The sequence below is a fragment of the Gossypium hirsutum genome, chromosome A12, assembly GCF_007990345.1.
Source record: "Gossypium hirsutum isolate 1008001.06 chromosome A12, Gossypium_hirsutum_v2.1, whole genome shotgun sequence".
Taxonomy (NCBI): domain Eukaryota; kingdom Viridiplantae; phylum Streptophyta; class Magnoliopsida; order Malvales; family Malvaceae; genus Gossypium; species Gossypium hirsutum.
In genome coordinates, this window is record NC_053435.1 from 32,629,462 (window position 1) to 32,701,550 (window position 72,089).

General features: G+C 36.5%; 2 protein-coding genes across 5 annotated transcripts; one reads left to right on the plus strand and one right to left on the minus strand.

Annotated features, from left to right (window-relative positions):
* Nucleotides 1-25,242: 25,242 nt before the first annotated feature.
* On the plus strand, nucleotides 25,243-28,903 carry LOC107925516 (oxidation resistance protein 1). The gene is given in 8 exon segments (XM_041084134.1): nucleotides 25,243-25,657; nucleotides 26,216-26,769; nucleotides 26,893-26,965; nucleotides 27,445-27,522; nucleotides 27,610-27,673; nucleotides 27,943-28,030; nucleotides 28,204-28,288; nucleotides 28,421-28,903. Coding segments are annotated over 8 exon segments (1,140 nt in total). The 5' UTR covers nucleotides 25,243-25,543; the 3' UTR covers nucleotides 28,505-28,903.
* A 569-nt stretch (nucleotides 28,904-29,472) lies between these two features.
* Nucleotides 29,473-50,162, minus strand: LOC107925496 (asparagine synthetase [glutamine-hydrolyzing] 3). Of its 4 annotated transcripts, XM_041084012.1 has the most exons (17): nucleotides 49,822-50,153; nucleotides 48,790-49,738; nucleotides 48,590-48,701; nucleotides 35,738-35,872; nucleotides 35,512-35,650; nucleotides 35,020-35,115; nucleotides 34,759-34,900; nucleotides 34,188-34,283; nucleotides 33,916-34,010; nucleotides 32,906-33,067; nucleotides 32,437-32,517; nucleotides 32,125-32,346; nucleotides 31,853-31,987; nucleotides 31,245-31,325; nucleotides 30,969-31,055; nucleotides 30,778-30,885; nucleotides 29,473-29,999 (listed from the first exon to the last, which is right to left on the minus strand). In XM_041084012.1, exons 3-17 carry the CDS (start codon nucleotides 48,679-48,681, stop codon nucleotides 29,817-29,819), a joined length of 1,854 nt encoding a protein of 617 aa, XP_040939946.1. In that variant the 5' UTR covers nucleotides 48,682-48,701; nucleotides 48,790-49,738; nucleotides 49,822-50,153; the 3' UTR covers nucleotides 29,473-29,816. The 4 variants fall into 4 exon arrangements, 3 of the variants coding, with proteins under 3 accessions (XP_040939946.1, XP_016711704.1, XP_040939947.1); XR_005906631.1 differs by lacking the exons at nucleotides 29,473-29,999; nucleotides 30,778-30,885 and adding an exon at nucleotides 31,608-31,666 and having other exon boundaries at nucleotides 30,991-31,055; nucleotides 49,822-50,162; XM_016856215.2 differs by lacking the exons at nucleotides 48,790-49,738; nucleotides 49,822-50,153 and having other exon boundaries at nucleotides 48,601-48,701.
* Between the last annotated feature and the right edge of the window lie 21,927 nt (nucleotides 50,163-72,089).

Sequence of the window (72,089 nt, forward strand, 5' to 3'; positions counted from 1 at the left end):
TTAAGAGGCCCAAAACACACATCGAAAATCATTCGGGACCAATCTGGGTCCTTTTTCTAACTATAGAGAAATGTTACTTGACACAGGGGTACACGCCCGTATAGAAAGGGCAACACGCCCGTGTGAGCTTTCAACATGGCCGTGTTAATGGCCCGTGTGTCTGACACAACCTAAGAAAAACAGGGATATGCCCATGTTCTCCACCCGTGTGGAAATAATTCTAAATGCACACCTACAAGAGCTTTCACACGGCCTGGTACACGCCCGTGTCCTAGCCTGTGTGCAAAAATTTGGACATTCTGTTTCTAACGTCAACAATTCTTAACGGCCACACGGCCAAGTTATACGCCCGTGTACTAGGCCATGCCCTTCACACGGTTGAGACACACAGTCGTGTCTCTGCCCGTGTGTTTACTATCATGCATACTGACTTGAAATCTTTTACGTATAGGGGACACATGACCGGACCACACGCCCATAGGGTAGACCGTGTGTCATACACAGCCTAGACACACGCCCGTGTTCCTACCCGTGTGGACAATACAAGGCTATTTACCAAGCCCCATTGCCACCCTTACATATGTAGTTCCATACAAACACCAAACAATACCAAAACAAGCATAATTCCTATAACCAAATCAGCCACAATAGACATTCATTCAACCATGATAATGCATCTTTTATAAATTCAAAATGAATGTTAGCCATCATTCAAGGCTTAATACAAATTCAAAGGTTTCCAACCCAAGCCAATCCATATGTCCAAACCTCAATGACACAAAATAATAAAGTCTGAGTCTTATACATGCCATATTCAAAAATATAAATCCAACTATACCGAATGCTTCGGTTGATAGTGTGATTGATATCTGACTTCCGGTGATCATTGAGCTAGTTAGGCAGCACTGTAAGGAAATGAAAAGGGAAGGGAGTAAGCATAACAACTTAGTAAGTTGCATATAAGTAAGTATACAACAACAATTTATCAATAATCAACTTGCTCATAACACCAAGGTAGGGATAAGCATAACTTACTCATTACCATCCATACAAGTCACATATTATATATTGAGCTCATATCTCATACGTACCAATTAGGTACCTATACCACTCCCAACACGGTTATACTTTCCTCATTAGCTTAAGAACATAACTTTCACGTTGAACCATTCGGAATACTACCGGATATTACATAAGCCTCAAGCATAGGGTAAGGTGTTGATGCCATGTCCCAGAAATAGTCTTACACTGACTATCATCTTGAGGCCGATGCATGTCCCAGACATGTCTTACACTGGCTTACGTCTCGAGGCCGATGCATGTCCTAGACATGCCTTACACTAGTCTTCGTCTCAATGCCGATGCCATGTCCCAGACATGGTCTTACACTGGCTCTCATAATGTGGCCGATGCATGTCCCAGACATGTCTTACACTAGCTCACACATGAATGACCCAAATGTCATGGCATGAATATCCGATTTACTTCTTAAGGTTCCAACGAAAATTCTACTTTCTCATTTATCATTATACATTCTCAATTTCACAATCAAGTAATTTATGTTGTAATAATTCAAGCACATATAATTAACAATGTAGTTGTATTATTTACATACAACTTACCTCGGATTACAAAATGTAGCGGCTAGTCGATTTAGTCGGTTTGCTTGGCTTTCCCCCGGTCTAGTTCAGACTCGGTATTTCCTGATCTATAATAAAAAAATGCACTTATTAAGTCACTTTATCAACCTAAGCACTCAACAATTCACAATTGGGCTAAATGACCATTTTGCCCCTAGACTTTTGCAAAATGACCATTTTACCCATCAGCCCTAAAATCAATTTTTATTGAATTTCTTTATTTCTCAAGACTAGCCGAACCTCTTTGACTCTTATAGCAACTCCAAATTTCCACTATTTCACACATTTATTATCTATTTTACAACTTATGCACATTAGTCCTATTAGGTGTTTTCATGCTAACACCTTTCACAAAAGTTGTTTATAAGACACCCAAGACTCATTTTCTTCCATAAAATTTCAGAAAACACCCTAAATACTCTCATGGTAAAACCCTAAACTCCTAATAATTTTGCAACATAGACCCCTCATTTGAAAGCTCATGCTTCAAGGGTCTCAAAAATGCAAAAATATTCAAGAAAACTCATTAAAATCACTTGTGAGAGGAATAAGTTGCTGAAAATTTTGAAGTTCAAAACCCTTAACAATGGCTGAAAAATCGGTGGAATGAAGAGAGAATGAAAGAAAAAGATGATACCTAGGCTTAGGTATTATTATAATACACCTTATGTCATCAAATTTCACCTAATGTTGACTTTTCAGCATTTCCATCTACCATGGCCGGCCATCACCTATTTTATGGCCCAATTTCACTTTAAAAACCCCCAATTTATGATACATGGCAATTTGGCACCCTTAGTTATCCATTTAAGACTTTTGTACTTTATGCGATTTAGTCCTTTTTTGCAATTGGGCTCACAAACGTTAAAATTAGCTTACCAAAATTTTCATGCACTATTATAAACATGTTATGACTCTATTTTAATAATAAAATAATTTCTCTGACTTCAAATTTGTGGTCTCGAGACCACTATTTTGACTAGCCCCCAAAATCGGACTCTTACATTTCTCCTCTCTTAGGGATTTTCATCCTTGAAAATCTTACCAGTGAATAAGTTCGGGTACTAATCTCTCATAGTCTCCTCGGGTTCCCATGTGGATTCCATGTCTATGCCACAAAACTTTCACAAGTGCTATACTCTTATTTCTCAACTGTTTCACTTCCCGAGCTAAAATACTGACCAGCTCTTCATCATAAGCCATGTCCGGAAGAATCTCGACCTCTGACGACGTAATCACATGCGAAGGGTCTAATCTATATCGACATAGCATGTACACGTGAAACACATTATGAATCTTTTCCAATTCCGATGGCAAATCCAATCAGTAGGCAACTGGCCCTATTCTCTCGGTAACTACATAAGGTTCTATGAAACGAGGACTCAACTTGCCTTTTCTACCAAATCTGAGGACTTTCCTCCACGAAGATACTTTTAAAAATACCGTATCACCTACTTGAAACTCAATTTCCTTTCATTTCAAATTCGCGTAGGATTTCTGTCTATCCGAGGTAGCCTTCAAGCAGTCATGAATCACTTTAATTTTCTCTTCAGTTTCTTTGACTAAATCGACCTTGTGAATCTAAATCTCTCTAAGCTCGATCCAATATAAGGGTGTGCGACATTTTCTCCTATACAAAGCTTCATAAGGCGCCATCTTCAAATTTGCTTGATAATTGTTTTTATAAGCAAATTCAACTCAATTGCAAGTACTTTTCCCAACTACATTGAAATTCGAGGACACAACACCGCAACATATCTTCTAAAATCTGAATCACTCTTTTTGACTGACTGTCGATTTGTGGGTGAAATGCCGTGCTAAAACTGAACTTAGTCCCTAAAGCCTCTTGTAACTATTTCCAAAACCTTGAGGTAAATCTTGGGTCCCTATTCGAAGTAATCGACAAGGGCACCCCGTGTAGCCTCACAATCTCAGAAATATACAAGTCGGCCAATCTCTCAAGGGAGTAGTCGATACGCACTGGTATAAAATGTGCCAATTTTGTTAGCCTATCCACAATAACCCAAACAACATCCTTTTTCTTCGGAGTTAATAGAAAATTCATCACAAAGTCTATCGTAATCCGATCCCACTTCCACTCAGGGATCGTGATTGGCTGAAGTAGACCCGAAGGTACCTGATGTTCAGCCTTCACTTGCTGACACACTAGACACTTGGAAACGAACTTTGAAATGTATCTTTTCATTCCCGACTACCAATAGGTTTTCTTCAGGTCGCTGTACATTTTCACATTACCCGGGTGGACGGACAAACAACTGCTATGTGCCTTATCTAAAATCTTCTGGATCAACTCATTGTTCTTGGGTACATAAACACTATCTGTGAACATTATAAAGCCATCAGTACCAATACGAAATTCGGATTCTCTCCCCGTCTTGCACTAAGCTATTTTAGCTTGCAACTCCTATTGCCTTTTTGAGTTTCACAGGTCTCTTGAAGAAATGTCGGTCTAGCTCTTAACTCTGGTAAAACCGAACCATCGTTAGACACGGTCAACTGAGTATTTATGACCCTCAATGCAAATAGTGATTTTCTACTCAAAGCATCAGCGACTACATTCGCCTTTCCGGATGGTAATCGATAATCAACTCATAATCTTTTATTAGCTCTAACCATCGACATTGCCCCAAATTTAACTCCTTTTGAGTCATTAAGTAATTAAGATTCTTATGATCAGTGAAAACCCGACACTTCTCACCATACAGATGGTGTCTCTAAATTTTCAACGCGAATACGATGGCAGCCAACTTTAAATCATGCGTCGGGTAATTTTTCTCATGTGGCTTTAACTGTCTTGAAGCGTAAGCTATGACCTTACCTTCTCGTATAAGCACGCACCCTAAACCATTCAAGGAGGCGTCACTATATATCACAAACTTCTTACCCGACTCTAGTTTCACTAACACTGGATCTTCGGCCAACAAAGTCTTTAATTTCTCAAAACTTTGTTGGCACTTTTCTATCCATTTGAACTTGATATCTCTCTGTAATAGCCTCTTCATTGGAGTAGCAATCATAGAAAACCCTTGAACAAACCTTCTATAGTACCCAACCAAGCCCAAGAAGCTTCGAACCTCAGTCACATTCTTTGGGAGTTTCCACTCAACAATAGCTGAAATCTTGCTTGGGTTAACTCTAATCCTATCACCTGACACAATTTGTCCTAAAAATCCGGCATTCTTAAGCCAAAATTCACTCTTACTGAACTTGGCGTACAATTTCTTGTCTCTCAAGGTCTGTAACACAATTCTCAAATGCTCTGCATGCTCACTCTCATCACAGGAGTAAATCAATATGTCATCGATAAAGACCACTACGAACTTATCCAAATACGGCCGAAAAATGCAGTTCATCAAATCCATAAACACCGCTGGGGCATTAGTTAAACTAAAGGGCATGACGAGGAACTCATAATACCCGTACCTCATCTGAAAAGCAGTCTTCGGTACATTTTGCTCTTTAACTCTCAACTGATAATAACCAGATCTCAAATCTATCTTGGAGAACACCGTGGCTCCCTTCAACTGATCAAATAAATCATCTATCCTTGGCAAAGGATACTTGTTCTTCACCGTTACCTTATTGAGCTGTCTATAGTTTATACATAACCTTATCGACCTGTCTTTCTTTTTTACAAACAACACTGGTGCGCCCCACGATGAATAACTAGGTCTCGCAAAACCTTTATTTGTTAACTCTTGCAGCTGTACTTTCAACTCTTTCAACTCTATTGGGACCATTCTATACGGAGCAATAGAAATAAGTGCCATGCCCGGTACCAACTCGATTCTAAACTCAATTTCCCTCTCTGGTGGTAGTCCGGGTAATTCTTCCGGAAATACATCTATAAACTTACAAACCACTGGTACCGATTCTATCTTCAACTTAGACACTTGAGTATTCAAAACAAAAGCAAGATATGCCTCATATCATTTCCTCAAATATTTTTCAGCCGACATAGACGATATCACCACAGACGTTTTATTCGGTTCATTTGGTCCAACCCGAAAGACATCCCCGTCTTCACATTTCAACTCAATAACTTTTCTCCCACAATCCACTACAACACTATGATCAGTCAACCAATCCATCCCAAGGATTACATCAAATTCATTAAATGGCAATAACATCAATTTAGCCGGAAAACAATGACCCCTAATACACAAAGGACAATCTCTGCACACTTGATCAACTAGCACATGTCTACCTAAAGGATTGGACACTTCTATTACAAACTCAGTGGACTCTACTAGCATGCTCATATGAGGTATCAATTCCATACAAATATAGGAGTGGGTTGACCCCGGGTCAACTAAAGCAACAACAGATATTTCATGGATAGAAAAGGTACCCGTAATCAAGTCGGGAGACTCTGCCTCTTCATGGGCACGAATAGCGTAAGTCCTTGCAGGCACTCTACCCTCAGACCTCACTACAGCATCTCTTGGTGCACCTCTGCTAGTAGCCTCGCTTCTAGGGTTCTTTTGTGCTCTACCCTTCAATGAGGTACTACTTGCCTCGCTTCTTGCTTTTTCTCTCCCTCTTACATTTCAGGGCAGTCTCAGATGAAGTGGTCCAGTGACCCACATTTAAAACACCATTTTTCTTTACCTCGACACTCCTCGAAATGGCATCTGCCATATTACGAACACTTTGGCCTATTTGGCCGAGCACTGTCGACACTCGCGACAGAAACGGTCTGTGCTCTAGAAGTTGCGTTCTATCGATTCTTATTTCTAATCAAAAACCCTACCAAAGCATTCGATTGGGTAGTGAATTCCCTCAATCTCTTAGATGAATACTGATGTGATTTCCCCATCTATCTCTTCTTGGAATCTCGCGACTCGATAGCCACTTTCTTCCTCTTTTTTATCAGCTCCTCTACCTTGCATGCTCTCTCAACAAGTACTACAAATTCTCTCAGTTCTAGGATGCCAGCAAATACTCAGATATCTTCATTAAGAACATCCTCGAACCTCTTACACATAGTGGCTACTGTAGACACGTACTCCCGTGCATATTTACTGAGCCTCACAAATTCACGCTCATATTCTGTCACCGCCATTCGGCCTTGCTTTAGCTCTAGGAATTCTTTCTTATTTTGATCTATGAATCTTTGGCTAATATACTTTTTCCGGAATTCTTCTTGGAAGAATTCCCAAGTGATTCTCTTTGTAGGTACAATGGACACGAGAGTATTCCACCACTGATATGCCGAATCCCATAGGAGTGACACTGCACACTTCACACACTCTTCAGGTGTGCACGATAGTTCATCGAATACTTTAATGGTGTTTTCCAACCAAAACTTTGCTTTTTCTGGGTCATCATCTATACTAGCCCGAAATTCCTCAGCCCCTTGTTTTCGAATCTTATCCACTAGAGGTTTCTCCCTCCTAAACATGTCCGCGCCTTGCGGAGCTACTGGTGCATACTGAGGGATCAAATGAGGTAGGGGAGGTGGAGTGTTCGGGTTCGCACGGATGAACTCCTTGTACCAAACATCCATCATTCGAAGATAGGCTTCTCTAGCCCCTCCGCCTTGGCCCATAGTTACGGGTTCACTCTCAACTGGTGCGGTCCCTTTAGCGGGAGCCGGTGCATTACTATCCACGTCATCCGTCGTAGCTCTAAAAAGGTCCATTTACTATATGAAAATACAATTTGTAATCGTCAAAAGTCGTCACATTATCAATATATAATTATGACATGTATAGCTAGACTCATACTCTCACTAGGTTAGTCCTAGAACCGACTAAATCATAGCTCTGATGCCATTAAATGTAACACCCCATACCCGTATCCAACGCAGGGGCGAAATACGAGGCGTTACCTAACTTGAACTCATACTTACAACCAATTTCGAGTCTTCGTGACTTGGAAAATTTAAAACTTTCTTAAACTTATCAATATATTTTTAATATGGGCTTACGAGGCCCAAAACACACATCAAAAATCATTCGGGATCAATCTAGGTCCTTTTTCCAACTATAGAGAAATCTCACTTGACATAGGGGCCCACACCCATGTGGGAGGGGCAACACCCCCGTGTGAGCATTCCAACATGGTTATGCTGATGAACTGTATGTCTCACACGGGCTACGCAAGACAGGGACACGCCCATGATCTCCACCCGTGTGGAATTAATTCTAAATGCACACTACAGGGGTTTTCACACGGACAGGCACACGTCCGTGACTCTAGCCCGTGTCCTTCACACAGCCATGACACGCCCGTGTCCTAACCAATGTGCAAAAACTTAGACATTCTATTTCTGACATCAACAATTCTTAAGAGCCACATGGCCAAGTCACACGCCCATGTGCCAGGCCGTGCCCTTCACACGGCTGAGACATATCACCGTGTCTCTGCCTGTGTGTTTACTACCATGCATACTGACTTGAAATCTTTTACGTATAGGGGACACACGGCCGGACCACACGCCTATGGGGTAGACCGTGTGTCACACACAGCCCAGACACACACCCATGTGCCTACCCATGTGGACAATATAAGGCTATTTACCAAGGCCCATTGCCACCCTTACATATGTAGTTCCATACAAATACCAACCAATACCAAAACAAGCATAATTCCTACAACCAAATTAGCCATAATAGATATTCATTCAACCATGATAACGCATCTTTTATAAATTCAAAATGAATGTTAGCCATCATTCAAGGCTTAATACAAATTGAAGGGTTTCCAACCCAAGCCACTCCATATCTCCAAATCTCAAGACACAAAATAATAAAGTCTAAGTCCTATACATGCCATATTCAAAAATATAAATCCAACTATACTGAGTGCTTCAGTTGATAGTGTGATCGATATCTCTAACTTCTGGTGATCCTTGAGCTAGTTAGGCGGCACTGTAAGGAAATGAAAAGGGAAGGGAGTAAGCATAACAACTTAGTAAGTTGCATATAAGTAAGTATACAACAACAATTTATCAATAATCAACATGCTCATAACACCAAGGTAGGCATAAGGATAACTTACTCATTACCATCTATACAAGTCACATATTATATATTGAGCTCATATCTCATAAGTACCAATTAGGTACCTGTACCACTCACAACACGGTTATACTTTCCTCATTAGCTTAAGAACATAACTTTCACCGTTGAACCATTTGGAATAATACTGGATATTACATAAGCCTCAAGCATAGGGTAAGGTGTCGATGCCATGTCCCAAACATGGTCTTACATTAACTATCATCTCGTAGCCGATGCATGTCCCAGACATGTCTTACACTGGCTTATGTCTCGAGGCCGATGCATGTCCCAAACATGTCTTACACTAGCCCTAGTCTCAATGCCGATGCCATGTCCCAAACAAGGTCTTACATTGGCTCTCGTAATGTGGCCGATGCATGTCCAAGACATTTCTTACACTAGCTCACACACGAATGACCCAAATGTTATGGCATGAATATTCGATTTACTTCCTAAGGTTCCAACGGAAATTCTACTATCTCATTTATCACTATACATTCTCAATTTCACAATCAAGCAATTTAAGCTGTAATAATTCAAGCACATATAATTAACAATATAGTTGTATTATTTATGTACAACTTACCTTGGATTACAAAATGTGGCGATAAGCCGATTTAGTCGGTTTGCTTGGCTTTCCCCCAGTCTAGGTCCGGACTTGGTATTTCTTGATCTATAATAACAAAATGCACTTATTAAGTCACTTTATCAACCTAAGCACTCAACAATTCACAATTGGGCTAAATGACCATTTTGCCCCCAGGCTTTTACAAAATGACCATTTTATCCCTCGGTCCGAAAATCAATTTTTATCAAATTTCTTTATTTCTCAAGACTAGCTGAACCTTTTTGACTCTTATAGCAACTCCAAATTTCCACTATTTCACACATTTATTATCTATTTTACAACTTATGCACATTGGTCCTATTAGGTGTTTTCATGCTAACACCTTTCACAAAAGTTGTTTATAAGACACCCAAGACTCATTTTCTTCCATAAAATTTCAGAAAACACCCTAAATACTCTCATGGTCAAACCCAAAACTCTTAATCATTTTGCAACATAGACCCCTCATTTGAAAGCTCATGCTTCAAGGGTCTCAAAAATGTAAAAATCTTCAAGAAAACTTATAAAATCACTTAATTGTGAGAGAAATAAGTTGCTGCAAATTTTGAAGTTCAAAACCCTTAACAATGGCTAAAAAAATCGGTGGAATGAAAAGAGAATGAAAGAAAAAGATGATAGCTAGGCTTAGGTATTATTATAATACACCTTATGTCATCAAATTTCATCTAATGTTGACTTTTCAACATTTCCATCAACCATGGCCGGCCATAACCTATTTAATGGCTCAATTTCACTTTAAAAACCCTCAATTTATGATACATGGCAATTTGGCACCCTTAGTTTTCCATTTAAGACTTTTGCACTTTATGCGATTTAGTCCCTTTTCGCAATTGGGCTCACAAACGTTAAAATTAGATCACCAAATTTTTCATGCCCTATTAGAAACATGCTATGACTCTATTTTAATAATAAAATAATTTCTCTGACTTCGGATTTGTTTTCCTGAGACCACTATTTCGACTAGCCCCCAAAATCGGGCTGTTACATTTCTCCCCCAATAGGGATTTTCATCCTTAAAAATCTTACCGGTGAATAAGTTCGGGTACTGATCTCTCATAGTCTCCTTGGGTTCCCATGTGGCTTCCTCAACACCATGTCTATGCCACAAAACTTTCACAAGTGCTATACTATTATTTCTCAACTGTTTGACTTCACGAGCTAAAATCATGACCGGCTCTTTATCATAAGTCATGTCCAAATGAATCTCGACCTCTGACGGTGTAATCACATGCGAAGAGTCTGATCTATATCGACGTAGCATCGACACGTGAAACACATCGTGAATCTTTTCCAATTCTGGTGGTAAATCCAATCGGTAGGCAATTGGCCCTATTCTCTCGGTAACCACATAAGGTCCTATGAAACGAGGACTCAACTTGCCTTTTCTACCAAATCCGACTTGAAACTCAATTTCCTTAAAAATACATTATCACCGACTTGAAACTCAATTTCTTCCACGAAGGTACTTTTAAAAATACCTTATCACTGACTTGAAACTCAATTTCCTTTCATTTCAAATCCGCATAGGATTTTTATCTATTTGAGGCGGCCTTCAAGCAGTCACGAATCACTTTAACTTTCTCTTCAATCTCTTTGACTAAATCGACCCCGTGAATCTGGCTTTCTATAAGCTCGGTCCAATGTAAGGGCGTTCGACACTTTCACCCATACAAAGCTTCATAAGGTGCCATCTTCAAACTTGCTTGATAAATGTTGTTATAAGCAAATTCAACCAATTGCAAGTACTTTTCTCAACTAACTTGAAATTCGAGGTCACAACACCGCAACATATCTTGTAAAATCTGAATCACTCTTTTCGACTGACCGTGGGCTTGTGGGTAAAATGTCGTGCTAAACTCAATTTAGTCCCTAAAGCCTCTTGTAACTTTTTCCAAAACCTCGAGGTATATCTCGGGTCTCTATCAAAAATAATCGACAAGGGCACCCCGCGTAGCCTCACAATCTCAGAAATATACAAGTCGGCCAATCTCTCAAGGGAGTAGTCGGTACGCACTGGTATAAAATGTGCCGACTTTGTTAGCCTATCCACAATAACCCAAACAACATCCTTTTTCTTCGGGGTTAATGGCAAACCCATCACAAAGTCCATCATAATCTGATCCCACATCCACTCGGGGACTGTGATGGGTTGAAGAAAACTCGAAGGTACCTAATGTTCAGCCTTCACTTGCTGACACACTAGACACTTGGAAACAAACTCTAAAATGTCTCTTTTCATTCCCAACCACCAGTACGTTTTCTTCAGGTCGTTTTACATTTTCACACTACCTTGGTAGACAGACAAACAACTGCTATGTGCCTCATCTAAAATCTTCTGGATCAACTCGTTGTTCTTGGGTACAAAAAATCTATCTTTGAACATTTTACAACTATCGGTACCAATACAAAATTCAGATTCTTTCCTCGTCTTGCATTGAGCTATTTTAGCTTGCAACTCCTCATCGCCTTTTTGTGTTTCGCAGATCTCTTGAAGAAATGTCGGTCTAGCTCTTAACTCTGCTAAAATCGAACCATCGTTAGACACTATTAACTGAGTATTCGTGACCCTCAATGTAAATATTGATTTTCTACTCAAAGCGTTGGTGACTACATTCGCCTTTCTCGGATGGTAATCGATAATCAACTCATAATCTTTTTTTAGCTCTAGCCATCGACGTTGCCGCAAATTTAACTCCTTTTGAGTCATCAAGTACTTAAGACTTTTATGATTAGTGAACACCCGACACTTCTCGCCATACAGATAGTTTCTCCAAATTTTCAACGCGTATGCGTCCTTGGATAGTGTTGGCCAAAAGAATCTGGCTTGCAATACTTTGGTAGCAGTACGAGTACCTCCAAAGTGTCCCCCACTTGGAGTTGAGTGACAATGGTATAAAATCTTTTGTACTTCATATTCTGCCACACATCTCCTGATCATTTGATCTGCACACTTCTTGAACAAGTATGGTTCTTCCCAAAAATAGTACTTCACATCGTGAAGAATCTTTTTCCTTTGATGATACGTCTTATCAATTGGCATCAAACAGCAAGCTAAATAGTTAGAAATATCAGTAAACCAAGGGGTATTATAGACGTGATTTACCTTTAGTATGTGTTCATCCAGAAATGTTTCTTGAATTGGTATAAGAGGAGAGTTCCCTTCTTGCGGCTCCAATCTGGATAAGTGATCTACTACTTGATTTTCCACACCCTTTCGATCTTGAATTTCTAGATCAAACTCTTGAAGAAGAAGTACCCATCAGATCAACCTCGGCTTAGCATCTTTCTTAGAGAGTAAGTACTTAATTACCAAGTGGTCCGTATAGATAGTACTTTGGTACCTATAAGATAAGATCGAAACTTGTCAAAAGCAAACACAATAGCAAGTAACCCTTTTTCTGTTACCGTATAATTTAGTTGAGCTTCTGTCAGAGTTTGACTTGCATAGTAAATGGGATGAAAAACTTTTTTCCTTTGCTGGCCTATAATGGCCCGAACAAACATCATTGAGGTAGAATTATTCGATGTTTGGGGCATTAACTTCCTCAGTCCTTTCCCTCCATCTTTTGGTCAAAGTACATCTTGGTAGCTATAGAGTACATGTCTAAGTAGGTCAAGGCTGAAGCTTATCCAAAAAACAATGCTAGGGTTGTAATAAAGTTTTTGTCAAAACACGTGTTCACAAGGTTTGGAACCCAAGAGCTATTATCAGTGATGAAGGGTCCCATTTTGTGAATAAGTGGTTGAAATGGATGTTAGATAAACATGGAGTGAAATACAAGGTCGTTACAGCTTACAATCCGTAGACGAATGGGCAAGCTGAACTGGAAAATAAGGAGATCAAAAGCATACTTGAGAAGGTAGTTTGCTCAAGCCGACACCATACAAGATTGGTCCAAAAGACTAGAGGATGCTTTATGGGCTTACAGGACAGCATACAAGATACCTTTAGGGATGTCACCCTACAGGTTGGTGTAACACCCCTAGCCCGTGTCCCATTGCCGATTTAGGCTATGAGGTATTACCAAGCTAAACATTTAATTTCAATCACATAATCTACCAACACAAGTATAAATCGAACTGAATACATACAGATTTATAAGTCATAAATGCCATTTTCATACGGCCAAGATATTTACAATTACAAAACATATTTTTTTATTCAAAAGTCCAACCTATACATGCCATATCGAGACCAAAATAACTGTACCAACAAGTTCGATAGTACGATGAACTGTTGACGATCCCTGAGTCGGTGGCCAAAGTCAACAATCTATAAAACAGAGAGATAAGAAACAGAGTAAGCTTTCGAGGCTTAGTAAGTTTTAAGCAATTCATACTATTAAGGCTTGTCATTAAAATTGAACATTGAGTATCACAAAACTTGTATTCTAATTGTAATTCACTTGACCAAATATACACCAGTACATTAGTTACAAAACCCTTTGGCCGAATATGTATGTATGTATACACAAGACTTCTTGCACATATTTCACTATTTACATAGATTATACTAATACCTTTAATCACATTCTTTCATATGGTGACTTACATTAACCAATTATATTGTTGTCTTATCCTCAAATGCCGAATTCATTCACACACACACACACACATATATATATCGTTCTTTGATACTAGTAAATCACTTAGAACCAATTCAAATAAGACCATGTCTGGGACATGGCATCGGCGTGATATGAGAGCCAGTGTAAGACCATGTCTGAGACATGACATCGGCATTGATATGTGTGCCAATGTAAGACCATAGCTGGGATATGGCATCGGCCTCGGTATGTGATTTCATGTAAGACCTCATCTGGGATATGGCATTGATATGAGACTTCGTGTAAGACCATGTATAGGACATGGCATCGATATGGGGTCTCGTATAAGACCATGTTTGGGACATGACATCGACATCAACATAAGACTTCGTATAAGACCATATCTAGGATATGGCATCGGTATATAGACCTATGTAAGACCATGTCAGGGACATGGCTTTGGCATTTTATGTGGTGTATGATGATTTTGAATGTCCTTTAGTATTCCAAGTAATTCAACGGGCCATTCAAGATTATGATAAGGAATGTGGGGTAGAATGTGTAATAATGCATGGTACAGGTATGTACGTAAACCTCGTGAGTTTTGGACTCGATTCATGTTGGGAAATTTGGTACGGGCATGAGAGAGTAAGATAAGCATGATGTTCAAATACGTTTGTTATCAATTCTCAATATGTTCATTATGTGTAATATGATAATATGGTGGTAATTGATAGTATGTGTAATCCATGAGTTTCATAACCTAAGTTGTTTATTATTTGCACACGACCTACTAAGTTATATGCTTACCTCTATCTCTTTTTCTCTTTCTTATAGCATCGCCAAGCTAGCTCGGGGATCATGGACGTTGGAGTTCAAGTCACACTATCAACAATTCTTTTAGGGTATATTTGACTTGATACATTTAAGTATGGCATGTATAGGGGACTTAGTATTTTGTTATATGTGTCATATTTGTTAGCTAAAGTGATGGCTCTTTTTGGTATATTATTCCATTTTGTATATGGCCATGAAATATGGCTCATATTGATTATTGGGTTGAAATCCATAAATATTGTTACATGTATGAGATGTGTTATTACTTTTGTGGTGTGTGCCAAATGGTTGATAAAATGTGGAATTTATGCTTGACAGATAAATGATGTCAATTGGCATGGTCACTATATTAATAAAGGTAAAAAAATGTATTGAATGAACTTAACAAGTCAAGGAGTCCCAATTAGGTATACTTGATATGAATTTATCATGCATGAGTTAAAGCTACGGATGTCTAAGTAACACTTTTATGCCATGACAACCACCATTGGCATGTGAGTGTGTGTTGGGGTGGTTAAGGGTGACAAGAGGGCTTGGAAAATAGCCTCAAAGTTGTCCACACGGGTAGACACACGGGCATGTGTCTAGGCCGTGTGTGACACACGGTCAGCCTCATGGGCGTGTAGTTCAGTGGTTTGTCCCCTGCACCCTAGTTTTACAAGTCAGTATGCATGGTAGTAAATACATGGGTAGAGACACGATCGTGTGTCTCAACCGTGTGGAGGACATGGCCTTAGGACATAGGCATGTGCCCAAGCCGTGTGAAGTCTGCACCTTAAATGTGAAAATTAAATTTGCCACACGCCTAGCACACGGGCGTGTGACTTGGCCGTATGATTTTAAATTTATGCTGAAATCATAAACAGAAAGTTACACGGCCTGGGGATACAGGCGTGTTAAGGGTACATGGGCGTGTCTTTGTGTCCACACGGGCGTGTGATCCTGTTTCATGAAAAAATTCCTAAATTTCACGTTTAATCCTGAATCACCCCCGATGTATGCTTTGGGCCTTGTAGGCCCGTATTAGGGACGATGTGCATGTGTATGTATAGTTTTCTGTTTGAAAGAAAATTTGTGGCTCAGTTCTATATGAATGTTTACGTTTTAGACCGGTAATGCCCTGTACCCGTCTTGGTGATGGATACGGATAAGGGGTGTTACATTAGCCCTTTCGAGCTTCTTGTTAAATGGTTCTTGTGAGCTTCCCGTTAAAGCTCTTTAGAGCGTCCCTATAGGTTGTGATCCTACATGTGTTGTGGAGACGCCTTAGCTCTTATGAGCATCTCGTATATGGCTTTTTGTGAGCTTCCTGATATGGCTCGCTTGAACTTCTTGATATATGGCTACCCGTAGCTCTCCAATAAATGGCTCTTCGCAGCTACTGGTTATTGGCTCGCATGAGCTTCCCGATTATGGCTCTTATGAGCTTCATGTTATATATCCCAGATAAGCTTCCTGTTATATGGCTTACATGAGTTTTCTGTTATATGCTCAGGAGAGTGCTTCCCGTTTAAGCGTTCTCATGAACATTCCTGAATATGAATTGACAGATTATAGATTCGTACACTTCATGTGTACTACCCGATATCTATCGATATTCCATAACGTTCAATGGGCAAAGTTCCAATATAAGTTAAGACAAAATCTAAATAAATAAATAATTGTATCTACCTAAAAATATATGGAAATTTCTATACAATGAGCTCATCTTTATTACTTGAAAATTACTTGGAATTCATGACTAACTTGCTTGATGAATATATGTGTTTAGGCAATTGGTCAATTTGCTTTAGATGCATGTTATTTCTATGTTAAATTTAAATGAACTTGAGTGGTAAGTTAAATTCTTGTTATGTGAACTTACTAAGCATTAAATGTTTACTCGATTTTCTTTCCTCTATTTTATAGTACTTGAAAGCTCGTAAAGTTTGGACGTGGGTCGAAGCAACATCACACTATCCTTCAGCTCACTTTGGTATAATTAGTAATACTACCTTTGGTATAATGGCATGTATAGGCTATGTCAAACCAAATGATGAAATGTTTTAGTTGTAAATAGCCATTGAAATGGCTAGTGATGATGTGTTTGGTATTTATATACATAAGGCTATATTATGATTGATATATGTGTATTTAGTATGGTTGAATTGAATTTTAGTAAATTTACATGAAAATTAGGTAAGTTTGAATACATGAACATATGTGATGATATGTCATGCATAATACTTGTATTTGGCTTGAATTAAATGTCTTAAATTGGTTGGTGAATGTGTTTAAATGTTGTTATAGGTGGAAGGCAGATTGGGTGAGAAATATGGCCTTGAAAATGACTTATTTTCATCCACACGAGTAGAGACACGGGTGTGTGTCTCACACAAGGCCACGCACACAGGCGTGTGGTTTGGTCGTGTGCCCTCTACACCTAATTTTTGAAAATTAAATTTTCCACATGACCTAGCACAGAGGCATGTGGTTGGTTGTGTGACACAAACAGAGAGGTACATGGGTATGGACACGGGCTGAGACACGGCTGTGTGCCTTACATTGAATGCCCACACGGCCTGAGACACGGGCGTGTCACTTGGCCGTGTGAGCCACAGGGCCTACCCACAAGGGCGTGTGTCTCCTGCACCTAAGAAATTTTTTTTGAAATTTTGCAAAAAATTCTATGAGTTCTCAATTTAGTCCTAACTTGTTTCTAATACATATATTGAGTCTCGAGGGTCCATTTAAGGGGCAATATGATTGAATATGTTTGAATTCAGTTATGAATAATAAATGACATGAAATAATTGTATTAGTTCTGTAAACTCTAGTAATGCTCTGTAACCCTATTTCGACGACAGAAATGGGTTAAGGGTGTTACATGCACTCACCTTTAAAGAGGGGACCACTAAGGGACCATTAGGTAAAATAACCTCATACTACCTCAGCCAAGGGAATATCAGAGTAGTACAAAGCATGGGGATAACCCATGTACAATGGCCTTACCATCTTGCCGACCACGTGATCACCATGTCCCAGATTTTTTGCTAACGTGGCCTTATTGGGCACGATACCTCATTCCTTATAAATACCTTGTACCACAATGAAAGGGGTATCAGACCTTTAGCCTTTTATCAACCTTAAACACTCTCAGTATTCAACACTCTTAGCCTCCTTGTCTTACCTTCTTTCTCTGGCACTCTACCTATTTAGGTGAATCGACCCTCCTTGTACCACCACCTTCCTCTCCTTGCCTCTTCCCTTGTTGACACTTGTATCGGCAGTTCTTGGCAACACCATTCATGGATTGTCATTTACATAAGTGTTTAGTTTGTTAAGCTTTCATTAGCAAGGTAGCATTGGGAGTTAAATGCTTCAGTACATAGTGACTTTTTATTTGTTATTTTATGAGTCTAGTTCATATTATAAATGTACTCATGTGATCTGCAACATGCAAAGCATATCATTACTGCATGGTTCTACATTAAAATGTCAATTGATAGAGCTTTTCATTTAGAAAATAAGATTGGAGTTTATATCTTAACATGAAATTCTTTCAATTTTTTTAGCTCACAAAGTAAAACATGAACCTAAAATTAGAGCATCAATTTGAACATAAAAAATGACATGCAAAATTGGCATTATGAAGTGATTTCAATGACCCTAATATTTGGCCTCTAGTAGACCCTAAATTTGATCAGTCATTGCATTTCCAATAAAAGGGGTTATTTGAAGTTACCATAAGCATCTTTTTATTATGAATGAAAACTATGACTTCATCCCAAGTGAGTGTTTGGGAGGCAAGCCTTGAAGACATGCTTTGTAAGGTGGAAAGAAAAAAAGGGAAAAGGAAACCAACCATCACTAAATGGGTCTCAAAGGATTGTTGGATATGACTTGTTAGTGATTACGTAACTTGTTTCTAGTGGGTTAATGGCTAGACTGAGACTGAAAGAGAGTGACGGAAACTCTTTTCTTTTTGGGAGAAAACAAAGGGAACACTTTATGTAAATTGAATTATCGTTCAGTTTATAATATTTAGGGAGACCCAAATGGTTGATTTGGATGATGCTAGATATCCTTTAGATGGGCAGTGACATTAAAAGTAGTAATGATGAGATTAGTCAGTGTAATGGTGAGATTAAAATCAATGGTAGAATAGTGTTTGTATTCAAACGCAATTGTAGCGGTGAGGTGAAAATAAGAAATGGATATTTAGGGCATTAGTTTAAAATGGAGTTATAGTTATTAAGGGCATTAGTTTAAAATGGAGTTATAATATAGAGAAATTATTTAATATACTGTAAGTAGAGTTTTTAGACTCCATAAGTAATGTTAGAGGGTTGAAAAGTGTCTTATAAGGATATAGTAAAATATTAAAAAAATATTTTTAAAAAAAGAGACACATATCAAATTTTTAAGACTGCTAGTGTAATAAAAAAAGTATATTGTCAATGTACTAGTAAAATAAAATAAAATAAAATAAAATAACAAACAGATTTTTACATGAAAACCCTTTCGGAAAAAAATCACGGGTAGAGGAGAAGAAAATTCACTATGTCGAATTCAAATCATTACAAGAGGAATAGACTATGTCTATTTATAGGCTTGTAAAGCCATATTCTAGTAAGACTGAAACACCTTATTCTAATCAATATCAAATAGATGGAATTTAATAAGGTTTAAAAAACCTTATTCTAAAATAAAATAAAAGAAGAGTAATTCTGTATGGATTCTTCTTTTATTTTATTTTACCACTGTATTTTATTTAAATAAGGATTCGGGTCACTTAATTCTAACAATCTCCACCTTGACACGAATTCTCAATGAACAAGTTCTCCACCTCTTCCATAAAACCCCTTAAGGGTTTAGCTTCAACAATGGACACCAACCAAGTCTAAGCAATGCTCAAACTTGGTTATAGGAAGTGACTTAGTCATCATATCTGCAGGATTTTCATGAGTGCTAATTTTGCTCACAACAATATCACCACGAGCAATAATATCACGAGAAAAATGATACCGAACATCAATGTGTTTTGTTCTCTCATGAAATATTTGAACTTTTGTAAGGAAGATTGCACTCTGACTGTCACAAAATACAGTACTAATTTGGTCTTTATTGAGTTCACTAAATAGTCCCTTCAACTAGATAGCTTCTTTACAAGCCTCAGTAATTGCCATGTACTCAGCTTCAGTGGTAGACAAAGAGACTGTAGTTTGCAAAGTGGCTTTCCAACTGATTGCATAACCTTCGATTATAAAGATATAACCTGTGAGAGATTTTCTTCTATCAAGGTCTCCAGCAAAATCAGCATCAACATACCCAATGACTCCATCTCTAGTTCTTCCAAACTGTAAGCAAACATCAGTAGTACCTCGTAAGTATCTTAAAATCCACTAAACTGCTTTCTAGTGTTCTTTACCGGGATTTTCCATGTATCTACTAACTGCACTGACTGCATATGATAAATCTAGATGTGAACAAACTATAGCATACATGAGAGATCCCACTGCACTAGAGTATGGAACATGGAACATGGAACATGTGACATGTACTCAATCTCATCATCTGATTGTGGAGACAAAGCCGATGAAAGTCTAAAATGGGTTGCTAATGGAGTACTAACAGGCTTAGCACTCTGTATATTAAACCTGCAAAGAACTTTCTGAATGTACCATTTCTGACTTAAGTACAATTTACTTACTTTTCTATCTCTAAGAATCTCCATACCAAGTATCTTCTTTGCTAGTTCTAAATCTTTCATCTCAAATTCTTCACTTAGTTGGGCTTTAACCTTTCTTATCTTTCCTTTATCTTTTGCTGCTATCAACATGTCATCAACATAAAAAAGTAGATACACAAAAGAACCATCATTGTTTTTCTTAAAGTAATCACAACTGTCAAAACTACTTCATTTGAAATCATGAGAAGTCATAAAGGAATCAAACCTTTTGTACCACTGTCTTGGTGACTGTTTCAAATTGTAAAGGAACTTTTTCAGCAAGCAAACATAGTCCTCTTTTTCTGAGACTGTAAAACCCTCTGGTTGTTGCATGTAAATATCCTCCTCAAGTTCTCTATGCAAAAATGCAGTTTTTACATCTAACTGCTCAAGCTCCAAATCATGTATGGCCACAATACCAAGCAAAGCTCGAATCGAACTATGCTTAACAACTGGGGAGAACACATCTGTGAAGTCCACTCCTGGAATTTGACTGTAACCCTTTGCAACAAGCGTTGCTTTATATCTAGGTTCTTCAACTCCTGGATTCCCTTCTTTCTTTTTAAACACTCATTTACAACGAACAGCCTTTTTACCTTTAGAAAGTTTCACAAGATCCCATGTTTTGTTTTTGTGGAGTGATTCCATCTCCTCTTCCATAGCAAACATCCACTTTTCTGAGTCTTCAGATAACCGCCTCAGAATAATTAGATGACTCTTGATTCACATCTATATCTTCAGCCACATTTAAAGCATAAGCAACTAGATCAGCCTCAGCATACTTCTTTGAAGGTTTACTTTCTCTTCCAGTTCTGTTTTTGGTGATAGAGTATTGCGGTGAAGAAGCAACTCTATTCTCAATTTTTGTACTGGCTTGAGGAGTCGACTCCGTATTAATCTAATGCTCCACCTGCTTTTAATTTTCTTTATTAGAAGAGTCTTTAAGAGATAAGTTAGGTAGTATAGCAATTTCATCAAAAACAACATCTCTGCTAATCACAACTTTTCTATTTTCAGGATACCATAACTTATACCCTTTTACACTAGCTTTATAACCAAGAAAAACACATTTAATGGATCTCGGTTCCAATTTTCCATTATCAACATGAGCATACGCAGGACACCCAAAAATCCTTAAATCAGAATAATTAGCAAGATTACCAGACCATACCTCTTGTGGAGTCTTTTTCTTAATGGCAATGGTTGGGGATCGATTGATCAAAAAACATGCAGTAGAGGCTGCTTCGGCCCAAAATGACTTTGGTAAGTTGGCATTTGACAACATACATTGAACCTTCTCCATGATCGTTCTGTTCATTCGTTCTGCAACGCTATTTTGCTGTGGAGTATGGTAAACTGTCAAGTGTCTCACGATCGCTTCTAACTTGCACAATCTATTAAACTCATCAAAACAAAACTCTAAGCCATTGTCTGTGCGGAGGTATTTTATTTTTTTTCCCGTCTATTTTTCAATCATAATTTTCCAAGACTTAAATGCGGAAAACACATCGCTTTTCTGCTTCAAGAAGAACGCCCAAACTTTTCTAGAAAAATCATTAATAAAGGTTAGCATATAATTAGTTCCACCTTTCGAAGGCACTCTAGATGGCCCCTACAGATCAGAATGAATATACTCCAACGTTCCCTTCGTGTTATGGATTCGTCTGGTGAATCGAACTCTCTTTTGCTTCCCAAAAACACAGTGCTCACAGAAATTCAGTTTGCAAATTCCTTACCCATCAAGAAGTCCTCTTTTTCTCAATTCTATCATGCCGTTCTCACTCATATGCCCTAGGCGCATATGCCAAATTTTAGTAATATCATCATCTGTCAAGGAAGAGGAAGCAACAGCTACATCACCAGTAATAGTAGAACCTTGCAAAACATATAACTTGGCAGTCTTTCTCTGCCCTTTCATCACAACAAGGAAACCTTTGGAAATCTTTAAAACCCCACTTTCAACTATGTATCTGTACCCTTTTGAATCAAGAGTACTCAATGAAATTAAATTTCTTTTCAATTCTGGAACATGTCGTACATCACTAAGTGTTCTGACAACTCCATCAGACATCTTAACTTTAGTTGTTCCAACACCTGCGATTTTACACGAAGCATTATTTCCCATCAAAATAATACCTTCAGACACTATTTCATAAGTTGTAAACTAATCCCGATTGAGACTCATATGGAAAGTGCAGCCTGAATCAAGTATCCACTCCTCGCTCACTTTAGAATTGTTGACTGAAGCTACTAAAATTTCACCATCGTTGTAGTCTTCTACAATATCAGTTTCACTGAAATTTTCTGGTTGTTTTCCCTTTTGATTCGCAGCCTCCTTTTTAATCTTGTTCTGTAGCTTATAGCACTCAGATTTAATGTGCCCTTTCTTCTTGCAGAAGTTACAAGTTTTACCTTTGTTTGAAGACTTTAATCTACCCTTAGATTTACCACGAGGATTCTGTTCCTATTTCCTTCCACGATTATCATCAACATTCCGATCTTGTCTCCCACGAACAATGAGACCCTCTCCCTGAGAGTCAAGTTTAACTACAAGATGCTTCATCTTATCATACGAGGTCAAGGAATCATAAACCTCATCAACTGTGAGAGACTCGCGGCCATATAAAATCGTGTCTCTAAAGGTTGAATAAGACGGTGGCAACGAACAAAGTAGAATCAACCCTAGATTTTTCTTATCATACTGAACCTTCATGGCTTCCAAGTTTGAGAGAATTTCTTTAAACACTGTTAAGTGTACGTGTACTGACGCACCTTTCTCCAAATGATGAGCATAAAGACGCTGCTTCATATGCAACTTGCTTGTTAGAGTTTTTGACATGCATATTTGTTCTAACCTCTTCCATAATACAGCGGCGATCTTCTCTTTCATCACATCCTTCAAAATTTCGTTAGACAAATGCAAATATAATTGTGTTAACGCTTTTCGATCCTTACGCTTCTTCTCTTCATCTGTTAATGTCGAAGGCATCTTATCTATCCCTAGCAGGGCATCCTCCAGATCCATCTGCGCAAGAACTGCTTGCATCTTAGCCACAACACAAATCTAGTGTTGCGATCTAACAGCGGAATTTCATACTTCAAAGACGACATTACCGTGATCGAGATGAACAACCCGAAAGCTTTGATACCACTTTGTAAAAAAATAAAATAAAATAACACACAGATTTTTACGTGGAAACCCTTTCGGGAAAAAACCACGAGCAGAGGAAAAGAAAATTCACTATGTCGAATTCAAATCATTGCAAGAGGAATAGACTATGTCTATTTATAAGCTTGTAAAGTCATATTCTAGTAAGACTGAAACATCTTATTCTAATCAACATCAAATAGATGGAATTTAATAAGGTTTAAAAAACCTTCTTATAAAATAAAATAAAAGAAGTGTAATTTTATATGGATTCTTCTTTTATTTTATTTTATCACTGTATTTTATTTAAATAAGGATTCGGGTCACTTAATTCTAATAGTACTAAAATACTCATCCTATAATATAATAAATAATTATTTAAAAGCATTTTGTATGAAATATTAAATTAAACTTTTGTTAAATAACAATTAAAAATATTAAAACCATTTTATGAATTTTATAAGATTATTTATTTGATGAATTATATACAGAAATATTAAACTACGGTGGGATATGCATTTCTCAATTATTTCACTTTCTTTTTACCAAAATTATACAAATTTATTAACTTGATGAATTTTAGATACAAATGTTTATTACTTTTATTAGAAAAATGAAGCATTGTGTGGCTGGGTTATTACTGTTAGAACAAACGCAGGGTCATAATTGTCAAATAAGAAGCCAATGTTTGTGAAATGCAAAGCCAACGGGTTTACTGGAGGTAAAAGGTTCAGTAAAAAATTTCAGTTTCAGTGGATGAAACTCACTCCACTGCTATCATCCAAAGGGAAGATAGTTGTGAGATTGAACAAAAATGGAGTCTAGACACACCTCGTTGGTGTGAACTGTGCATCATCATTGTGATTATATTTCATTAACCACTTCCTCGATTTATTGCTTGAGTGGCTTTTCCTTCTTTTTCCTTTTTATTTTTTCCTTTTGGATTTCATTAAATAAAATAAAATAAAAACCTCTTCAATATCTTTTAATTTCGAAACCAGAGTAAATTAGTTCCTTTCAAAAAAAAATTAAAGCATTTAAATTTCTACCAATTTTAAAAGTGAACAACTAAGGACAATTAATCACAATATTAATATCTTCCGTCAATTATACATAATTTTAATTCATATAAAAATAAATTTAATTTTTAATATTTATATATTTTGTCATTTTAGTCATAATTTTAAAAAATTCAATAAATTGAACTTCAACATTTACACATTTACACAAATTTTACTGGATAAATTTATTAAATTGAAATCAAATTAATAAAATAGATAAATTTTGGGAGATAAATTTATTATTATAAAGATCAAAATTATGTAAAAGAATATTAAAATCGTGATTGATTGTTGTTACTTGTTGAATTTTGAAATTAACATAAATTTAGATCTGATTTTATGACACAGGCCATTTTGTTAAATTTGGTAAAAAGAAGAGTTTTTGTATGGAAAAACACAGCCATGGCGACTTGATTTTATGAGACGGGTCAGTTTATTAATTTTGGTAATAAAAAAAAGTTGTTAAGTGAAAAAACACAGTCTTGACGACTCCACCAGGGGTCGAACTCAGAGCCTCTGGCTCTGTAGGCCAGCGCCTTATCCATTGGGCCATGGCGTCCCTTCGTTATACCTAAGAATAAAACTTCATAAATAAACTTAAAAGCACCGAAACCAGGCTATCTGCCTATAATGATTTACTTTAGGCGTAGTCTTTGCCCTTTGCTCCGGCTGGCAAAATGAAAGGGAAAGGAAAGGAAGTGGGTAATATGGTTTCTACTTTAATATGTGATATTTTATAATTATTTCAATTATGCTGCTAATTTAGCTGAATTTGGTAGAAGCCAGCCAAAAAAAAGTTGTTTTCTTTGTTCTTTTTTTGAGAATATGAATGGAATATAGAATCAGACACCACTCAAATCGACAGACAAAAAAGCTAGGAAGCTGTGGTGTAAAATATCTTTGTCTTTCGGGGGTGAATTGGATTGGATATTAAAAGGAAGGAAATGGGAATGAAAAAGTCTTTGAGGAGCAAAGCTGTTCACTTTGTAACTGATCTTACCACTGGCCTTCTTAAACCCATTTCTGATAAATCCTCCTCGCCTCTTCACCCTCCTCCTGTAAGTCTCTCTCTTTCTTTGCTTTATCTTGAGAATGCTTCTTCCTCCTCCCCCCCCCAACCCCTCTTTATTTATGCTTTTGAGTGCTTATCATAATTATGATCATCAAAGATGATCTTTGCCATTGTTCATCTGTTTAGTCAATATCCCAAATAATGTTTAATTGTGGGCAGCCTAGATATAGATTTTTCATATGCTTTAGTAGATTGTTTTGATTTTTCATGTTTTCAATGTATTTGATTGGGTTTTGCAAGGTTACATCTTTTATTTTCCTTTCTAATTATCATTATTGTTTGTTTTCTTCTCTTTTTCCCCTTTCTTTTTTGGGTCTTGGTTAATCCTTTCTTGAGATTAGGATTATTGAACTGATTGTGGAAATTCTTTGTTTGAACTTCAGCGATGGTTTAAAAGTGCAAGTTCTATTGTATTGTGATTTGAAACTTATCTCCATTGAAAAAACTTGCATTAAGAATCTCAACCTTGTCAAAGAATAAAAAGGTCTATGATTATTGAGTAGTTAATCTGTTTTGAAGTATTACTAAGTTACTCTGTTGAAAGCCTGCAATCACATACGATTTCTTTGTGGTAGGAAATGTGAGTAGGTCGAAAAGAAGCCAACTAGAGAAAGAGTTAATCAGCAAGGAGGAGGATGGGGATCTAGTTGATGGCCCTGATACGTCTTCTTTTACTGCATTCCTCTATTCACTGTTGTCTTCTTCGGAATCAGGTCAAGATTTGAATTAGGATGAGCAGAATGATAATCAAGAAGAAACTGGTGATTCATCCGACAACATAATGAAAGAGAATGGTAGAAGGAAAAGCTTACTTTCTAGGGGTAAGCAATCACTTAGAGCTCTTTACCAAGCTACTAGGATCAGTGGAAACAAAAATAAAGACAAGGGCGATTCTGACGTGAAAAGTGACGATGAGGGTGATGCTAAGATCGATGGGCTCAAGATGAGACATATGCAAAATGTTAAGGAGCCTTTGGCTTTGGGAGAACTTCCTGAAGCTTCTGAACCGTCATTGCTTCTTACAGAGAAAACAAGAAATGCCCTTTATGCATCACTTCCTGCAATTGTTCAAGGGAGAAAGTGGTTATTGCTCTACAGGTGAATACTGTTGTTTCTCGGTTTCATGGATCGACTTTGGTGTTTCATTTGGATATATAATTTTGCTTATACTGAGAAATAGTTATTTTTCCTTCATTGATATATCTCTGTTGGCCTTCATAGTACATGGAGGCATGGTATATCACTGTCAACATTGTACCGAAGAAGCATGCTCTGGCCTGGTCTCAGTTTGCTGGTAATGGTTAAATGACTTTCTCCTGTTACTTTTTTTTTTTTTCTTTTTTCTGTTCTTTCACAGCATATTTTAAGTCTTCAATGCAGTCATACTTAATACTTATCAGGAATGTCATTGCCATGGACCCATGGTCCGAATATTAGTTGGACATGCCTGTATCGTTAACTTAATGAATTTATATATTCTGAGAACTCATTCTATGTTATGTGGCTATGTCTACAGATCTCTGTATTCTTGAACTCTTTTTCCAATTCATATTCAGTTCTTGCATTTCATCTTTTATACCAATGATGTGTTGACTTCAAATCCAATTGTCTTTTATCTATGCTTGAAGAAGGAATTTCATAAGCTATAAACATGCTTGATGTCAGATTCCTTATCGAGGTTATTTTCCCAGTGCTAGTCCTTAGGCAAGGAAATCATTCATATTTTTTGAGCACTTAGGTCAAGGGCTCAAAGCATTTTGTTTTATCTTATAGGTTGTTGGAGACCGTAAAGGTGCAGTGTTTGGTGGTCTGGTTGAGGCACCCCTAAAACCAACTAATAAGAAATACCAGGTGATGCTAGAAAACACCTTTTTTTTTTTTTGTATCCACCAATATTTTGTATAAATATATTCACATTTTATTTTGATTTTTGAACAGGGAACAAATAGTACCTTTGTTTTCATGGATAGACCCGGGGACCCAGTTATATTCCGTCCTACAGGTATTCCCATCTTTGTCTACCGTTTCCATTGTCACGTGTATTGATTACAAGCTGTTCAAACATCAGAGTATGCTAGTGCTGAAAATGTTACTATGGAATGATGTTTGTGTTTTAGAACATAAGTATATTGACTACTGAAATAACATAAGTATACTAATCTGGTCTACTTGGGGGCTTGAACTGATGATTGGCTCTTCTGGCTTTCTTTTGTATTTAAAACAGTTCCTGTCTAAGGAAACTTGATATATCTAACTGCAAATGTGGAACAGGTGCAAATCGATATTTCACTCTGTGTTCCACTGAGTTTCTGGCAATTGGTGGTGGTGGCCATTTTGCACTCTATCTAGATTGTGATCTGTGAGATATATGTCCTTTCTGGTTCCTTTTTTATATTTAAAAAATCAGAAGCCCTCAACCCCCCCCCCCTCCTTTTCTTTCTTTCTTCTCCTTTAAAATAGAATTCTTTTGTTAATTACAATAAGTTTGATACGAAACAATGCTTTTTGATATGTCCCAAATTTTATGTAAAGCTTGAACGGATCTAGCTCATTCTCAGAAACCTACGGAAACCCCTGTCTTGCATTATCTGAAGATTTTGAAGTAAAGGAGATTGAGGTACGCCTGTCTATCTTTCTCTTTCTCCATTCTACAACCATGTCACTGTTTTGTTTGCTTCATGAATTCATATTTGGCTTGTTTATAATTTTATCATATAGATGCTTCATTAACTTAATCCTTATATTACAGTTGTGGGGCTTTGTATATGGATCAAAATATGATGAAATACTTGCTTTAAGTAGAACAGAGATGCCTGGAATTTGCCGATGGTAAAACACCCTTCGAGCATGATGCTATGCTTCATTAACTTAATCCTTATATTACAGTTGTGGGGCTTTGTATATGGATCAAAATATGATGAAATACTTGCTTTAAGTAGAACAGAGATGCCTGGAATTTGCCGATGGTAAAACACCCTTTGAGCATGATGCTGTTTTTACTTCTTCCTTGTGATCATCGACTACTGGGTGAGTTCTGATGATTTCTCATTTGGTACAATCATCCTTTTCCCGAGTGTCGACATAATTAACTGGATTTGGAATATTTCGTTGTATATATCCTTTCACTGTTTAATTATGCTTGACTTGTATATACTTCCGGCATCAAAGCTGAATTGTGGCTAAATGTTACTGAGAATATATGGACAAGTCAATATATTTTATTTTCAGCAAAGTTAAATCCAATCTTTACTCATTTACAGGGCCCAATTTGGAGAGTAATAAATCACTTCTTGAATCATATTTTCATTTCATATTAGTCATATTCATTTTTGAAGAGTTGCAAATTTAAAAATATTTTCATTTGGTTAAAAAACGATGGGAAAATATTAATGTGTTAAACGTCACTTTATGATTGAATCATGAAAGAGCACTCTGTGCCTTCTGAGTGTTGTCATAAAGAAAGTACATACTACTCTTAGCTTCAAGGTAAGGAGTACATAGTTCCCGCTGGCCTTTAAACAGGATTTTCTAGATTTCCATTAGCTCAAGCCTCAGTTTATGCCGAAAATTTTGAATTTTCAGAACACATCCTTCGAATTTGCTGTAAAAACGTTAGTTGAAAGAGGATTGATCTCACACTATAATAGAAGGAGTTGGTACTAATGGTACCTATTCCTTCTTGAGCTTTCATGGTGAGAATTGAGAGAGGAAGAAATGTTTTACCAACATTTAATTAGCGCTTGCTATTTATTTAGTAATCGATATTCACTATAATGGCCAACCATGATAAACAACACCTCATAGAAAATACTTAAATTTCCACTATTGACAACTGCAAACAACATGCATAAGATACAAGCAACTACAACCAGCATAAGAATCCCAGAACAAGAAGCTAGTTTCGGTGGATAATAAACAAACATTACATAGCATAACCCAAGAGCTGACTAGTCAAATACCAAAAGGGAGAAAAAGGGGAGGAATGGGAAAGAGATAGGAACTTAACTAGATGAAAGGAGGCACCTTACAACATTACTTTTGGATTCATATGACTTGAGCATTTGAAAGAAACAAATGCCTTCTCATTTCAGCAATGAACTAGGTCTATAAATCTGCCGGTCAGCTATCAAATAAAGATACCGTATTTATGCTATTGCAATCTTTTCCGCAATTCCTCCTTTTTGTGCCTCATAAGCAGAGGCATGAACACCAAGTGCAGCCCGACCGGAGGGGTCGGGATTTTCTGACCATGCTGCATCCCATTCCACTGCTTTTGCTGTACTGCACGCTACACTTGGACCTCCTGGAACTGTTGACCTTGCAGCATTCTGCTTGCAATTGGATGATTAAATCCGCAATGTCAAATATTATTAAGCAACAAAGGAACAAACATAATAAAATTGTACACTATAGGAGCGTTCAGTTCATGAATCTTGCAGAACTTATAATCAAATAGAGCTTCTTTCATACTTGTTTTCTCTGATATGCCTGATAATTATGATCTTGCAACACCTTGGCTAAGAGTTCCATTATACTAGAGGTCAAGGTGAAGGGGTCTTGAAGAACTTAAGTTCTTTTGCGTTGAGCGTTGATACCAAAGCACTCCTACATGTTCCCTAAAAATTTAGGAATTCCTAAGCCCGGGAATTTTGGGCAAGTGCCAAGTGACAAATGATGTGGCCTCCTAATAGTGGAAAACTACAATAACCTCGCAAGCAGACTTGACAATCTGTATGTGTCTTCATATACATATATATCATGTTTATGGTATTCTACATTTATATAAATTGACATGGTAATAATGTGTTATATAGATTTGGCACATTCATCTATTAATGGTGTGTTTGGAGGTTCTTCTTTTTGTAGTCATGTTTTAATTATTTTTATCGTGTCGTGTAATTGTGCCATTTTCAAAATTGTCAGGTCTACTAGAGAGCATCCAACACATAGCAATCGAGAAATGTAATATTCAGTTTGGTTTGCTTTCTTTTCCAAAAGTGAAAATTGGACAAGGAGGAAAACCAAATCTGCTACATGTTTCTATACCCCACGAGAAAATTTAGACAAGCAGAAAAGAGAGAGACAGCAAGGTGAACAACGTAATACCTTTGGAAAAAACTTCTCAAAGATAGTTCTGTAATAGTATCCCTCTTTTGTGGTTGGAGTATTCTCAGGGTAGATAAAGTTCGCATTAATCAACATTGCATCAGTGACCTGTCAAGTTCAGTAACAATAGGTTCTTACATGCAGCCAAATGGAAAATGTCTCCTGGAAGAACCATAAACAAATAAGTCTACCTGTTTGTTGGCATGGTCCTTCAAACCATCAATCCAGCTGTACCCAACTCCATCACTGAACTGCTCTTTTTGCCTGTATAAAATGTGCTGAAACAGACAGGGAAAATAAGTTTCAAAAAAAGAAATTCTTCCAGGAAGTTTTCCGTTAGAAATCATATTGAAACATTAATACATTGAAGAAATATAATCAAAGAATGGAGGACCAGAAAGAAAATGATATAGCCCCAGTAATTTTTTTCTAGATGGCAGCGGTGTTTCAAAAGAAGATATACTAACCTTAGGCAAATATGGCTTCTTATCATCGTCAAATGCATTACGTAAGATCCACTTCTCAATCCTCCCAAGATCAGGCCTTATCTGAAACAAATTTGTATGGCACTAACCATAAGTGAACCTTCATTCACAGAGGGGGAAAAGAAAAGAAAAAAAGGTCTAAATATATAATTAAAATTTAGAACCATTCCTTTGACCAACATGAGATAGAAAACTACTATTGCTACGAATCTGACACCACGTATTATTTGCATCAGCTCATTATTAAATAAAAGATCCTACAAAACAGATTATCACCTCACACACCAGATGAAAGCACCAAAAGCTAGAACATATATAGCATTTAAGAGTTGAAAGTGACGTCACCCTTATAATGTAAAATGCCATCCTCTTAGACAGGTGATACCAGGAATGACACCATGCAGCTAAAACCAGATATAAAGCAATAAACGTTAAACTCGGTAGAAATTTACCTCTATGTGTCAGTACTTTCTCATGTAATGGCAGTAAAGCTTTTGTCTAAGTTATTCCAGTATGGACGGACACAGATCAATTTTCTCAACATTAAACTAAATGATACAATGTAAATGACAGATATAGAAGCATAATACCATTTTCCACTCAGGATCTATACTCATTGCAATGTTGATGAACTCTTTATCTAAAAAGGGCACACGAGCTTCAAGTCCCCATGCTGAAGTTGATTTGTTTGCTCTCAAGCAATCATAAAGATGAAGAGCTTTGATCTGTCGAAATAATTAGAACACCATTAAAAAGGTAAACAAATATACAGCATATAGTCAGATAACCACGCCTAATATATGGATACCTCCAATTCATTTACTAAAATCCTAGAAAAAAAAGCAATGACCATCCTGAATACCTTTCGACATGTTTCTTCATGAAACTCCTCTTTGTTAGGTGCTTTATGGAAATACAAGTAACCTCCAAAGATTTCATCAGACCCCTCCCCCGAAAGAACCATTTTCACTCCTAAAGATTTGATTTTTCTTGACATAAGAAACATGGGAGTGCTGGCTCTAATAGTCGTCACATCATATGTTTCAATGTGGTAGATAACTTCCTCCAGAGCATCTATCCCTTCCTGGTGGGTCAAAATGGGAGAAAGAAAAACATAAAAACGCAAATGAACATATTTTGCCATCCTTCTTTATTAAATCAAGCAGGGAATTACCTGGACAGTGAAATGAAACTCATGGTGACGAGTTCCAATATAATCTGCTACCTCTTTTGCGGCTTTGAGGTCAGGAGAACCCTGAATAATAAAATGTAAAAAGAAATTGTGAAGTGGTAAACCCAAGTTATATTTCACAACTAAGACAAAGATACGAGTGTATTATCTGAAGTTGCAGAAATTATCCTAACAACTAGAAGGAGACTGGATGAAGATATTTTGCATAGACAATTTACATATTACTAGTAGCAGCAGTTCATAATGCAAGTCTATAGCATTCTTCAATGAATAATTTGATTCATCCATCAGCTACATCAAAAACATCATAGCGCTTAAGGTAACAACAAACCTAATCAACAGGCATGTTTTGTAGACATTAAGTAATAAAGTAACACAGGGAGGAAGGAAACCAAGATAGTAAGAGGATGTGGAATCTATAAATGTGCCACATGAAAGTGAGTATTATGACCTTCAAACCAATGCAGAAGGTATGTAATTGTGATCCCCACTGGCAAGCAACTTCTGAATTAGCTAGCTGACGGGCAGCTACAGCAGCTACAAGTGATGAGTCCAACCCTCCTGATAAAAGCACTCCAAATGGTACATCTGTCATGAGCCTCTTAAACACAGCCTATATAAAATAAATTCACAGAAATTAGTGTTGAAACATGAATGGCATATCACAGAAGTAATACCAACATTTATTAATTTAACATGAGAATAATAACAAATTCTAGAGACATGTATGCTCCTTCAAGTATTCAAATAACTGAGTTACCAAAACAATGAAAATCCATTACTAAGAATCTTAAAAAATAATTTGTTTACAATTTTGTTTGTCTAACTCTGTCATGACTAAATAGGATGAATGGTACCAGGAAATAGAGGCAGACAGACACACAAATGACTACTTGGAAAAGAAGAACACAAAATTATAGAAAGAGCCATACAGTTAGCATTCAATCTTCCAGTTCTTGAGTAGAGGTCAAGCTGAAATCTTAAGAACTAATGTGCGCGATATATCCTACAAGCTAAGGATATATTAAGTTAACTAGAAAACTAAGAATCCCACACACTGAACTCCGTTGCTGTTCTCTTGGAACATATATTTCCTAATGAAAAGTGGCCACAAGAAAAGAAACATAGAAACAAAGATCCTAAAAACAAAGCTAACACTTGCCAATTAGGGGGAGGGAGAGACCTAATCAAAAGGAACCAGGTACTTTAACCCCACCTATGGTACTCCTATGATTTTTGAACAATGTTTGAATGCAATAGCATGAGAATGCTATGTAATAAGGCCTTCGTGACTACTTGGCCAATACTGCCTTGCTTTCACAAAATTGTTTCAAGTGAGTGTTATGTTTTCCACCATTTTTTTTTCTTTTTGCTGGAGAGACGTAATGACATCCAATTACAGAGTTAACAGCAAACCAATAAAATCAAAACAAGAATCCCAGTTGAAGGTTTAGAGAATGCCTTCTCAAAAGCCTCCCGTAGAACTTTGGGATCGTAAGGAGTTGAAGGGATCTTTTCTGAGTACCATGGGGGATTATACCATCTTCTAAGCGCTCCTGCAGACATTTGGAAATGCAACAAATAAAAGGCACTGAATGGAACACTGGGAAACAAAAATGAATTTGTAGAATTTGTAGAAGAACATCATATACCATATAAAATTCCAATTCTCCTTAAGAAGTTCTATGATTAATTTTTAAGCAGGTTAGGAATTAACATCCAAAGAAAAGGACCTTGCTTGCTCGAATATATATGCCCTGGAAGGAAAGACATAAATTGTTCACAATCATCACTCAAAGCTTTCATCTCTGAAGCAAACCATACAGAACCTGCGAAGAAAATAGTATTTAATTAGCAGTATGCATCCATAACAAGGTGGAGAGGCTAAAAATAAACCAAAACTAGAAATGGAATCAAGGAAAAGAAGCTAAGCCCAAAGCATCACATCCATCCAAACATGAATAAATGCAGCAGCACAAGCTATCTCATATTTGCATGTTTCTTAACTATATTTGGCATCAAGCTTTCAAAGAAAAAAATCAAAAGAGCAAGGAAAAAGGTTTCTAAGATATTCTCTAGGACAAATATTTCCCTTTTCTGCAAACTTTTAAGGGGATAAACATTTTTGGGATAAGTAGTTGAACCATGTTTAATTTTCTGTCACTCCCTAAAGAAGTGGGACAACCATTGGAGCCAAGACCAGGTTCATGAAACAGACACCTAATTAGCCTAATAACTAAGTAGATTCTTGCTATACATTATACATCTGAATAAACCCAGTGTAAAGAAGGAAAAACTGCATACCATCAAGGCCCCATCCAATATAAAGTGGGGTAATTCCTATAGCATCTCGAGCTGCAATGAAACTTTTGTCACGAGTGTCAAGAAGGACAAATGAGAACATTCCATCCAGCATGTCCACAAAATCTTCTCCATATTCTTCATACTAGAAAAAGAAGTCAAATTGGTACATTAACGAAAATGAGACTTTGAGACGTGAAAACCACGCAACAAAGGAAAATGCTTTAAAAATGGAATTTAATATCCAACCTCTTAAGTACTTACAAGATGAGCAATTACTTCACAGTCACTTCCAGTTCTAAACTGATGAGACTTCAGCTTTTCTCTCAATTGCTTATGGTTATATATCTCTCCATTAACCTATAATCATCAACCAAACATGAAAGTAAAACTAAACATCGCATTCTATCAATGATTCCATGTGATGGTCAAATTTGCTACTTATTTTTTCCCTTATTTACAGAGTAAAAAATAATAGGTAATAAATCTACGAATGACTGAAATCATACATTTACTTTTCCATGTGAAAATGAAAAACCAATTCAACATAATGCCTGCATTTTGTTTTAATTAATATGATAATCTTAAATTTAATTATTGAACAATATTATTCACTTTTATATCCAAAAACAAACATTTCGCGCTAAAAACAAATAGAAAAATATTATAAAACTAAAATAAAAAGATTATTTTATTTTTCATGATTATTGTACCGACCATTATCAATGTCTCGACGAAAAAAGAAAGAAAGTATACCGTGACAACAACAGTCTTATCCTCGTTATAAAGGGGCTGATCGCCTGAAGTCGGATCTACAATAGCTAAACGCTGATGAGAAAGGTAACAATTTTGATGGCAATGTAGTCCACTCCAATCAGGACCTCTATGCCTCAATCTTCGCTCTCCATTTCAATCAAAATCAACGATCATTTTCATCCAAAATAAAAATAAAAAGTGCTAAAATCTAAATTCTCAAAATCACCTTCGAGACAGTTCAATAACACGGGAGCGTTTAGCTTGAGAGTTGTCAATGCAGCCAAGGACTGCAAGTATTCCACACATGCTGCTGCCTGGGTTTTGGAATGGAAGGCCCTGTGGAGGCTGCTGAGAGAGGAACCTGAAGTAAAATCGAGTGGATTTTGTGATTTAAATAATGCACCCTATTTCAATCACAGCCGTTGATTTTGACTAGCTTTTTGCTTAGATTTCCCTTTCCGCCATTTACCAAATCGATAGTGTGTTCACAGATTTAAATTATTTTTTAGGGTTTTGGAATTTTGAGGAATTTTTTTATTTTTATCTTTTTTTTAATAGATTCTCGATGGTGGTGAGGTCACTCGCTGGTTGGGGAATTGGGATCTTTTTGTAATAGACACTTTTCAAATTATCAGCTGCTACGTAGAGTATTTTCTGTTTGGTGCACTTCAGATCTTCGCCGTCGAATTTTCAATGAGTGGGTCTCTCGTAAGTTGTAATGACTCTTGTTTATAACGTTGTAGACATTCAAATAATAATTTACAAAAAAAAAAAGAAAAAAAAAACCTAATAACGTTGTCAGTCAAATTAAAAATTTAACACCGTGGAAGATCAAAATGGAATCTCTCTTTTTGACAAAAATAATTAATGCAATCTTTTTGTAACTTAATACTTAATAAAAAAATATATGTAGTTTTTTAAAGGTTAAAATATATTATAAGTAGTATTAGACTAAAATTTTAAAAAAAATTATTAGAAAATTGTCTGTCTATTGACACGAAATTTAGTCTGTCTACTGACACGGTGGTGACTGTGGTTCTCTTGTTTTTCTTTTTGTTTTTTGTCTTTGTCTCTTTCCATTTCATTGATCTTGGGGTGGGGTCTGTCTTTTTTTGTGTGTCTCTTGGTCTTTGTGGGTGGGGTTTTAAGGTTGGGTTTTTGAGGAAATGGAAGATGATTTGGTTAAACTGAATATTCTTGACGACGAGGAAGAGGCGTTCACTGAGGAGGCGTCGGTGGTGGAACGGGGCTATCGGCTTTGTTTAGTTGGTCGTTGTCTGACGGATAGTATGGTACATTTTCCTTCTTTGCGCAATACTATGGCTGATCTTTGGCATCCAATTGGAGAGATCTGTATCTCGGATCTAAGGGATAAAAGATTTCTTTTTCAGTTTTTCCATGAAGTGGATGTGTAGCGGGTACTATCTGGTACTCCTTGGTTTTTCAATAACCATTTGTTGATTCTCCATCAAATCCAATGGGGCGAAGACCCTCTTGAAGTCCCGTTATTGTTTGTTGATTTTTGGATACAAGTACATGATCTTCCACCAGGAATGATAACGGCAACTATGGCAAAACTGTTTGGTGATTTTGTAGGACAGTTTATTGAGTATGATACGTCCATACCGACAATGGGCTTTTACAAATTTATGCGTATCCGTGTTAAGTTGGATGTGCCCCTTCCGTTGAAGCGAAAAAAGAAGATACAAATAGGTTCAGAGAAAACTCTATATGCTCGTTTTCAGTATGAAAAACTGAGTTTATTTTATTTTATCAGCGGTAAATTAGGACATGGAGAAAGTTTTTGCCCGTTTCGTATCCGTATTGACCTAGCTAAAATTGTATTTGGGTGGGATATCTCGTTACGAGTAGTTGGGAGACGGTGGAATTCTACGACGAGTAGGTGGTTACGGGAGGCGGATGGTTCTGTGTGCGGGAAGGAGGTTATGGTAAGAAATCCCAAAGATCATAATTTGGGAAATGCCCTTGATTCTGGGCATAATTTAAGGGGAATTTCGAATTTTCCTTCGTTAAACTTCCAGTCAATCGCTAAGGAATCTGGTCATAATCTTTCCTTTAATGGGGATGTTAATCGGCGCAATATGAGTATTATGGTGCAAGATGGTGCCTTTAATTCTAGTGGGCCCATGGATTTGACTTTAGCTGAGGAAAATGACCCTCTCACTGCTATCGAGGGAAAGAAAAGACAAAGGCTAGTAGGGGACGCGGCAATTGTGACTGGTAATTATGAAGAAGATTCTAATGTTTTATCGGCTGGCTCTGCAGGGCAGAGCAGCCAGTCGCAATGAGGGTCCTAAGTTGGAACATTCGTGGTTTGGGGAGACCTCAAACGGTTAGTAAGCTCAAAAATAAAATTCGAGCCATTAATCCTTGGATTTTGTTTCTTATGGAGACAAAATTAAGTTCAAAGCGAATGGAAAAAGTACGTTTGAAGTGTGGTTTTGTAAATGGCATTGATATTGATGCGATTGGTTCTAAAGGGTGTTTATCTCTTGGTTGGAAAAGTAATGAGCTTGTTAGGCTTAAAAGTTATTCTTCTTTTCATATTGACATTGAGGTGCAGGATGCGGAGTGTGGAGAGGTTTGGCATTTTACCGGGTTTTATGGAAATCCCGAGGAAAGGAAGTCAGTCTTGGGAATTACTTCGAAAGTTGGGCAATGACTATAAGCTTCCTTGGTTTGTAGTCGGATACTTCAATGAAATCATGCACTCTCATGAAAAAAAAGGAGGGCAGGCTTAGATCAGATCGTCAAATGTCTGAGTTTCGAGATGTGTTAGAGGTCTGTGGACTTAATTGATGTGAGCTTGCCTACGAACCAAATGGAGAACGAACAAGAAGCTATTAAGCTGCCCATTGGTCCAATAACGCGAGCTAGAGCTAAACGATTTAAAGTTGCTATTTTAGCATTGGTGGAACGGATTGAGGAAAATGAAAGCAAAGAGTTTAAAGACGAGCTGAATATTTTCAACTTCTTTGAAGTTGAAATTCGTTCTAGCTAATTAAATTGCTGCTGGATTTTAAACCATTTAAATAAGCATTTAATTAAGTCTTATTACAGCTTATTAATATGTTTTTATTTAATATAAGTGTTTAATATGTCTTAATTTAGTTACATTAAAGATGTCTTGATTTCATTTAGTTTGTCTAAATTATTACATGTCTTAAATCTGTTCAACCGAATTTGTGTCATGCTTTATTAATATTTAAGTTGTTTCAATGTTAAATTAGGATGTTCACATTATGTATTTACTTAGTTCAGCTTAATTTGATTGAAATTAATTAAGTTCATGTGTGTTTTTAGGTACAGCCGAATTTGAAGATTCATTGGGCAGATTCATGCATGAAGATTCAATGGATGTGAAGATGCATGCATGTTGGGTTCAATGCACCAAATGATACATGCATGGACTATATTAAAGATGGTGTGCTGATTGTTGAAGTTCTCTAAGTGACCATTCGGCCAAAAGAGATGATTTTCCATTCTCCAAAGCTGCCATTTATTTCCTTCACATTGCTGGGTACATTGTGGCTATTCGGTTCATGATGTTCACACCTTATGGTCATTCAAAACCGTCCATTCACACTTCCAAATGACTGTTCAAGTTGCTAATTAATGATGGTAATTTTTCAGCAAGAGTTGCTTCATTATTGACCTTATTAAACTCCATTGGCCGAATGTAGCTGCTGCCAATTTTCCAAGTTCGTTGAAGCTCTTCCTTGGTCTATATTCAGCCGAACATTGATTCAAGACCATTCATGGATCTTAGCTCAAAATTAGTTCAATGTTTACTTAGTTTTTAAGTATTGAACTTGACTATTCGGCTACTAGTCACTTAAGCTATAAATAGTTCTTGAATTTCTTGTAAAAGGACTTTTTGCCAAATTTCTGAATGAAATATAATTTTAGTGAGAAATTCACTCTCTTTATTCTCCAAAGCTCAAATTGACTTATCTTCAACGAGTGGCGTCAATCTGACTTTGTTCGAACTTATCACCCATTGGTGTGGCGTTCTTCATACCGTAGGTTCCTATTTTGCTAAATAGAGGGTCTCGGTTTTTATCCTATTTCCATTTCTTTCTTTGAAACCTTAAGCCCGGGTCCTTATTTGATAATAAGGGTTCGATCTTGTTTCATCGAATTACCCAGCAAACAACAACCCATCAAACTCCTTTGTTCCTAAAGCCATCCAACTTCAAACACCAAGACTTGAATTTGATTCAATTCCAACACTACCTAATTTCGATCGGGAAAGATTACGACTCATCTTTACATCCGAAACGAGCTCGTATCAGTTGGTATCAGAGCTAGCTAAATTAGGTACGTAAATCGTAGCTTCGAAAAAAAAAGTTAAAAAAAAAGTTTCGAAAAAAAAGAAGGAAAAAAAAATTGCAAAAAAAAATTGCATACGGTCTAGGTGCGTACGAAAAGAACGTGAAATATCCGTAAAAAAAAAATTTCAATTCGTGAATTCATTTTATACGCCACATCTTTAAACCTTTCTTTCTTTCGAGCCTACCCTAAACCATACGATTTTCCTTTGTTTAGCCTTTGAAGCCGACCCACAAGTGGGATAAGTCTAAGGTAGCTTTTTAGAATATCGAGAGTTGGATTTGAGAGGTAAAAGGCAAGAGAGTACATCAAGATAAAAGCCGAAAATAGAGTGAAACACGAGAGGAGTGAATTTTTTTCTTGTGAGCGAATTTGTGAGGTTTTTGTGGTGAGGAAATAATTTGTTCTTATTTTAAACATGTCTAGGAGTCCGGATCGTCGAGCAACAAGTGGAGGAGCTTCGAATGCTGCTGGTGGAGGAGTAAACCTTCAACCGAGGAGAAACGTTCCCGGAGGTGGAGTGCCCGATCTCCAAGTCCAAGCAATCGTACGAGAAATCTCTCGTCTGTTCCAACCTCAATTCGATTCTCTCAATGAACGAATGGAACAAATGGAGGAACAAAGCCAACGTGCGAACACCCCTCCTATTCCGAGAAGAGAGCGAGAACGTCCATGGCAACATGCAAATGATCTATATGAACAAAGTGACGATGAAAGTGATCGAGGTTCACGACAAAGTGCAAGGAGACGAGGTCATCGAGCACGAGAACAAAGAGATCGAGAGAGGCCCGATGATGATTTAAAGAATATTAAAATGGCGATTCCTGCTTTTCAAGGAAGATCGGATCCCGAGGCCTATCTTGAATGGGAGAAGAAGGTGGAATTAGTTTTCGAGTGCCACAATTACTCAGAAAGCAAAAAGGTGAAGTTAGCTGCTATAGAATTCTCCGACTATGCCATAATATGGTGGGATCAACTCACGTTGAGCCGAAGACGCAATGGAGAACGTCCCGTGTCTACATGGGCGGAAATGAAAGCAATAATGAGAAAGTGTTTTATTCCTGCTTACTATCACCGGGAGTTGTATCAAAAGCTCCAAAGCTTAACTCAAGGCCAACGAAGCGTGGAGGATTATTACAAAGAAATGGAAGTGGCCATGATCCGCGCCGATGTGGAGGAAGATCGAGAAGCCACCATGGCTCGATTTCTCGTCGGCCTTAACCGAGATATCGCAAATATCGTCGAACTACACCACTATGTTGAGGTTATTGATATGGTCCATATGGCCATAAAGGTCGAAAAACAACTAAAAAGAAAAGGTACGTCACGAACTTTCTCTAACACTTCTTCTATGCCTAGGTGGGGGCAACGGACCAACAAACGTGACATACCAAGCCGAAACAAAGAAGTAAGTGGTGCCACCAAGTTCAACAAACCGATTGCCGAAACGAGTAAAGGAAAGATGGAAGCCCAACCAAGTCGATCTCGAGACATAAAATGTTTCAAATGCCTTGGAAGGGGCCACATCGCGAGCCAATGTCCAAATCGGAATGTGATGTTTGTTCGAGACGATGGCGAGATTGAATCTGAAAGTGAACAAGAGAAGGAGGCCATTGAACAAACCGAAGATGAAGAAGATGTTGAACAAGCCGAAAATGGAGAAATATTGGTGGTAAAGAGAAGCCTTACTTTGCAAGGTGCCGAAAACGATCAACAACGCAAAAACATTTTTCATACGCGATGTCAAGTGCAAGGTAAGATTTGTTGCGTTATAATTGATGGGGAAGTTGTACAAATGTGGCAAGTTCAATGATGGTGGAGAAACTCGGATTGGCCACCATTAAACATCCCCATCCGTATAAACTCCAATGGCTTAACGATGGTGGAGAATTGAAGGTAACGAAGCAAGTGTTGATTTCGTTTACAATTGGGAAGTATCAAGATGAAGTTATGTGTGACGTCGTACCAATGCATGCGGGGCATCTTCTTTTGGGGCGGCCTTGGCATTTCGACAAGCGAGCGATTCATGACGGATATACAAACCGATACTCTTTCAAACACATGGGACGAATGGTGACGTTAGCTCCATTATCACCGAAACACGTGTATGAAGATCAACTCAAAATGAGGAGTTCGATTGAAAAATCAAAAGAAATCGAGAGAGAGCAAAAAAATGAAAAGAATAAAGAAAAGAGTGAAGAAAAGAAGAAAAACAAAAAGATGAGTGATAAAAAAAGAGAGAGTGATTCAAAAGAAAAAGAAACGAGTGATGAAAATGAAAAAAAGAATTTATTGGTAAAAGAGAGAGAAGTTCAAAAATCGATGTTATTGAAACAACCATTATTGGTTCTTTTGTACAAGGAGAGCTTGCTTGGCACTAACGAATTTGATGATAAGTTGCCCTATTCTATTTTGTCTGTGTTGCAGGAATTTCGAGACGTATTCCCGAAAGAAATCCCGAGTGGGTTACCACCTATTCGTGGAATCGAACACCAAATAGATCTTGTGCCGGGAGCCGCGATTCCAAACCGACCTGCTTACCGGAGCAATCCTGAAGAGACGAAAGAATTACAAAAGCAAGTAAATGAACTCCTTGAAAAGGGCTATGTGCGCGAAAGCCTTAGTCCATGCGCCGTGCCTGTTTTGCTTGTCCCGAAAAAGGATGGAACGTGGAGGATGTGCGTGGACTGCCGTGCTATAAACAAGATAACTATCAAGTATCGTCATCCTATACCACGATTGGATGATATGCTTGACGAGCTAAGTGGCGCAAGTCTGTTTTCAAAAATTGATCTTAAGAGTGGTTATCACCAAATACGGATGCGTGAGGGTGATGAATGGAAGACTGCGTTTAAAACGAAGCATGGGCTTTACGAATGGCTCGTTATGCCATTTGGCTTAACGAAGGCCCCAAGCACGTTCATGAGGCTTATGAATCACGTTCTAAGACCTTTTATTGGTAGATTTTGCGTCGTATACTTCGATGATATATTAGTTTATAGTAAAAATTTAGATGATCATGTTTTACATTTGAAGGCTGTTTTGGAAGTATTGAGGAAAGAAACTTTGTATGCTAATTTAAAGAAATGTGAATTTTGCACTAACAAGGTTGTGTTTTTAGGTTTCGTTGTTAGTTCGGAGGGCCTTGAAGTCGATCAAGAGAAGGTCAAGGCGATCCAAGAATGGCCCCGTCCGACGAATGTCTCCCAAGTCCGAAGTTTCCATGGATTAGCAAGTTTTTACCGTCGATTCGTGCCAAACTTCAGCACCTTAGCCGCACCCTTGACTGCAGTTATTCGTAAGAATTCCAACTTCGTTTGGGGAGAGGAACAAGAAAAATCCTTTTTGAAAATTAAAGATTGTCTAACTCATGCACCGTTATTAGCTTTGCCTAATTTTGATAAAACCTTCGAGTTAGAATGTGATGCCTCAGGTTTAGGCATTGGAGCCGTGTTGATGCAAGATGGACGGCCTATTGCCTATTTTAGCGAGAAACTCAATGGTGCTGTCTTAAACTATCCGACTTATGACAAGGAGCTCTATTCGTTGATTCGAGCCTTAGAAACGTGGTAACACTATCTTTGGCCCAAAGAATTCGTCATACATACCGATCACGAATCCTTGAAGTACTTAAAGGGTCAACACAAGTTAAATAAGCGGCATGCTAAGTGGGTAGAATTTCTCGAATCTTTTCCATATGTTATTAAATATAAAAAAGGTAAGGAAAACGTAGTGGCTGATGCACTATCTCGAAGGTATGCGTTGTTAAATATTTTGGATGCTAAGTTAATGGGGTTTGTATTTCTTAAAGATTTATATGTCAACGATGCTGACTTTAGTGAATTCTTTAGGTTATGCGCAAAGGGAGCTTACGAGAAGTACTATCGACATGATGGGTACTTGTTCCGAGAAGGAAAGCTTTGTATACCCCAAGGTTCCGTACGAGAAGTGTTGATCGAAGAATCTCATAGTGGAGGATTAATGGGGCACTTCGGAGTTGCAAAGACGTTAGCCATGCTCAACGAACATTTCTTTTGGCCTAAGATGCGACGAGATGTCGAACGGTTTTGTAATCGATGCATTGCATGCAAATGGGCTAAGTCACGAATTAAGCCCCATGGTTTGTATAAGCCATTTCTATTCCCGAAACCCCTTGGTCTGATATCTCAATGGATTTCGTGCTAGGTTTACCGAGGAGTAAAAATGGCCGAGATTCAATATTTGTGGTTGTAGATAGGTTCTCAAAAATGGCTCATTTTATAGCATGTCATAAAACTGATGATGCCGTGAATATTGCTAATTTATTTTTCAAAGAAGTGGTCAGGTTGCATGGCATGCCTAGGACGATTGTGTCCGACCGAGACGCGAAGTTTCTTAGCCATTTTTGGAGGACACTATGGGGGCGCCTTGGAACGAAGTTGCTATTTTCAACCACTTGCCATCCACAAACGGACGGCCAAACTGAAGTGGTCAATCGGATTTTGTCTACATTGCTTCGAGCTATCATCCGGAAAAATTTGAAGGCTTGGGAAGAATGTTTACCACATGTGGAGTTTGCGTATAATCGAGCTATTCACTCAGCTACCAAATTTTCTCCTTTTGAAATCGTTTATGGTTTCAATCCGTTAACACCATTTGATTTAATGCCATTGCCTTCTAACCAATTTGTGCATGTAGATGGAAAGCGTAAAGCTGATTTCGTCAAGCAATTGCACCAACGAGTTCGAGAAAACATTGAGGCAAGGACCAAGAACTATGAACAACATGCTAACAAAGGTCGTAAACGAGTTGTGTTCGAGCCGGGAGATTGGGTGTGGTTGCATATGCGCAAGGAAAGATTTCCTATGCAACGACGATCTAAACTACTTCCGAGAGGGGATGGACCGTTTCAAGTCCTTGAACGAATTAATGACAATTCTTATAAATTGGACTTGCCTGGTGAATATAATGTTAGCGCGACTTTTAACGTTTCTGATTTGTCTCCGTTTGATGCAGATTCCGATTTGAGGACAAATCGTTCTGAAGAGGAGGGGAATGATGTGAGCTTGCCTACGAACCAAATGGAGAACGAACAAGAAGCTATTAAGCTGCCCATTGGTCCAATAACGCGAGCTAGAGCTAAACGATTTAAAGTTGCTATTTTAGCATTGGTGGAACGGATTGAGGAAAATGAAAGCAAAGAGTTTAAAGACGAGCTGAATATTTTCAACTTCTTTGAAGTTGAAATTCGTTCTAGCTAATTAAATTGCTGCTGGATTTTAAAACATTTAAATAAGCATTTAATTAAGTCTTATTACAGCTTATTAATATGTTTTTATTTAATATAAGTGTTTAATATGTCTTAATTTAGTTACATTAAAGATGTCTTGATTTCATTTAGTTTGTCTAAATTATTACATGTCTTAAATCTGTTCAACCAAATTTGTGTCATGCTTTATTAATATTTAAGTTGTTTCAATGTTAAATTAGGATGTTCACATTATGTATTTACTTAGTTCAGCTTAATTTGATTGAAATTAATTAAGTTCATGTGTGTTTTTAGGTACAGCCGAATTTGAAGATTCATTGGGCAGATTCATGCATGAAGATTCAATGGATGTGAAGATGCATGCATGTTGGGTTCAATGCACCAAATGATACATGCATGGACTATATTAAAGATGGTGTGCTGATTGTTGAAGTTCTCTAAGTGACCATTCGGCCAAAAGAGATGATTTTCCATTCTCCAAAGCTGCCATTTATTTCCTTCACATTGCTGGGTACATTGTGGCTATTCGGTTCATGATGTTCACACCTTATGGTCATTCAAAACCGTCCATTCACACTTCCAAATGACTGTTCAAGTTGCTAATTAATGATGGTAATTTTTCAGCAAGAGTTGCTTCATTATTGACCTTATTAAACTCCATTGGCCGAATGTAGCTGCTGCCAATTTTCCAAGTTCGTTGAAGCTCTTCCTTGGTCTATATTCAGCCGAACATTGATTCAAGACCATTCATGGATCTTAGCTCAAAATTAGTTCAATGTTTACTTAGTTTTTAAGTATTGAACTTGACTATTCGGCTACTAGTCACTTAAGCTATAAATAGTTCTTGAATTTCTTGTAAAAGGACTTTTTGCCAAATTTCTGAATGAAATATAATTTTAGTGAGAAATTCACTCTCTTTATTCTCCAAAGCTCAAATTGACTTATCTTCAACGAGTGGCGTCAATCTGACTTTGTTCAAACTTATCACCTATTGGTGTGGCGTTCTTCATACCGTAGGTTCCTATTTTGCTAAATAGAGGGTCTCGGTTTTTATCCTATTTCCATTTCTTTCTTTGAAACCTTAAGCCCGGGTCCTTATTTGATAATAAGGGTTCGATCTTGTTTCATCGAATTACCCAGCAAACAACAACCCATCAAACTCCTTTGTTCCTAAAGCCATCCAACTTCAAACACCAAGACTTGAATTTGATTCAATTCCAACACTACCTAATTTTGATCGGGAAAGATTACGACTCGTCTTTACATCCGAAACGAGCTCGTATCATTAATGATGTGGGGTTTGTTAAAAGCTGGTTCACGTGAGGGCATGGGAGATTTTTATCGACGAACATTAGAGAACGTCTTGACAGAGGAGTTGCGACACTTGAATGGATGTCTCTTTTTCCTTATTACCAGTTGGAGCATTTAAGTCATTCTTTCTCGGATCATTGTCTGATTCTTTTAGATACTTATGGTTGTGATCATGAAGGTCAACGATCTATGCCCAGAATTTTTCGTTTTAAGGCTAGGTGGTGCTTAGAACAGAACTTTGAAGATGTGGTACTTTCGAATTGGAATAGCTTTGATGGAAGTATCCCAGATAAACTCCAGTTCATGGGACAACAGTTACAACATTGGAGCAAGTTAAAAAATAAAGAGGAAGGTTTCTCACGATCGGATATGGAGAAACGTCTCCAAGAGCTTTATGGCATGGACCCTTCCGATGAGGTTTTAGAAGAAATTATGGAGGTTCAACTTGATCTTAATTTGGAGATTGACAAGGAAGAGATTTTTTGGGAACAACGAGCTCGGACAAATTGGTTGAAACATGGTGATCGAAATACCAGTTTCTTTCACAAAGCCGCTGTTCAGAGGTTTTATCGCAATCAAATTTTGGGGTTGGAACGTGAGGATGGAAGTCGAGTATCAACGAATGAGGAAATGCTTCAGCATGCTTCAAGGTATTTTGAGCATTTGGGGATGATGCTCGTTTGTTGGATTTGGTTGATAAGAGAACCTCAAATGAAATGAATGAAGAGTTACTAAAGCCATTTACGGAGGATGATATCATGCATGCTGTTAGGTCTATGCCGCCTTTAAAGGCACCAGGTGTTTATGGGTTTTCATTAATTTTTTTCCAAAATTACTGGCAAATTGTTGGTCCGGAAGTATCTCAGTATTGTTTATCAATCTTAAAAGGGGAGATAGGGATGGATGAAATTAATAAATCCCACATTGTGTTAATTCCAAAATGGAGAAACCAAAAAACCTTGCTCAATTTAGACCCATTGGCCTCTGTAACGTCATTTATAAAATTATTGCAAAAGTTCTAGTTGATCGTATGAGTCATTTCTTAGAGGTGTGTGTTAGTGAATCCCAAGGGGCTTTTATTCAAGGGACACATATTTCGGATAATGTGCTTATTGCATATGAGGTTTTATATTCTCTCAAAATGAAGAAAAAAGGCCGAAAAGGAAATTTTACGCTTAAACTCGATATGAGTAAAGCATATGACCACGTCGAGTGGGATTTTTTGGCTGGTATGATGAGCCGGTTGGGTTTTCATCCTGACTGGGTTGCTCTCATTATGAGATGTGTTTTCTCTGTTTCTTATTCGGTTGGGATAAATGGGGAACTTGGCAAATGGTTTTCCCCTTTGAGAGGTTTGAGGTAAGGGGACCCTCTAAGTCCTTATTTGTTTCTATTTTGTGCAGAGGGGTTCTCTATACTACTTCAAAATGCTATGCAGGAAAAATGGTTGCAAGGAGCTTATATAGGAAGGGAAAGGTTGTCGATTAACCATCTGTTTTTTGCTGAGGGCTGCATTCTATTTGGAGAGGCTTCGACAGAGGGAGCCAATACAATGCAACAGCTTATTACGGAGTATGAACTGGCTTCAGGACAGAGGGTAAATTTTGATAAATCTCTTATATATTTTAGAGCTAATATGGAACCAGGGACTAGAGAGTTGGTGACTGGAATTCTGGGGGTCCGAGTGGCTACAAATCCAGAGAATTATCTTGGGTTGCCCATGATGATTGTTAGGAAGAAGAAGTGGGCTTTTGCTCATTTTGTGGACCGCTTCAGGAAAATAATCGAGGGGTGGATTTTGCGCTATCTTTCTATGGGAGGCAAGGAAGTTTTTATCAAATCAGTATTACAAGCTATTCCAGTCTATATTATGCATTGTTTTACTTTACCTTAACTTCTTTGTCGCAAGTTGGAGGGCATTTTAAACAAATTCTGGTGGTCTAGCAATAAATCGGCTAAAGGAATCCATTGGAGCAACTGGAAGGTTTTATGCAAACCTAAATGTGTTGGTGGATTGGGCTTTCGTGATTTATTTTTGTTCAATCGTGCCTTGTTAGGTAAACAAGTTTGGCACATTTTTTCCAAGCCCGATTGTCTTTTGTCGAAGGTTTTAAAAGCCCGTTATTTTCCTTCAATAGATATTTTCTCGGCTAAAGTGGTACTTACTCCTCTTTTACCTGGAAGAGCATCTGTAGTGCTCGGGATTTGATTGTTGATGGACTGGTCTGGCGAATTGGTAATGGTAACAATGTGAACATCTGGAATGACCCTTGGTTGCCTGGTCATGAAAATAACAGATTATCAGTGCAATCTATTAATACCTCATGGACTACTGTGAACCAGTTGATCGATTTCGAGTCTAGTACCTGGAGAAAGGAGGTAATTCGAAGTCTATTTGATGAAGACCACGCAAGGCGAATTCTCTCAATCCCTCTTGGTTGTCAAAGCTCTCACGATTTATTGGTCTAGAAATTCGAGGGATCTGGGACTTACACCGTGAAGAGCAGGTACAGGGTTTTGATTACAGAGCAACTAAAGACTACTAGTTCTATTGGATGCATTGATAGCAATTACAAAGACTTCTACAAACTTCTTTGGGAGTTACAGATCTCGAGTAAAATTAAAATCCATGCATGGAGACTTCTTAATAATCATGTACCACATTTGGTTAACCTTTTTCTCAAGCGCCTTTCAGTACATCTGGCTTGCCCTCTTTGTAAGGAAACCCCGGAGGATTCTGATCATCTCATATGGAAGTGTGGAGTTTTGCAGCAGTTATGGGTCTCCCTCAAGGTCATCTTTGATTCGAATGATCTCACCTCGCATGGTAAAGATAATTTCATTAAAAAGTTCATAGAGGGGGATGATTGCATGAGACAGATTATTATTATTTCCTTATGAGCCCTTTGGCATAGAAGAAATAAACTGATTTATGAAGGAATTCAGTACTCAAAACAGGATCTCGTGGGTTTTATTCGTGGGTATAGCCAAGAATTACAATCTAGCCAGACTAAACTGAAGTCTCCTTCTATTCCTATGAGGAAACAACTTTGGCGTCCCTTTGACAGAGGGATGCTTAAATTAAACTTCGATCGTCCTTCATTAAAGAATCTGGATTTTCTTTTACAGCAGTCCTTGCAAGAAATAATGAAGGGTAATTTATGGGTACGTGTACTTACCCTTATGGAGACGTGGTGGATGCAGTGGTAGCGGAAGCGAGAGCATATGAGAGGGCTTTGTTTTTTGCGGCAGAGTTAGGTTGGACGAGGATTCTGTTGGAGGGTGACTCCCTGACTACTATTAAGAAACTGAACTCTGAGGAGGAGGATAAATCGATACTTAGACCTATTATCAACAATATCAGAGTTCTGAACCAACAGTTTGAAAATGTTTCGTACCTTTTTGTGCCAAGGATGGTTAATTATGCAGCGCATACCCTGGGTTTGGAAGGTCGTCGACGACAGATTGCAAGCTGCTGGTTTCATGAACCTCCTGATTCGGTTCGAAAAGTTATGGAGAAGGATTGGGAAGCTTGGGTTCAGCAAGGTTAAGAAGTTTCGGGAATTCTTTGAAGAAGGAGAACGTGCTGCAGTTTCTCCATGGGTGGATTTTCAAAGAAGCTCTTGATTGATTATTTTTGAAAATTATCTGTGTGGTTAAAGGAAGCCATTTCGTCTGATATTCTGATGGCTCTTCGTTTCTGGTGCGGGGTGGTTTTTTCGTGGTTGGTTTTAATGGTGGTTTACATGTTTGGATGGTTTTTTAGTTTTCCATGGTTTTGGGTTTCCTATGTGCTTTTGTGCTGTTTAAAGTTTTGTCGTTTCTATTTCTTTATTTTCTGTAGTTGGTTTTTCACCTCGGGCCTGTGTTTTAATAGAATATCAGTTTTTATTGCAAAAAAAAAATTATAAGTACCCGTATTTTTCATAAATTTTAAATTTATATTTTAAATTTAATAAAATAATTTTAATAATGTTAATAATTAAATTTAAATTTTGAAATTTAAAAATTAGAAGAACTAAATTTCAAAAAATAAAAGTATGTAGACTAAATTCCAAATTTGTGATTAATACAATAACCTAGTTTCTAGTTGTATGAATTTTGAGATTTTTATTTTCATTTTACAATACCTAGAACTACCCATAACTCTTAGAGGATAAATATACTTCAACACGTTCAAACCCACGTCCTCCTATACTAAAAACAATATGATGTCAACCGAGCTATAACTCAACCAACGAGATTAATTTTATTATTACTTTTTTTAAAAATAAATTCTAACATGACATATACACTTTAATTTTTTTTGTAGTTGAATATTTATTGTGCACTTGTCTATCAGACTTTAGCAAGGTTGGTAAATGCTAAAGCTTTGGGATTTTGATGTTTTAAGTTTAATTTTTTTTTAAATTATATGTGGTTTATCTTGACATTTATTATGACTTAAATCTTATTGTAACTTCAATAAAAACCCCACAATTAAAAATGGCAAAGTGGAAAAAAGGTATAATGCTTATTAAATTATATAAAATAATACTAAGTTATATATGTTATGTAACAGCCCGATTTTGGGCTTAGTCGGAACAGTGATTTCGGGACTACAAATCTGAGATCGAGAAATTATTTTTGTTATTATTTTGGTGTCATAGTATGATTATGGGAGTGTATGAAAATTTTGGTAGATTGATTTTAGAGTTTGTGAACCTAATTGCAAAAAAGGACTAAATCGCATAAAGGGTAAAAGTTTTATTTTACTAGCCAAAGGTGTTAAATAGCTAGAGAACCAAAATTGGAGGTCTTTAAAGTGCAATTAGGCTCTTTATAAGCTGATGGTCAGCCATAGGGGACAAGAAAATCAAATGGTCAAGGGGTAGGTGACTTAATTTGTAATAAAAAATTACCCTAGTGACTAGCCATCGTCTTTTTCATTTTTCCTTTCTCCTCCACCAAAATTTTCAGCAAGAATGGGGTTTTTGGAAGCTTGAAACTTTCAGCCACTATACCTCTCTCAAGTAAGTGATTTAGATGATTATTTTTTATGATTTTGGCACCTTTGGAACCCTTGTAGCATGAGCTATCTATTGAGGGGATTATTTTGCAAAATGGTTGATAGTCTAGGGATTTTCCATGAAATAATTTATGATGTTTGCTGAGTTATTATGGAAGAAAATAAACTTTGGTTGTTAAATAAACAACTTTTGTGAAAAGACTTCTCATGAAAATCCTAATAGGACCATTTTGTAAAGTTTATAAAATAGATGGTACTTTTGTGAAATAATGGAAATTTTGGGTTGCTTTAAGAGTAAAATGGGTTCGGCTAGGCTTAAGACATGAAGAAATTTGATAAAAATCGATTTTCAAGTCTAGGGCCAAAATGGTCATTTTGCCAAAAATGTGAATTTTTAATTGTCTAAATTTATTTATTGATTAAATAAGTGAATTTTTATTATGTTAGATCAAGAAATACGAAAACCAGACTTGGACCAGGGAAATACCAAGCTTGTGGATTAGGCCGATTAGTTGCTCACATTTTGTAAGCTAAGGTAAGTTGTACGTAAAAAATGCTAATTCAATATTATCATGTATTGTTTGATTTGCGTTGGGAATGAGATTTTGTATAATGAAGACTTCCGGTTGAACATTAGGAATAGATTTGGATATTCATGCCATGACATTGGGTGATATGTATGCTAGTGTAAGACATGTTTGAAACATGCATCGACCTCGAGATATACCAGCCAGTGTAAGACATGTCTGGGACATGCATCAGCATTGAAATGAGAGCTAGTGTAAGACATGTCTGGGACATGCATCGGCCTCGAGATATACAAGCTAGTGTAAGACCTGTCTGAGACATGGCATCGGCACCGATAGATGAGAGATAGTGTAATACCTGTCTAGGACACGGCATCGGCCTCAATATATGAAAGTTAGTGTAAGACCTGTCTGGGACATGGCATCGACTTTGATGTGCTAACTAGTGTAAGACCATGTCTGGGACATGGCATCGTCATCTTATCCCATGTTTGGGGCTAATGAATATCCTGTAGTATTCCAAATGGTTCAACAAAAGATTTATGATTTATCTCGAAATGAGAGAACTTATGACCATGTGGTGAGTGGTACAGGTACCTAAATGAGAATTTTGAAATACAAGCTTCATTTACGTTGTATGTTTAGTAAGAAAGGAAAGTGAGCAAGTTATGCTTATGACTATCTGTGTATTTTACATGAAGTATGAAATGTGAATTCAATCAACGTTGTATGCTTGGTGAGAGATGAATATGAACAATTAATATTTATGAATCCTCACTTTTGTGTGCAAATTGAGTTATGTTAGGAGTATGATCCCTTATGGTAACTTGTAGCTATTTCATTATTTACATGCGACTTACTAAGCTTTATGCTTACCCATTTTCCTTTCCATTTCCTTGTAGTGCTGCCAAATTATCCCGTGGATCAGATACCATCAGAGGCCTCATTCACACTATTATTTGAAGCACTTGGTATAGTTAGTTCTTTTATTTTGATTATGGCATGTACAGGACTTTGTCTTTTGAGTTTTGTGTCTTTATGATTTGGCCAAATGGGTTGGCTTGGGATGAAACCCTTTATTTTGTATAAGGTCACAAATAATGGCTAATATTTATCTATGATATGCAATTGATGATGTTTCATAAATGGGAAAATTGCATGAAGGAATAAGTGCATGCTTGGATTGTTATAGTGTGATGAAGGTCGTTTTTAATTATCATGTTGTGGTCAAATTGGCCTTATGTTGATGCATGGAATTGCTAATATTGATGAGGTGTAAGTTAGTGCAAGTAAGGGTGGCAAAAAGGCTTGGTAGATAGCCTAATTTTTGTCCACACGGGTAGACACTATGGCTAGGCCGTGTGCGACACACAGTCAGCCCCATGGGTGTGTTTTCTGACCGTGTGTCCCCTGTACCTTAAATTTTCAAGTTTGTATGCATGGTAGTAAACATACGGGCAGAGACACGGCCGTGTGTCTTAGCCATGTGGAGAACACGACCCCTGGCCACAGGCGTGTGCCTTGGCCATGTGCTCCTAAATGGTTGCTGACGTCAGAAACAGAATGTCAAGGTTTTTACACATGGGTGTGTCATAGTCGTGTGAGGAACACGGGCTATAGACACGGGCGTGTGCTCGGTCATGTGAAAACCCCTGTAGGTTCGAATTTGGAATTAAATTCACACAAGTTTGGGGAACGGGCGTGTTCCCTTATGCTTAGGCCGTGTGAACCACACAGGGCCTTCAACATGGTCATGTTGAACTGACCACACGGGTGTGTGCCCCTGTTTCAAGTGGTATTTTTCAAAGTTTCCAAAAATGTTTAGACTATCCCCGTACCATTTTCAAAGCGTGTTTTGGGCCTCGTAGGCCCATATCAAGGTCTTTTAGAAAATTATTGAAAAGTTTTAAATTTGATCTAGTTTTTATAACTCGGAAATGATTATATGCATGCATTTAAGTCAGGTAATGCCTCGTGTCTGGTCCCAGCCTCGGACTTGGGTAAGGGGTGTTACATGTCATTGATGTGAGTCTCAAGGCCCAAAACCAGGCTCATGAACATGATGGGCTCAAATTTTCTCAAGGCCTAATAACGATGTCGAAGGCTAAGCAAATCCGAACAAGATTGAATGAGACCATCTAAGATTTCGTTACCAAGGCCGTAGATAGGCACGCGATCAAAAAAGAAAATCAATATTCACTTTCTTATTTTCAAGAAAATCAAAAAATGAAATCTTGGTCCAATTTTGCTGTTTCAGACAATTTCAAGAATCAAGAAAATCAAGATTTCGAATCTTGGAAATCTTGGTCCAAGAAATCGAATCTTACAACCAAGGTGCATTAGATTTCATGTACGAGCTTGGACAAGTCAATTTCGAGAACAAATGGATCACAAGACCAAGTTCTTGAAAAAATGGCCTATTAAGATGTCCACAAAGCTCATCCTGAAGTTTGAAAAGTAATTTAATTAAATATCAGGCCACATTATCAAAGTGGCCCACATTGTAAAATATTTAAACTATAGGTTCAATTTTATTTTAATAGGTGGATCATCATGTAAGAATTCAACCCAAAGAGCCCATTTAATTCATTTGGTTGAATTCCCATTAAAAGTGCACACTTAGAATTATCTTTTTTATGAGTTGTCATGTTAGTTATTCCATTAGGGTTAGGAAAACTTATTCTGGGGGCTTATAAGTAGCATAGACATTCACCCTTATACATATACAAGTGATTTTTGTTTTTTTTAAGGTAATAATAATTCTCTTTGACTTTTTCTTCAAGAATTGCTCTTGAGTTTCTTTTAGAAGTTGTTTTAATAATCTTTTAGGTTGTGGAAATCATCTTCAAGCTTTTTTTTACCAAGATCTCTTTGTTAGAGGGAGAATTAGAGCTATTGAAACGAGTTGTAGATTCTTAATGTTTATAAGGCTTCTTAGGATGTCATCTTCTCTTTTCTATCCTTAATTTATTGTTTCTTGTTTATTTAAGTTAGTTCTTGCTGTTTTGGCTTGCTGGTTTTATTGATTTTCGTTCTAGGTTAATGTTGTTTCAAGAAAGATGTTCTCTTATCTTGTTCCAACAAGAAACGCATAAAAATTAGGAGTTTTAATATTTTCTTGTTGTTTCAAATATTCTTGCACAAAACATTTTGTTTTTGTCTTTAAAATCACTTCTAAAAAATCTGTTTGTGTTTTATTTTTCCAGATCTAGTTAGAGTGTTTACTTGAGGTCCAAGGATGATTTCTTTCTATCAAAGAAACCCTAATTTGTTCTCTTTTGGATTCTATACCAGCTAGTTCATCTTTCTTTTGTTTTAATTTCGTTTGACTCTCCTTTGTGACAACTAATCTATTTTTGTTGTTTCTCGTTTTAGTTTACATTTGTCTAGAGATCTAGGTTAAATTTGCAGCTTAGACAAGCTACGATCATGTTCTGCATGCGTGCCGTATCATTCATACCATTATTTATTTCTATGAAAAATAAATCATGCCAAATTATTTGATGAATTAATGAAAAAAATAGAAATTGGCTTAAATTCCATCATGTCTAGGTCCTCTCTAGAGCTATTTTAGTTTGGCTTCAAATACATTTCAATTATTAGTTTGATGTACTATCTAACACTTATTCTAATTATAGGTTATTCATATATGTATTTGATTGTAATTGTAAGGGTAAACTACCCTAGTAGTCACTCTAAAATTAGGTCATTCCTATTTTGGTCTTCTTAAAAAAATTGTTAATTTGATCACCATTATTAACTGAATTGACTAAAATGGTAATAGTTAGCTTCATCTAAATCATTCCCAATAAGTAGTATGTCATCGACATATAAAACTAGAAAGACTACCTTTTCATCCATAATACGTTTATGAACACAAGGTTCATATACATTTTGCTCAAGTCCAAAAGTTTTAACCGTTTGATCAAATCATTAATTCCATTAGTGGGATGCTTCCTTAAGTTTGTATATGGACCTACATAGTTTGCAAACTTTATGCTTGTTTCCTTTAGCTATATATTCACTAGTGTTTGAGTTGTGTGACCTAAATTCCTATTAAATAAAATAAGTTATTGCTTGCAAATCAAATTAAACAAAATATATTTTATTTCTAGAAGATTTAGTATTTATTAGTATAATATATTTAGCATTTATTAGCATAATTTATTTCACCTACGAATTTAGCCTATAAATAGGCTCTTTTACAACCTTAGAAAACACACCCATTAAAAGATTAAAACTCATACACTTTTGGAGAATTTTGTGTTTACGTTTTGAAGGTTATTTGTTTTTCGAGTTTTTAAGGTTTAGTTTTTATCTCCATCTTTTGTACTCTTTATTCTTTTGCTATTATAGTAAATTATCTTTGTCTGTGGTTTTTTATCCTATTTGGAGGGGTTTTTCCACTATAACAACCCGTTTTCAGTGAAATCGAAACAGTGATTTTAGGACCACAAATTCGAAGTCAAAAACTTTATTTTATTATTATTTTGTGGTTTACTGCATGATAGAAATACCATATAAAAATTTCGTTAAGAAATTTATTGTTTACATGCTTAATTTGATAAAAAAGAATAAATCGTGTAAAGTGCAAAAGTTGTGTTCTAATAGCTAAAGGTGTCCAATAGCTACATAATTTTAAAGTGGAGGTCCTTATATAGTAATTAGACCATTAAATGTGATAGTGGATGTACATGGCTTGACATTAGTGTAATTTTTAAAGTTAATTAAGGTTAATTTTGTAAATAAGTAATAAATGATAAAATAAAAAAACCAAATTTGCTATCATCTTTATCCATCTTTTTTTTCAATCGAATATTGAAGGAAGAAAGCCATTTTTTTTCTCTTTAGGGTTCAGCAAGCTTGTTTCTATCATTTAGGTATGTGTTTTGTCCCCCTTTTTTTTATAATTTTTATGTTTCCGAGATCGTTGTAGCTTAATCTAGTTAGCCTAGGGATTAATTTGTGAAACTGTTAAAGTATTTGAGTTTTTCCATTGATGAACATGTTAGGGTTTTAAAGTTTAATGGTAGAAAATGAATGGTTGTTGTTAGGTAAACAACTTTTGTAAAAGAATTTTTTATGAAATTATTAATTAAGGATTAAATTGAAAAATGTGATAAATTGTGTGGTAAAATTGTGAATTTGTGAAAATGTGCGCTATTATAAGCATGTATATAATTCAGCTATGATGGGTTGTAATGAAATTGTGCAAATTTCCATTTTTATGAGATAAGGACTAAATTGCAAAGAATTAAAAGTATAGGGGTAAAATGGTAATTTTGCTAAAAATATGTTGGACTAAATTGAATGAGAATTATATTGAAATGATTTAAATTCATTCATATAGATCCTGTCAGACCTCGTTTGGAATTAGATCAAGGCAAAGAGAAAATATCATATTAGTCGCCTTCGTATCTACGCACACTCGTCGAGGTAAGTTCGTGTAGTTAAATTGTGTAATTATTTGCTTTAATTGAATTAGATGAATGTTATTTTCATTAACATCATATATGAATACCGATAGCATATCCAACGATGTACGACTATTATTGAGCCCCGTTTGAACCTTAGGAATTCATAAGATACAAATGACATGTCATTGAGTTATTGATTTCAGCTCGTATGAGCTTACCGTTATTCAGCTTGTATGAGCTTACCATTATTCAACTCAGAGGAGCTTACCGTTTATAGCTTATATGAGCGTACATGTACATGAATTGACAGATTATAGTTCAGTACACCTCGTGTGTACTACCCGAGTATCCAATGATATTCTAAATGGTTCAACGGGCACAATTCTGTTATTAGATTGCATGAGTTCGATATGAACTATTACAAGTACTTACATGAAATACATGAAAGTGATATTACATGATATAATGATATATGAAATGAAAAATACATGTATATGAAATGTGATTACTTGTTGAAATCATCCATGTGTATTGGATTTTATATGTAATTTACATGGCTAATATGTTGGTGAACATGTGTTTAGGCTTTTGGCCAAATTGGTTGGGATATGCTATGTTTGCTTACCTAAATTATGGTTAAATGGTAAGTTAAATTTTGTGTTATATGAACTTACTAAGCTTAAATGCTTACTCTGTGTTATTTTTAGTGTTTTTTTTAGTGATTCGGAACCTCGTTCGGGTTGGAAGCTTGTCGGAGCTATATCACACTATCTATCGACTCTTTTGGTACATTCAGTTGTTTAATTTTGGTTATAATGGCATGTATAGGTTATTTTGGCTAATGATAGCCTATATGTTTTGTTATATTTTTAGCCATTTGAATTGGCTTGTGTTTTGGTACATTTTTCTATGTATATATAAATGGCCTTATCATGTTTGATGTGTGGTTTGGTATAGGTAATATGTGACTTGATTTATGTTTGATGGATGAAAATTTAAATGGTAGTTGATTATGCATTTGGATATGTATTATAATTTGGAGTGATTTAGTGCTTATTGTGGAAAGCATAAATGTATAATGAGGTTAGCTTTTGAATGGTTTGTATTGGTGTTTTTAGTGCACAAATTACAAGTGACTTACATGACCATTTGATGCTAAAGATCAAGTACATAAATGGTACTAAATGGTATGTTTTGATTAACGATCTACATGGTAAGTTTTGGTACAAATATGCACATGAGTTAGTTAAACAATTGGATATATTGAATGTTTAGATTTACATGTTATAAGTTGTCATTTGAGGTGCCTAAGGGAATATTTGTTGTATGTGATGATTTTACATGTTTAAGGCTTGATTTTTCCTTGTTTTGGATGCCTATTTATGACTTGTGTATATGAAAAATGTTGAGTGTAGGTGGATGCCAAATTGGGTGAGAAATGTGGCTTGTAAAATAACCTATTTTCGTCTACACGGGCAGAAATACGGGCGTGTGTCTCAGCCGTGTGTGACACGCAGCCAGGTGACATGGCCGTGTGTCCCCTGTATCTTTTATAGAGTGCAAGTCAGTATGCTCACATGGCTTAGCACACAGGCGTGTGGCTTGGCCGTGTGGCAGAAGTTAGTGAGTTACACGGACACGGACACGGGCTGGGACATGGTTGTGTGTCCCTCTTTCGAATGCCCACATGGCCTGAGACACGGGCATGTCTCTTGGCCGTGTAATCCTTACAGCGTTGAAAATTTTAAATATTTCTGAAGTATTTTCTGAGTTTCCAATTTAGTCCCAATTTGTTTCTAAAGTGTATGTTGGGCCTCGAAGGCTCGTATTAGGAACAATATACATGATTATGATTGGTTTCTGACATGAATGTTATATGTTATGAAATTTTGAATTTTCTGTCCGTTTAAATTGTAAACTTTGGTAATACTCTGTAACCCTATTTCAGCGACGAATTCAGTTAGGGTTGTTACATCCACGTTCAATTTGTGTATTCAATTTCTCAATTTCTTTTGCTATTTTTACTAGTCTGTTGCTTAATCGGGTTGATCCCCAACAACTAGGTTCACCATGTAGATGGTTTCTTCAAAATAGCCATTTAGAAACACTATCTTGACATCATTTTCCACATCTCGTAATTGAGAGCCGCCACAATGGATAACATGTGGACCAACTTGAGCATCGCTACTAGAGAGAATGTTTCCTTGCAATTGATATTTTCTTTCTTTGTGTCTAACCTTATAGCTTTCAACCTTTCATTCCATATTTCTCTTCTTGTAAATCCACTTACACCTTAAGGGTTTTATCCCAGTCAATAAGTCCGCAAGCTCCAACATTGAATTGGATTTCATAGAATCCATCTAAACTTCCATAGCCACTTTTTAGAGCTTGGAATCAACACACTATATTTCTTCATCAAATGTAGTTGGGTCATCATCTTCTTATTCGAAAAATCAGTGTTAAAAACACTTCTACTATACTAGAAGAAATCAAGCCTTTAGGAGATCCTTCCACTATGACAAAGCTCCCTACATTGTTGACCATTTGCAGGTCTACTATATAGAGTTGGATCTAAAATTAAAATTGGAGGGTTTTCTTTATTTCCTGAAAGTTCCTCTAGTAACAATCTACTTTGAGGTTTAAAATCATTCATGTAACTTTCCTCAAGGAAAGTGGCATGTGTTAACACCTTAATGGTTTGATCTTTTGGGTTATAAAATGATCCACCATTCGTTCCTTTTTGACAGCCAACAAACATGCACAATTTCGTCCATGAATCCAACTTCTTCACATCTTTGCCTATTATATAGCCCAGGTTTCCCCAAATCCTAATATGATTTAGGCTTGACTTCCTACCATGCCACAATTCATATCGTAACAGCCCGTTTTCAGTGAAATTGGAACAGTGTTTTTTGGACCACAAATCCTAGTTAGAAAGAAATTTTATTTTAAAATTATTGCATGGTCTGCATCATGATAGGAAAGACAGGAAAATTTCAATAAGAAAATTTTACCGATTACATGTTTAATTATGGAAAGGACTAAATTGTATAAAATGCAAAAGTTGAGTTCTAGTAGCCATAAGTATCAAATAGCTATGGAATTCAAAATTTGAGGCCCTTATATGACAGTTAAACCATTAAGAGAAGTTAGTAGATATTTTTGATGATTCACCATGGAAAATTAGAAAAAAGGACTAAATTGGAAATTGAAATAAATAAAAGATGATAAATAAAATAAATATCCAATATCATCATTTTCTATCATCTTCTTCCCCAAATTCTATAGAAACCCTAGAAAGAGAAAGAAAATCAAGCAAGCCTAATTGGGTAAGTAATCTTGTCTCGTTTTTAGTAATTTTTATATTTTTGAGATCGAAATAACCTAATCTAGCTATTTTGGGGATCAATTTGTAAAGTTATCAAAGTATTAAAATTTTTCCATGGATGAATATGCTGAAATTTTGAAATTTATGGTGAAAAATGAAAGGTTATTGACAGATAAACAACTTTTGTAAAGTGAATTTTCATGAAATTGTGATTTAGGGACTAAATTGTAAAGATGTAAAATTCATGGAAAATTTCTGATTTTTATGAAATATATGTGTTGTAAATGTTATATGTAAAAATTGGTTAGGCTTGGAATAAGGATTAAATTGCACAAATTTCATTTTCCGAGCCTAGGGACAAAATTGTCATTTATGAAAAGTATAGGGGCAAAATGGTAATTTTTCCTAGGATGTGTGAATAAAATTGAGTATGAAATGGATTAAATTAATTTCAAATTCATTGATATAGATTTGGAAAGACCTAGTACTGAGTTGAATTGAGGAAAACAAAAAGTGTTGGATTAGTAGATTCTTGAAACAAACAAGTATCGAGGTAAGTTCGTGTAACTAGATTATGTATATTTATATGTTTGGAATTGAATGTTGAATATGTGTGAATTTTATAAATGTTTAATGTATAAAATTAATTATATGTCTGATATTGCTCGATAAGTATAAGTCCCATTTGAATAAGATGGAATTCGATAGATACATGATTTCCCGATTGGTTGTGGTCTTTCGTATGTTGCAGACACAATTATTTGAAAGAGCATCCTATTATAAGCCCTCTTAAGCTTCCTATTATATGGTTCTTGCTAGCATCTTGATCGGTAGTAATCCTACATGTGTTGCAGATTACCACAGCTCTTTGTGAGCGTCCTCTTATATGATCGATTGTGATCCTGCATATATTGTGGACACAAACGCAGCTCTTTATGAGCGTCCTGATATAGGCTCTTCTTGAGCTTTCTGATATGACTCGCATTGAACTTCCTGTTATATGGCTATCTGAAACTCTTTGATAATAACTCTTCCAAGTTACCTGTTAAGTTCAATGAGCTTCCTGTTTTAAACTCTTATGAGTTTCCTGTTATAGCTCGGATAAGTTTCCTATTATATGGCTCACATGAGCATTTTGTTATATGGCTTGAAAGAGTGCTTCCTGATTATGTGCCCTAATGGGTACCCCTGGATATGAATTGACGGATTTTTGTTTTGTACACTTTAAGTGTAATACATGAGTGTATCCATCGATATTTCAAATAAATTCAACATGTAAAGTTTTGACATGGCTAAATTGAACTTGATATGATCTATCATGGAAATGTACATGTAATATGAAAGTTACTACATGATGAGTTGATCTTTGATTCTTGAAATGTATGTGGAATAATGACTAACATGGAAACACATGGGCGTGTGTCTTTGCTGTGTGAATCCTGCACTTATTTTTGAAAATTAAATTGTCCACATAACCTAACACACGGGCATGTGGCTGGCCATGTGACCCAAGTCAGTAGCCACCCTAATTTTGAGTACGGGTTGAGATACGACCGTGTGCCTAACATCGAATGCCACACAGCCTAAGACACGGGCGTGTCACTTGGCTGTGTGAGCCACATGGCCTGATCACATAGGCGTGTGTCCCTTGCATATAAGGACATTTTGAAAATTTTGTGAAAAATTCTCTAAGTTCTCGATTTAGTCCCGACTTGTTTTTAATGTATAAATTGGGCCTCGAGGGTCCAATTAAGGGACAATATGATTGAATATGATTGGTTTTTGATATGAATAGTAAATAACATAAATTAACTATATTTGTTCTGTAAACTCTGGTAATGCTCTGTAACCCTGTTCTGACGACGGATATGGGTCAGGGGTGTTACATTTATTGGTATTAGAGCTACGATTTAATCGATTCTCGGACTAATGTAGCAAGTACAAGTTTAGCTATACATGCCATTCTATAATTTGTGACAGCGTGATATCTCCTAACCATTTTTAATGTGTTTTTCATATAGTAATGTCGTCCAACCGAGCCAGAGCTAAATCTGAAAAACCTGAGAGTAATGCTCCAGCTTCAGTTTAAAGAGCTGCATCTAGTAGTAGTAGAAGGCCCGAATTTGAGGGCCGAGGTGAGAAGGCAAAAAAAGCCTTCTTTCAAATGATGAATGCGTGGTTCACAGAATTCTTAAGAACAAATTCTACTGTACAACAACCTGCCCCTCCTAATCCTCAACCGGTTCTCGATATGCCACAAGGTACTGAACCTGTTAGAACTGATAAGCCCCCGGTAGATAAAATTCGAAAATATGGGGCAGAAGAATTCAGGGCTACTGCCGATAATGATCCAAAAAGGGCTGAATTTTGGCTAAAAATTACCATCAGGGTTTTGGATGAATTGTCTTGTACACCTGAAGAATGTTTGAAATGTGTTGTATCTTTGGTAAAAGACTCAATCTATCAGTGGTGGAACACCTTGATTTCTGTTGTACCAAGGGAAAATGTTACTTGAGAATTTTTCCAAACAGAATTAAAAAAGAAGTACATTAGCCAGAGATTTCTTGATCAGAAAAATAATGAATTTTTAGAACTCAAACAGGGGAATATGATTGTATATGAACACGAGTGGGAATTTGTTCAGCTAAGAAAATATGCCAGAGAATGTATCCCGACCAAAGTTGCTATGTGTAAACGATTTGAAGAGGGATTAAAAAAAGACATCAAGTTGTTAGTTGGGATTTTGGAATTAAAAGAATTTGTTGTACTGGCTGGCCAAGCACATAAAGCTGAAGAACTAAATAAAGAAAAGCCCGAACTTCAAGTAAAAGGTTTATGGGAAGACATAATCATCAGCTTCAAAGAAATGAAAGAAATATCATGATCGTTCTGTCTCATCTGTGGGGTATTCTGGAAAAGATCGAGGCTCTCAAGCTCTAATCTGAGTTCTCCAACCCTATCAGTAGCAAGTGCTGGAAGTGTCGGTAATCCCAAACCTAGATGTAAGCATTGTAATAAATTTCATTTTAAAGAGTGCTGTATGAGAAGCAGAGCCTATTATAGATGTGGTTCTCTCGACCACTATCTTAAAGATTGTCCAGAAACGCTTGAAAAAGATACTGTTCAGACCTTGAAGCCAAGTAACCCTGGCTCGAGAGGTAGACCACCCCATCACCATGGTAATGTCAGTGGTAGCCTAGGTGCTACAAAAGATCCAACAATTAAATCTGAAGTAAGGGCACCGGTGAGAACATATGCTATACGTGCACGAGAGGATGCTTCTGCACCTGATGTTATTACTGGTACATTTTCTCTTTTTGATACTGAAATTACTGCTTTAATTTATCCTGGTTCAACATATTCATACATATGCACAAATTTAGTGTCTGTTAAAAATTTACCTGTTGAGTCCACTAAATTCGAGGTTAAAGTTTCAAATCCCCTGGCCAGTTTGTGATGGTAGATAAAAAATTTCCGTTAATGGTACGGGGTTATTGTTTCTTGGCTAATTTAATGTTGTTACCATTTGATGAATTTGATGTAAATTTGGGTATGGATTAGTTAACTCAGCATGATGCAGTAGTGAATTGTAAACATAAATATATTGTATTCAAATGTCAGAATGGTGAATTGCTTCGTATTGAATCTGATAAACTGGATGGGTTGTCCAATGTAATCTTAGCTATATCAGCACAAAAATATATCAGAAAAGGGTATGATGCTTATCTTGCATATGTGTTGGACACTAAAGTATCTGAGTCAAAGATTAAGTTAGTGCCGGTTGTTTGTGAGTTTCCTGATGTGTTTCTGGAAGAATTACCCAGATTATCGCCAGCTAGAGAGTTGGAATTTTCCATAGTTCTTGTTCCTCGAACAACTCTAACATCTATAGCTCCTTACAGAATGACCCCTACAGAAGTAAAAGAGTTGAAAACACAGTTGCAAGAATTAACAAACAGAGGTTTTGCTCGACCCAGCTCATCACCTTGGGGTGCACCAGTTTTATTTGTTAAGAAGAAAGATGGATCATTGAGATTATATATTGATTGACAGCTCAATAAGGTTACAATCAAGAACAAGTACCATTACCTAGTATTGATGACTTGTTTGATCAGTTAAAAGGTGCCACTGTATTTTCAAAGATTGATCTCTGTTTTGGCTAGTATCATTTAAGAGTGAAAGACTCAGATGTACTGAAGACAACCTTCAGAATCGGGTACAGGCACTATGAGTTTTGTGTGGTGCCATTCGACTTGACTAACGCACCTGCAATATTTATGGATTTAATGAAAAGAATTTTCAGACCGTATCTAGACAGATTTGTGGTGGTATTTATTGATGATATCCTGGTATATTCTTGAGATGAAAATGAACATGCTGAACATTTTTGAATTGTGTTGCAAACTCTGCGTGAAAAACAACTGTATGCCAAATTTAGTAAATGTGAATTTTTGCTTCGGGAAGTCGTTTCCCTTGGACATATAGTATCTGCAGAAGGTATCAGGGTGGATCCAAATAAAATTTCAGTGATGTTAATTGGAAGCCACTAAAAAATGTGTCTGAATTCAAGAATTTTCTAGGATTGGCCGGTTATTATTGGAGATTTGTACAAGGGTTTTCTATGATAGCTTCTCTGATGACACGATTGTTGCAAAAAGATGTAAAGCTTGAATGTCTTGATAAATGTCAGCAAAGTTTTGACAAATTGAAAGCCTTGTTGACTGAAGCAGATGTGTTAGTTCAGCCTGAATCGGGTAAGGAATTTGTGATTTACAGTGATGCATTATTGAATGGTTTAGACTGTGTTTTAATGCAAGAGGGTAAAGTGATTGTAACACCCCTTACCCGTATTCAACTTTGGAATAGGGTTAAAGAGCATTATCGAACTTATTACACAACTAACATACATTTCACATACATTTTTGAGTTTCAAACAAACATCATTCAAATTATTCATATTGTCCCTTATACGAGCTTATGAGGCCCTAAACAAGCATTCAGGGTGATTTGGGACTAAACCAATAACTTATGAAATCTCTAGAAAACTTATAAAATTTTACAAAATACAGGGGACACACGCCTGTGTGGTCCGGCCGTGTGTCTTACACGGCCAAAGACATGCCCATGTCACAGGCCGTGTGAACATTCAAAATGGGATCACATAGCTGTGTCCTAGCCTGTGTTTGACCCCGTGTAACTCTCTGACTTGGGTCACACGGCCATCCACAGGCCCGTGTGCCAGGTCGTGTGCTAGGCCGTGCCAAACCTGTAGGGTATACTGACTTATGCCACACGGCCAAGTCACACGCCTGTGTGCTAGGCCGTGTGGAGCATACTGACTTGATTTTTAATTCAACACTAGGGGACACATGGCCATGTAACCCTACCATGTGACACACACGGCTGAGACACAAGCCCGTGTCTCTGCCCGTGTGGACAAAAATAGACTATTTACAAAGCCATTTTACCACCATTTCTAGAGATAGGGGTAATCTCAATACGAAATCCATCATAACTCTATCCCATTTCCACTCTGGTATCATCACAGGCTATAGTATTCCCGAAGGCATTTGATGTTCGGCTTTAACTTTTGACAAACTAAACTTGACACACACTCTGAAATGTCTCGTTTCATGCCTGACCACCAATACAACTGTTTCAAATCATTATACATTTTAGTACTCCCTGGGTGAATAGATAAACAATCATTATGCGCTTCGTGTAGAATTTTCTGAATAAGCTCAAAATTCTTTGCTACACATATTCTATCTTGGAACATTAAGCAATCATCAGATCCGATTTGATAGTCTGAAACTCGCATTGCAATCTTTTAGCTTGCAATTCGTTATCACACTTCTGAGCTTCACAAATTTGCTGAAGAAATAACAGTTTAGCTTTTAATTCAACCAAAATTGAACCATCATCAGACAAGGTTAACTGCATATTCATCTCTTGTAAAGAAAATAAAGATTTTCTACTCAGAGCATCCGCGACTATGTTCGCTTTCCTTGAATGATAATCAATCACCAATTCATAGTCTTTCAACAGTTCGAGCTATCTTTGTTGCCGCAAATTCAATTCTTTCTGAGTCATAATATACTTCAAACTCTTGTGATCGGTAAGGATGTGACACTTTTCACTGTATAAATGATGTCGCCATATCTTTAATGCAAATATAACAGTGACCAACTCTAAATCGTGCATCGGATAATTCTTTTCATGTGGTTTTAACTACTTGGAAGCATAAGCTATCACTTTACCCTCTTGTATCAAAACACAACCCAAACCGTTCAAGGACGCATCAGAAGAAATTACAAACTCTTTACCCGACTTAGGTTGAACCAAAATTGGTGCCTTAGTTAACAATGCTTTCAACTGTTCAAAACTCTACTGACATTTCTCAGACCACTGGAATTTCATATTTTCCTGTAGCAATCTAGTCATCGGTGTAGCAATCATCGAGAATCCTTTTACAAAATGCCGGTAATAGCTGGCTAATCCCAGAAAACTTTTGACTTCGGATACGTTTCTTGGTGGTTTCCAATCAACAACTGCAGAAATATTACTTGGATCAACTCAGATGCCTTTTGCTGAAACAAAATACCCTAAAAATCCAACCTCTTGGAGCCAAAATTCACATTTACTGAATTTAGCGAACAGTTGCTTGTCTCTCAATGTTTGTAGCACAATTCTCAAATGTTCAGCATGCTCAGAGTCATCTCGGGAATAGATCAGAATGTCATTAATGAATACAACAAAAAATATGTCTAAATACAGTCTAAAGATCTGATTCATTAAATCCATAAAAACTACATGAGCATTAGTTAATCCGAAAGGCATAGCAAGAAATTTATAATGCCCATACCTTGTTCTAAACACCATTTTCGGCACGTCTGAATGTTTAACTCGTAACTGTTGCTCTTTTCAACTAATCAAACAAATCATCAATTCTCGACAAATGATACTTATTCTTAATCGTAACCTTATTGAGTTGACGATAATCAATACACAACCTTATCGATCCGTCTTTCTTCTTTACAAACAACATTGGTGCACCCTAGGGCGAAAAGCTAGGTCGTGCAAAATCTCTATCTGTTAACTTTTGCAACTGAGCTTTCAATTCTGTTAGAGCCATTCTATACGAAGTTATTGATATTAGTGATGTTCTTGACAGTAATTCAATGGTAAATTTGACCTCTCTGATCGGTGGCAACCCAGACAACTCCTTTGGAAACACATCCGGGTATTCACATACTATTGACACTAACTCAATCTTCAATTCAGACACTTTTGTATCTAGTACATAAGCAAGATAAGCTTCGTATCCTTTCTTTAGGTATTTCTGAGCTAACATTGACAATATCATAACAAGCAATCCACTCGATTCATCAGATTCAATACGAAGAGTTCTATTATTCTGACATTTCAATTCAATAGTCTTTCTTAAAAAAATCACAACAACATCATGCAGAGTCAACCAATCCATACCAAGAATCACATTGAATTCATCAAACGATAATAACATCAAATTTGCTGAAAAATAGTAACCCCAAGTCATCAAAAGACAATTCTTGCAAACTTTAATAACTAGAACATACTTGCTTAAGGGGTTCGATACTTTAATCACAAACTCAGTAGACTCAACAGGAAAATTCTTACTAGACACTAAATTCATACAAATATATGAATGAGTTGATCCAGGATCAATCAAGGCAATTACATTGTGTCATATAGAGACAATGTACCGGTGATAACATCTAGTGATGACGCATCTTCACGAGCTCGAATAGAATAAGCTCTAGCAGGCGCTCTAGCCTCAGATCTCACAACGGACTCCTTTGTCATTCCTTTGCTACTAGTCATATTACCGGCATTTCTAGGTGGTCTTCCTCTAGCAGCTATGTTACTCGATCTTAGATTCAGAAATTTATCTTTCTCAACTAGATCAGGGCAATCTCTAATAAAGTGATCTAACGAACCACATTTGAAACAATCTTTATTATACATTCAGCAGTCTCCAAAATGTCATCGTCTACACTGCTGACACTCGAGTTTATTGTTTCTCACATTACCCACACTCGACACTAAAATAGCTTGAGCTTTAGGAGTTGTCTATTGCTTTCCACGATCCCTATTAGAATACCCCGTCAAAGCTATTGAACGATTATATGAACCCCATGATTTCTTTAACGAGGATTGATAAGGTTTATTCATTGATCTTTTTCTCGAATCTCTAGCCTCGAAATCAGCTTTTCTCTTTTCTTTGCCAAGTTCCTCAGCTTTGTAAGCCCGGTCAACTAGCACCACAAATTCTTTCAACTCTAGAATCCCAACTAACAATCTGATATCTTCGCTCAATCCATCTTCAAATCATTTACACATAATTACCTCAGTTGAAACTCATTTTCGAGCATATTTACTGAGTCTCACAAACTCTCTTTCATACTCAGTCACAAACATACGACCCTATTTCAACTCTAGAAACTCTTTTCCTTTTTAGCCGATAAACCTCTGGCTGATGTATTTCTTTCTGAACTCAGTTTGGAAGAATTCCCAGGTGACTCGTTCTCTCGGTACTACGGATACCAAAGTATACTACCATTGATACGTTGTGTCTCTCAAAAGTGATACGTCACATTTAGCACATTTAGCAGGTGTGCATGATAATTCATTGAATACTCTGATTGTATTCTCAAGCTAAAACTCAGCTCTCTTAGGATCGTCATCAACTATAGCTCTAAACTTTTCGGCCCCGTACTTTCGAATTTATCAACAGGCGGCTTGTTCAATCATAAAGGTTCTACAACTTGAGGAGCTACGAGAACCGGTTGGGGAATAGGTGGGGGTGGAGGTTGCTGAGTAGCCGGATTTGTTCAAACAAACTCCGTAAACCACTTATTCATCATCTGGAAGAAGGCTTCCTTGGCTTCTCCTTCCTGATTGCCTGATACGGGTCTCGACTCTGATTGCGCTACTCCATGAACGGAGGCTAGCACATTACTTTCAACATCATCAGCTACAGCTCAATTGGGATCCATTTACTGTATACAAACACTTTTTAAACTGTCAGGAGATATCACACTATCACAGGTTATATATGGCATGTATAGATAGATTCTCACATACGCTATGCTAGTCCTAGAATTGACTAAACCATGCTCTGATATCAATAAATGTAACACCCTTTACCTATATTCAACTTCGGAATAGGTTTAAGGAGCATTATCAAGCTTATTACAAAAATAACATACATTTCACATACATTTTCAAATTTCAAATAAACATCATTCAAATCATTCACATTGTAACAGCCTAATTTTCAGTGATGTTGGAACAGTGATTCGAGATCACTAAATTCAACAAATGAGTAGGAAATATTATTAATTTAGTGAGTATAAGTTAAATGTGAAGTTAGGAAAAATTTTAAAATAGTGAAATGTACTAAAAATATATATATTAAAATAATTAGAATTGAAAACGAGGTATCGAGACCTTGAGAATTTTAAATCGAGCCATAAATATTTTTATAAATATTTATGGAGTGTTAATAAGTTAGTATTAAAGTTTCGTCAAGAAATTTTAAAGTACTGATAGCTAATTGAACAAAAAGGACTAAATTGTATCAAATGCAAAATTGTGGGAAATGATTAAATAGCTTAAATGATAAAAGAAAGAGGGTTTAAAAGAAAAATAGACCCAAGGTCTATTTGGACTGGACGGCAAGAGCATGAAATCACCAAGAAAATAAGGGGAATTAAGGGAAAAATTGCAAAATTGCAAAATTTACTTAATAAAGCTAGGACTAAAGTGGAATTATCTAAATTTCTCTTTATTTTTCTACATTATCATCAGCAAAAACACCATGGAAGAGTCCCTTAAGCTGGTTTTTCATATTTTTACTGCAAGTAAATTCAATTCTTGATTATTTCTTGAAATTTTTGTGCTTTTGTGACTTTTACAACTAGGTCCATTTGTTGAATTCATTAGTTCTTGATTCTATGAAAGAAATTGAAAGTTTCTATGAATATGTGCTGGAAGTATATGATGATTTGACATAGAATTAGAGCTTTAAATTGTTTATATGCTGATTTTATTGAAAGAATTGAATAGAAAGTGAATGTTTGGGACCTAAATTGTAAAAGATTTTGAAGTTAGAGTTTTATGTGGAAATTCTGAATTTCAATAGTTATGAAATAACTTATAATGTCTAGGAAAAGTATTAATTGAGAAAATTAGTTTAATTGAGGGGTTAATTAAGTAAGGACTGAATTGTATGAACTGTGAAATTTGGGGCAAAATGAAAATCAACATTTTGCACTAAAACAGTTTTTGACAGCAGCAATAGTCTAACTTTGAAAAATCTCCAAAAATTTTAGAAATATAATTAGAGGATGAATAAAATATGAAATTAAAGCTTATTGAGTCTAGTTTCTTATAGAAGAAATGGTGTAAGCAATGGAATTGTAAATCATGAGATATAATAAGTTTTGTGAGACAATGCCAGAATGATTTCGGGTTCCCCTGTTCTGACTTTGGAAAATCATCAAAAATTGGAGAAAAATAATTAAGGGATTAAACTTATATGTTTAAAATCCTTAAAGAGTCTATTTTCAATAGAAATAAGTAGGAACATCATCTGAATCTCGTACGATGAGATAATTAATTCTTAGTGAAGAAGGGTCGGAACTGTCAGACAACAGAACAGGGGCAACTTTAAAGAATAAACTGTACTTATTGGCTAAACAAAAAATTCTGAAAATTTTATGGTAATAAGATAAGTAAGTCTAGTTTCAGGTAAAATTAGCGGATCTTAATTTTGAGTTCTGTAGCTTAAGATATAAATAATTTAGTGACTATCACGCAAATAGACAGTTTGAATATACATAAGTAAATAGTGAAATTATTGATAATGTTACTTGTTGCATGTTATATAAATTAAGGATGTGGAATGGAGAGGAGGAGAAGAAAAATATGTATGAATATTCAGCTAGCATGGCTAATTTGTATGTTTTAGGCTCATGAACTAAATTGAATAAAAGTAAAATTTTATGGGAAATTTTGTAAAAAAAGAAATGTTAGAAATGACCAATTTGCATGAAATGGATTATTTTATTATTTAAATTACAAAATTTTAATGAAATTATTAATTTAGCTCAAGATCAGGGAAAACATGTTTTAAGGATTAAATTGAAAAGTGTTGAAATTATGGAAAATTCTGACATTTTATAGAATTCATAGGTTGTTACCAATTTGTGTGAGAATAACGGCTGAAAATAAGGATTAAATTGCAATAATTTTATTTTATTTTAACCTAAGGATGAAATCGTCATTAATTAAAAGTTTAGGGGTAAAATGATAATTTTGTTTAGAGCATTAGTTGAATGTA

What these genes read in the sequence shown, in the direction of transcription:
- LOC107925496 (XM_041084012.1), bottom strand. Translation starts at nt 48,681, where the DNA reads ATGTTCACATTGTTACCATTACCAATTCGCCAGACCAGTCCATCAACA. An exon ending in TATTGGATGGGGCCTTGATG is followed by an intron (nt 34,284 to 34,758) that starts GTATGCAGTTTT and finishes TTTTCTTCGCAG; the next exon opens with GTTCTGTATGGTTTGCTTCA. An exon ending in TTGAGAAGTTTTTTCCAAAG is followed by an intron (nt 30,000 to 30,777) that starts GTATTACGTTGT and finishes AATTGCAAGCAG; the next exon opens with AATGCTGCAAGGTCAACAGT.